General features: G+C 42.7%; 2 protein-coding genes across 3 annotated transcripts in view; both read right to left on the reverse strand.

Annotated features, from left to right (window-relative positions):
* LOC138774288 (protein unc-93 homolog A-like) overlaps positions 1–1788 on the reverse strand; it is a 15566-nt gene extending 13778 nt beyond the window's left edge. The window contains exons 1-2 of the mRNA XM_069955019.1: positions 1624–1788; positions 573–754 (exon numbers count right to left, since the gene is read on the reverse strand). Of these exons, the coding sequence (XP_069811120.1) occupies positions 573–754; positions 1624–1713 (272 nt within the window). The 5' untranslated portion in view covers positions 1714–1788. The remainder of the gene's footprint in view (positions 1–572; positions 755–1623) is intronic.
* Positions 1789–22716: 20928 nt separating this feature from the next.
* LOC138773793 (dihydroxyacetone phosphate acyltransferase-like) lies at positions 22717–49788 on the reverse strand. 2 transcript variants are annotated; one of them, XM_069954182.1, is made up of 16 exons: positions 49617–49788; positions 46619–46807; positions 45750–45926; positions 44365–44494; positions 43723–43850; positions 42386–42461; positions 41070–41221; positions 39837–39967; positions 39511–39734; positions 36332–36577; positions 35531–35610; positions 35231–35365; positions 34265–34364; positions 32221–32314; positions 27875–27936; positions 22717–23055 (listed from the first exon to the last, which is right to left on the reverse strand). In XM_069954182.1, the coding sequence occupies exons 1-16, from the start codon at positions 49752–49754 to the stop codon at positions 23018–23020; spliced, it is 2100 nt and encodes a 699-aa protein (XP_069810283.1). In that variant the 5' UTR covers positions 49755–49788; the 3' UTR covers positions 22717–23017. The 2 variants fall into 2 exon arrangements, with proteins under 2 accessions (XP_069810283.1, XP_069810282.1); XM_069954181.1 differs by having other exon boundaries at positions 46619–46810.
* Positions 49789–72089: the final 22301 nt, after the last annotated feature.

The following is a 72089-nucleotide window of genomic DNA, read 5'->3' on the forward strand; positions in this document are numbered from 1 at the left end:
ACTCCTCCTCCCCTTCTTCCCACCACTCCCTTATAACATACAGACATACTCCTCCTCCCTTCCTGCCCACTCTGTCCTTATAACATACAGACAGACTCCTCCTCCCTTCCTGCCCACCCTGTCCTTATAACATACAGACATACTCCTCCTCCCTTCCTGCCCACCCTGTCCTTATAACTTACAGACTTACTCCTCCTCCCTTCCTGCTCACCCTGTCCTTATAACATACAGACATACTCCTCCTCCCTTCCTGCCCACCCTGTCCTTATAACATACAGACATACTCCTCCTCCCCTCCTGCCCACCCTGTCCTTATAACATACAGACATACTCCTCCTCGCTTCCTGCCCACCTTGTCTCTTAAAAACAATGTAAATCCCTGAATATTGACAGCCCAGTCAGGTGAGGAGACCTGCCATGTTTCCGTCACACCAACTAAATCAATGCATTCCTCCAGAACCAAGGTCTCAACTCCCCCATTTTGCTGTGTAGACTTCTGGCATAAGTGACCATACACATTAAGTTGCCATCTAGTTTAACCCCTTCAATATCAGAAATGTGATTAACATTACCATCTTGCATAAAAGTTTGCCACTGTGTAGATCATGTAAAAGCAGGTGGCAATACTAATCGTCCATTTGCATCCAAGTTTGTTAATGACGAATGGAGTAAAGATTGCGGCAGAGAAGATTTGGCCGGCATACGTAACACTTAAAGACACAGCACCCAGACCTCCGGAAGGGTTAAGACTGCTCTGCAGAGAGAAAGAGCAAAATTAAAAAGGAGAAACACAAGGTCTACAGGTTTTTGGTCCTTCTACTGAAAAATGCATGTTATCATTGGTGGACAGTGCCATCTGGGCATGGCTTCAGGCCTTTGTGCCCCCTATCCCCGCCTACATTGGCACTGTAATCCCTGCCCCCTTGACTGCATTGTTGCCTAGACCCCGCCCACTTCGTGCAGTCAATAGGCCGACCTGGAGGCCTAGGCTCCACCCCTTCTGTGACATCATTAAAACTGGCTGGATCAGTAGGAGCTGAAGGAGGATTTCAGTAAGTTCGCTGCATGTGGGTTAAACACCAATTATGATCTTCTCTACATTCTGCTCAACTCGTCTTGCACGGCCATCTTGTGAAAGTAAAAAAGAACGTCACGTGGCGTTTAGCTTCAGCTCCTTCTGATCCAGTCACTTCTGATGACATCACAGAGGGGCATCTAGGTTGGCCCATTCCAAAGACCCAACGGGGAGGACGGGGCCTAGGCCACAATAACATCATGAGGGGTGGAGTCTGCAGTGTTGATGTAGGCCGGCCCATTCTGGGGCACGATGGCCATGAAACTCCGCCCAGATGGCACTGTCCGCCAACAATAACAAGCATCTTTATGGGGAGAGACCACCAAGAAATCCTTTATACAGTAAGATATGAAATGTCCATTATATAAGCTTAAGAATGGTGCTAATTACATGGAAAGAGGGAGACAATATCACTTTAAAGGCTTACATCAGAGAGATCTATCAAGGAGTAGCTCCTTACAAAGCTGTCTGCAGGTTACATGGCAAGAAAACATTTACCATAATGCACATCATTTTACTTTTGTTATTTGTACCATATAGTAACTTACCTGCAATGTTTGAAGGCCACCAAAGGCAACGAAAAGAAGTAAGAATCCCACAGACAAAACAAAGATATTCTTTAGATGGCTTAGCGCCATGACTGATTTTTTTTGTTTTTGATTTGAGGTGATGGGAATTTGTCAGTCGTTTTTTTTCTGTTTACAAACAGTCCATATTTGCCTTTCTGAAAAAGAAGTAGAAATTACAATTGACTATAAAACGTTGCCAAATATACTGCGAACGGTTCAGATTTGTTGTTTTGAAGTAAAGTATTTTCATTAAATAAGAGTGAAATGAACTCCCCAAAAATTTGGTTCGGCACCAAACCAAACTTTCTAAAAAGTTTTCAATGAGTTTGTAAAGATGGCGTCAGCACGTATGGTAAAACCATGAAGGGCGGTATGGGCTAGCTTAAAATAAGTTTCCTTTTACCTCTCATTGATTACACATCTCTGTACAATCTTCCACCCATGGAGAATGTGTTCCTTAATTTGCGAGTCATTGGTCCATCTCACCAAGGTTAGAAAAATAGCCTTGGGATCTATCTTTAAAGGGGTACTCTGGGCCGGGGGTTATTTTTAAGGATCGCCAGGGAGGGGGTGGAAGTTGAGGTCACTTACCTCCCCCGTTCCAGTGCCGGTGCCCAGATCGCGCCACCCTGTACTCCCGTCCCGCGGCCGCTTCCTGGTCAGAGCAGTCGCATGAGACGTGATGTCTTAAGGCAGCTCTGCCAATCAGCGGCCGTAGCGGAGTCCCACCTCGGCCGCTGAATGGCAGAGCTGCCTTGAGACGTTACGTCTCATGCGGCAGCTCTGACCAGGAAGCGACCGTGGGACGGGAGTACAGGGCGGCGCAATCCAGGCACCGGCGCTTCAATTTCCATCCCCTCCCCGGCAATCCTCAAAAATACCCCCCAGCCCAGAGTACCCCTTTAAATATGTGCATTTTATAGACTTGTGAGGAAATGTGATGTGGAAGATGAAATTTATAGATTATTTCGGAAGGGGATAACCATTTTTGTATTTGTGAGTTCATCAGAGCTCCTGCCTGCCCCAGTCCCCAGGGCGACTCAGGATGGTTGAAGAGAGGCATGCTTTAAGATAACAAGAATGGTAAATAGAAGAGTTTACCCACATCCTTCTAAGCTATAAGATATCCCTCATAAGGACCGAACTCTTTAAAGGAGAGGTCTGGCCAATTTTAAAATCTGGCAGCCAGCAGGGGCAGGGGAAATTTTGATCAAGAGTACCAACTTATCTCTCCCCGTGCCCGCGGTGAGTAGCAGGACCGGCCTCGGAAACCCTGCAAGGCTCCAGAATCTCCAGTGCTGACATCTCATGGCCCGGCTAAAGAACTGGCCACTCAGCCAGTCAGTGACTGGGGCGGGATGCTGCTTGGCTGAGCAGCCAGTCCATCAGCTGGGAAAGGCATTTTCCCTCAAGTCATGACCTCATCACACTCGGGGGGAAATGCCTTCTGACGGGCGTCCCGAGGCCAATCCTGCCACTCATCGCAGGCACGGGGAAAGGTAAGTTTGTACTTCTGATTAAATTCCCGGATTCCGGATTTCTCCTTTAAATAAGCGGGCATCTGTGAGAGGGAGGTGTGCAGTAGCGCTACTGGGTGCCATGGTAAGCAAAAGCTTTCTCCAACTCCATTTTAGAGTGACACGAGGAATCATGGATCCAATCTATCACGTGATGGAACAGACAGACTTCTGGGGAAATTAAGTAACCCCGTCCGGTTTGCATAGCGTTAGTTTTGGGAGAGCTATCCTCTGACTTTTTCCAGCCCATAAAAACTTAGAAGATGCTTTACGCAACGTATTAATGTCAGTATGTTTCAGATGGAGTGGGAGAGTCAGTAGGGGATAAAGTAAGAAGGAAAAACCAACCATTAGAGATGTGTGAACCGGATTCGGGTTCAAGTCCATCCAAACCCGATCGTTCAGCATTTGATTAGTTGGGGCTGCTGAACTTGGATAAAGCTCTAAGGATGTCTGGAAAACATGGATACAGCCAATGACTATATCCATGTTTTCCACATAGCCTTAGGGCTTTATCCAACTTCAGCAGCCACCACTAATCAAATGCCGAAAGTTTCGAATGGACTTGTGCATGCTCGAGGTTCACTCATCTCTACCAACCATCCTAACCAGATGACACCGGCCTAAGAAAGGCAGTAGCAAATGAGCCCATCTCTTCAACTCAAATAAGAAGCGGAGGAAACAAGAGGAGGAAAAAACAAAAGTGCAAAAACTAAAATTGGCAGGTTAATGAATTATTCTGTAAACACATCTCATAAAAAATATTTGTACTTTGGGACGTACAAGATGTTTGCTAATATTGTGAAACAATGGCTGTCCAATAATAGCATTATGGATTCAGATTTAGGGTCCTATTAGACAAAGCAATTTTTAACAATTAACTAACAATAAACGATCGCAAACGACATTGTTTATCACACACAGAACGATAGTTGTTAGTTATGATCGTTATTAGATCGTTTGCCCCACCTGATTCCAGCACAAGAAGGAACGATGGGCAATTACACTGAACGATTAGTGAACGAATGAGAAATTACAGCGAACAAATGCAGAATTACAGGAAATGATTAGCAAATGAATATCGATGATTTTAGGGTCAGATCTAAATCAACGATCAACGAACGATTTTTCGATCGTTGCCTGCAATTACACAGGAAGATTATCGTTTTAAATTTCAACGATATAACGATTTTCGGCACGATAATCGCCTCATCTAATAGGATCCTTAGTCTAACACATGTGAGGGCAACTAATGATGCAGAAGGAATGGCACCTGGAGACACTAAGGCACTAGGCATTACCTATGTAACTGTCCATATACTGAGCCTATATACTGGGTATTTTATATATATATATATATATATATATATATATATATATATGTATATATATATATATATATATATATATATATATATGTATATATATAAATTATAGACACACACACAAATATACTGTATGAGACAGACTGGACGAGACTTTTTAGGTTCTACAGAAAACATTTTTCTAAATCCTTTTTTTTTTTTTGTAAGTCTGCGATGGGATGGAACTGTCTATTCCTCCCCAATCCTTCAGAACACGCACATTTATACTGATCTCAGCAATAAATTTTTTGAAAACATTCTGTGCAGATTTTAAGCCAAGAAGAGAAAAAATATTTCCTGTAACTCTTGTAATTAAAATATTGGAATTAATCCAAATCTCCATGTTAGGAACACATCACTGCAAACATCAAGTCACGGTACAGGTGTGATTCCGGATTAGGCTGTCAGATAGGTGGCTCTTAGGAATAGGAAGCGCTTTCTCAGAATTCATTTGGCTGATATTATATTTCGTAGACTTAAATTCTATCCAACTTTTAATAAAAAAAAAAAAACTAACCATATTGTTTCTATATACTTTATAGATTTTTTGATACATGTATTTTTACAACATTCCTATAGAGTTTACTAGGAGCCATATAGCAAGGCCAACTCTCAGCCACCCAATTTACAGTGTACAGCGATGATCCATTCTTAACTATATACCAGGAAGTTAAACTGGTAAGAAAATGATTTATATAGATCCAGCTGTTATATCCTCCCAAAATGTAGGATAGCATGACACATGTTCGATAACTTGTCAATCATGTAGTTGGGAGGGGGGGTGATCTCCCCGCGAGATCACCAGGTATAGGCTGCAGTAAGTCTTTAGATGCAGCTGTCAACTTTGACAGCTGCATCTGAAGACCTAATTAGCGGACACCGCGATCGGATCGCGCCCGCTAATAGCTGCGGTCCCGGGCTACATGCGGCACCCTGGACCGCGGTGGTTCAGAGCGGGGTCGTCGCGCGGCCCCGCTCTGAACCCCCCCATACGTGCGAGGACGTACAGTTACACCCTCGTGCGGGAATGGGTTAAATAAGGTGTGGTTCTGGTATGTGACCACAGAACATCAACTCCATAATTTTATTAGTCCTAATAGTTGACATATATACTTTTTTGGGGGGAGGGGCTTGGGCCCTTATTCATTTCAGACTCTAACAATACCCTCATGACAGGTCCAGCAGAGCCGATCTTCTTAATAGATGGGGGTGAGTAAAGATGGCCAAACCGAATTTTCTGAACCAAGATTATTTGTTTTTAAAGATGGCAGCTGCACATTAAAAACAAAAAAGGGTATGCTCACCTATACATGCTCTCCCAATGTCCTCTTCCGGGTCTTCCGGGTCCCAGCAGTTTGTAGCCATCTCTAGCTCGCTCACTGACTGAGACGGAACAGCACCACGACCAGTGATTGGCTTAGTCGGCTTTCACTATCGAGACAAGACTCATAGCGAGCTTGGCTAGTGATTGGCTGAGCGAACTATTTTGCTCAGCCAATCAATGGCCATGGCAATGTACCGTCTCAGCCACTGATTGGCTGGCTGGAATTTTGGTGGCTACAGGGGCCACCAGGGACCAGAGAAGGAGGACACCAGGGGAGCATGGACAGGTAAGTAAAGATGAGTGAACTTTTTGAACCGCACTAAAACAGCTAAACGTCTGTAATTCTTATGCTGTCTTAGTTTGGTCTGTTTAAGGTTTGATTTGGACAAACCCAAACTTTACACCAAAGTTTGGTTAACCTGCTGAACCGAACCAAACCGACCGAAAAGTCTGCTTATCGCTAATCCTAAGCGGTTCACCTCACCCTAGAGACACAGAAGAATAAAAGATTGTCTGCAAAAAACGACCACTTGGTCCACCAACCAACCAACCAATCAACCAACCAACCAATCAACCAACCAACCAACCAACCACTAACCCTATGATAACTAAATGCTATAGTAGAAAATAGAAAGGAGTTCTACTAAGTCAAAATATACTGAAGAAATTTAGGTATAAAAGAATTCATATTTATTATTACACTGTGTAAAGGCTTAATATATATCAAAACTATACATAACTTTGTTCTAAATATAACTGTAGTTGAATATGAACAATTTATTATAATGGTATTGTTCTTGGACGGTATTACATAAATCAACTGGTTGTATATAACTTTAGTACATACAGAGCTCCCATTATTTAGGAATCAGATATCAGAACTTTGCTGTAAGCTTATGTTTATTCACGTCCTTACATAAGGGTGAACACATTATCCTGTTAACCCATTGTTTGCAATACACTAAGCAGGAGAATTTAAAGATTTTGCAGTTAGTTTCTAAGGAAATTTTAGTTTTTTTAGCTACTAGAAGGCTTACAGTTATATGTTAGTTAAGCTATTGATCGCTGAACAGCGTGGCATGTTCATTGTCTCTTTGTTTTCAAATCTAATCTGTTTCTAATCTGTTTCTATTTTCTGACTGTAATTCCCCCCCGCCCACACACACTTTTTGTACATGGTTATGGGGACTGCCATATTACCTGGACTTTTCTTAACAGCATTTAGAGACATGCTTTACAGTTAGGCTCATGGACATAGACGACAATAGGTAGAATCTGTCCCCTTGAGATGAATATAAAACATTGAGTGTACTCTGTGACCTGGTCCGCATGCTTCTGATTCCATACAGAGACAATATCACCATATGGTGCCCAAAGAATACCGTGGAAAGAGTACACAAGGGCTAAGTGTGTCTGAGACCAAAATTGGACCCATTTTTATGACAGCAACCAATCACAGCTCAGCTTTCATTTTTTCGGAATGGACTGTGTGGATATTGTCTCAGATGGTCTATGTTCACACATCATATTTCTGTCAGTAATTGTAGCCAAAATCAGGACTGGAACCAACAGACCAAAATTATAATGTTATGATTGGCACAGTTTCTGTGTTTTCAACCCACTGCTGGTTTTGGTTGAAAAAATACTGAGCAAAATACTGATGGAAATACTGTGTGTGAACAGACTGATAAATCTGAGCCATTGGGACAGATTTATTAAAGGTGCACCCCTGGTGTACGCAATGCAAAAGACAGACATTCCTACCTTTACTGTTACCCCAGTTTGCCTGATTGGGGGGGGGGGGGTGCATGGCATCCTCCTGCGCCTAATTGATCTTGGGTTACGCCTGGAATCAAACATAAACCATGGAAAAATCTACACCTGCTCCGGAGATCAAGCCTCCTCCTGGCCAACATAGTTGGATCAATGCAGTATATGGCTACTGCATTGATTCCTATAAGCAAATTACTGCTCATAGAAGTCCCCCAGGGGGACTACAAAAGTGTTAATAAAAACCCATCAATTTTTAAATGTAAATAAATCCATCCTATAATAAAAGTTTAAATCCCCCCCCCCTTTTCTATTGTTCAAATAAAAAATGTAAACAATCTTGCATGTTAAGATGCCAAAGTCCAAAATTGCTGATTTTTTAAGCACATCTGTCAAGAGTGTCATAACAAAGTAAAATTGGTCGTACAAAAAAAAAGCCATACTGTATATTAAAAGAGAAAAATAAGAGTTCTAGTAAGGCTAGGTTCACACTGCGTTTTCAGCATCCGTTTAACGGATCCGTTTTTTTTAACGTCTACAAAAATAGGGTCAGCAACGTTTTTTGGTCCGTTTTGGTCCGCCAAAAAAAACGGATCCGGTTTTTTTTTATAATGGAAGTCAATGGAAAAACGGATGCACACAAATGAATCCGTTTTTTGCAATCCGTTTTTCATTCGTTTTTTGCAAAAAACGGATGCGTTAAACGGATGCTGAAAACGCAGTGTGAACCTAGCCTAACAAGGAGAAGATAAAAATCAAACAGTTGAAAAGTGGCTAAAAGGGGTTAATGTAACATCCAGTCACAGTTTGTTGAAAAACACAAAAAGGAAAATTTTTCTGCAAAATGGAGGAGGCAATTTCAAGAAGTGCAGTACTCCACAGATGCACCCCCCCCCCTCCCCTTTAAGGGTATGTTCACACAATGTCAGTATTTTCATCTCAACATGTGTGAACATGACCTAAAGCTGTGTTTACGAAAAAGTTTTCACTCAAGCAACATAAAAAAAAAAAAAGACCATTAGGGGGCAAATAACGTCTGTTATTTCAGAATGAGGGCCGTTATTTGGACAATAACGTCCGTCAGTATGATATAACGGCAGTCATTTGACCTCAAGTGACAAAAAAAGATGATGTTGAAAAAGCCAAAGAATGAAAATGATGTATTGATGTAAAAATCTAAAAACATCACAATAAAAAAAACACAATCTATGCATGAAAAGTGCTAAATATTCAATATAAACTCTGACAAATCGGTATTATAAGCAGAGAAAATAACAAACTGTATGAATAATAGAATACCAGAACATTTTTTATATATTGTTATATCTTTCCCATTATGTTTCATAGTCTAATTGTTAGAATTGAGAGAAATTGTCTAATACTCACCCAGAGACAGCGCTGTCCAGCTATATACCAACTGCACTCTCAGACAACGGGATCAGTGTATATTAGCAGAAGGGATACCATTACAGCGTTTCATAATAATGTTTTGGGAGGGATTAGAATCATGTACTGCCAATTTATTCAGCAAATAGAATCACCTTGTGTGACATTCCTCCGTCAGGCTGAGGACAGGCACCTTTTCTTACATCTGTAATTGCTATGTTAAATAAACGATTCAGATGAGTTACAAGGCTAGGTGTGCACAATTGTGTCTAGAAGATTTAATATATGTAACACTATGTATGCATCTGTATCCATCTCCGTACAGTCATAGCCAAAGGTTTGGACACACCTGTTTCATTTCATGGTAATAATTTTTGTAGATTTATATTGAAAACTTCAAAACTATAAGGAGCACTCCGGAAAAACTCCCACCACTCTAGATCCAGGCCGACAAAGGTGCTCAACGACACTGTGGACAATGGTGCCGTAGACATCCGACAAAAGAAGAGAAAATCGGAGCACTCCTTTAACCCTTTGAGGACCAGGCCCAAAATGACCCAGTGGACCGCGCAAATTTTGATCTTTGCGCTTTAGTTTTTCCCTCCTCCCCTTCTAAGAGCTCCAGCACTCTTTCTATCTACAAGGCCATGTAATGGCTTATTTGTTACAGGAATAGTTGTACTTTGTAATGGCGTCATTCATTTTACCATAACATGTATGACGGAATCCCAAATATATTATTTATGAAGATATAAATAGGTGAAATCGTAAAAAAGAATGCAATATGGTAACGTTTGGGGGGTTCCTTTGTCTACGTAATGCACTATATGGTAACAGCGACATGATACTATTACTCTATAGGTCAGTCCGAACACAACCATATGCAGGTTACACAGATTCTCTAAAGTTATATATATATTTTTTTAATGAAATCCTTTCCCTGTCACTTACACTTTAACGCTGAGGGCTGCAGCGTGTCATTAAAGGTGAGGTACCGGCTGCTGATTGCAGCCGGCCCCCACCTGCTATGAGCGCGCTTCATAGCTCAGGACGTACCGATACGTCCAGGGTCGTCTGGGGACAGACTTCCAGGACATACCGGTACGTCCTAGGTCGTCTAGGGGTTAAAGCAGCAATGTTAGTCTTTATTCAGCAACCGGCAGTACAACTGATGTGAAGACTGAACTGGAAATGCTGTTTCACACATCACAGCGTGCTTTCTCAGAGCCCCTGTGAGGAAGCACGCTGTGACGTGTGAAACAGCTGTTGCCAGTTCAGTCTTCAGATCAGTTGTACTGCCGGTTGCTGAATAAAGACTAACATTGCTGCTTTAAAGGAGTGCTTATTTGTCCGATGTCTAGGTAAGCTTAAACCTAACAATATTAATATAGTAGTTTAAATAAATAATCAACAATCATTTTGTATTGTATCAGATTTAAAAAGAATGCAGCCTGCCAATGTGTCATTCAGGGAAAGGCTGAATAATGCTGTAAATTTAGGAGATTAGCATATAGTTTATGCATTACCTTTCACCAGAGGCACATGCAGAATTTTCTTAAGGTGTGGTATTTAAAAAAATAAAAATAAATTAGGCCTTCACACCAGGATACACATATACTAAGCCAATGACTAAACCATTCTGTTTCTAAATAAAAACTGCTACACACAAGGTGTAAGAACAAAGAGAACAAAGACGCATAGGGAGCAATAAAAGAAGTTTATTGAGATACACGTAAGAACTGTTTAAAATTAAAGCAATTCATGTGTATAAATAGTTATGAATCCTGTGTACAGACAGAGAAAAGGGGTGAGGCCTGTATCCTTCCTGGTACAAATAAAAATGAAAGCACAGATATAAATAAATAGTACACGGGCATAAATGCAGAAATAGTAGGTAGTAAATATCTAAAGAGAACCAACTAAAAACCTAGAATGCAATGCCTTGTCTGTTTCCACACCACATTTACACTATTAGGCTATGTTCACACTACGTAAAAGTACGGCCGTTGTTGCCATTGGCAACAACGGCCGTACTTTGTGCGGAGGGGAACATAGCCTATTGTTCTAAGGGATCCCGTGCGACGCCGCAAAGAACTGACATGTAAGTTTTCTTCGGCCACAATTCATTGCGGCTCCGGCCGCTTGCTTCATTGTGTCCTATGGGGAGTTCTGATGCAGGCGCGCTCTGATGCACCCGCATCAGAACACTACGGCCATAAAGATCATCCGGCCAGTACTGCAGGATCTGTGCAGAGACCAGCCGGGGTCACGTAATGTCCGGTCGTTCATGTTGTGTGTACATAGCCTTAAAGGGAATTTCTCAGCTCCCAGGCACTACCCAAGGTTCTGACAGTGTGCTGTAGCTGGCAGTCCCCTAGTGAGCATGGTGCCTTTTGGTAATTTGTCTGTGGAGTGGATTATGCACAATCTTGGGTCTCCTACTGTAATGAAGAATCAAACAGGAGTTTTGGCTCAGCATTTCTGCCTCACTCTGACACTCCTCACCACTCCTTCCTCTTCTTCATGAATAATCAATGCTGCCCGCCCTCCTGCTGGCTTAGCTGTCAGTCAGTGTCTGCCAACAGAGGACTGGTCTGCAATCAGATACAGTTGAACCTTTTATCCTGTGTTGGAGCTGTGATCTCGGGGTAAATCACCTGTCTAAAGACCACCAACAGTTTTTTTTTTTTCCTTTGGTTCGATTCCCCTGATGAAAAGGAACTATAATTATTTAGTTTTTCATTTTTCATGGTCTTGGAGCCCCTAGACCACAGCTCAAAACAAACTGTTGTTGGTCTTTAGACAGGTGATTTACCCCTAGACCACAGCTCCAATACAGGCTAGGAGGTTCAAGTATATCTGATTGAAGACCAGTCCTCTGTTGGAACATAGTGACTGATGTGAGTGAGCAGGAGGTCGGCAGCATTATTATTGATTATTAAAAAAAATCCCTCCATCCTATCCCCCAAATAATAAAATGACATTGTATTTTTCATTCAAAATAAACTATTACATAAAATATTAAATTAAGCATAACAAATATGTTTGGTAACGCCACATCAGTAATGAACCAAGCTCTAAAACTTATACCAATATTTATACTGCATGATGCAAAAAAGTTATATATATATATATATATGTAAAACTTGATATGTATAAACTATACATCTTCCCGCACGAACGGAAGATAAGAACACTAAGGATCTTGCAATATGGTGATGTGTATTTTTGATCACTTTTTATTACATTTTTTCTGGTTTTGATGTGACAAAGAAATTACCAATTTTGCAGTTTGGCGGGTTCTTGCACTTACCCCATTTACCGTGCAAGATCAGGAATGGGATGATTTATTTGTTCGGGCGATTACTCATACGACAATACTAAATATGTTTGTTTATAATTTATTTTTATTTATAAAATGGGAAAAGGGGGTGATTTAAATTTTTATTTGGGTAGGGGAGTTTTTTTTTTTTATTAATAAGAGAACTTTTTCTTTTTTTTTTAAGGTAATAAGAAGCCCCCCTGGGGGAATTCTATATCCACAGCACTGATCTCCCATTGAGATCAATGCTGTGATCCATGCATTAGATCAGTGCTCTATTGGTCTTGTCTTCTGCATCTAAATGGCTCATTTGCGGTCCCGGGCTATTAAAGGGGTACTCCAGTGGGGGGGCACTTTTTTTGCTGGGAACGGGGAGGAGGTGGCCGAGGGAAAAGACGTCCACTCACCTCCCTGGTTCCAGCGGTGGGTCCCGCATCGCGGCGCTCTGGTGGCCAGTTCCCGGCCGCTTCCGGGTGTCTGACGCGGGATCTGAGCGGACTTGAAACGGATCCTGCCTCCTGCCTTGAAAAAAATTACACAGTCAAGTATCTGTCTCTTATCAGTAAAGAAAAAATATCTACATTATCTTTATAGGAGTTATCCAGCACTACACAAACATGGCCACTTTTGCACCACTCTTGTCTCCAGGTTAGGTTTGGTTTGCAATTAAACAATGGAACTGAGTTTCAAATGCCACCCAAACTGGAGACAAGAGTGGTGGAAAAATGGCCATGCTTTTGTAGCACTGGATAAGCACTTTAACCCCTTAAGGACAAGGCCACCATTTCAAATGTCTGTGACCCCACTTTGACTTTTGGATAACTATGTATACTTAGACACCATGATGCTATTAATGGAGTATTGGCGGAATATTTTGATTTCCCAGTCTGCTCCCTCCCATCTAAAACAAAGACAAGCCAAACAATGTGTAACTTATCTGTTATCTCGGAGTAATCCATGAATAATTCAGCCTTGGGGTACTGCAGGTGAATTAGGATACTATCACAGTGAAAGATAAGACTGCACAATAATCTAACATTGCAAACATTGACATCATCAAAAGTTTAAAATAATTGTAACACTTAAAGTACAGTAAAGTCCTTATGACACGGAGCAATAACCAGGTCAATCAGGCCGATCCGGCCGAGACAATGATCAGCTAATAAAACAATCAGGTCAATAACTAACGATGTCCGTGCAGCCCTTGCTGCCTGATTATCATGTGACGGTTTCTTTAGGTCCAGACCTAAAATCATGGGGTGTTGGGCACACATTTCTACGAGGAATAGAGATGCAATGGATGGTGACTCTGCAAAGTAAATAAAAAACTTCTACATACCTGTCCACTCTCCCTGATGTCCTGCTAGCTCTGGGTTGTCCCTGCATTGTCTCAAGTCACAGACCGTTCAGCCGATCACCTGTCATGGTGATTGGCTGAGTAGTCTGTCACTTCACACAATACCAGGAGTGGGTTAAAGCTAGCAGGACATTAGAGATACTGGACAGGTATGTAGGATTTTTTTTATTTTTTTTTTACAAATGCTGCACGGACATTACTAACGATGTCCATGCAGCCCTCGCTGCTAGATTATCGGGTAGTGTATAGGCTCAGTAAGCGAGCACCAATCTAGGAGAACAGTGCTTGTTTACAGAAAGTCCTCGGGCTGTGTAATAGGTCCCTAACAGTTTAATTCCTTAGCTGACATAATTTACTGCATCATATGGCCATGCAGATAGGGTTTGTTCCAAATATGTATGTTTTTCTTAATTTTTATTGGCAGGCAAGACCTAAGGCCCCCTTCACGTTTCCGCGGCCTTTTTTACAATCAGGAAACACTGATCCTGAAGTCATTCGGTATGCTTCAAGAAACCATCAGTGTTTCCTGGTCATAAAAACACAGAAGGAAATAAAAAACTCACTGCAGGCTGCAGTGTTCCTCTAGGACAGCTTCTCCTTCGGTCTTGCGTGCATACGAATTACGGGGGGAGGAAGCGGCCTCTTGTGGTGGGAGGTGCAATGCTGCTCCCAGCCACAACAGTGATTGACAGGGCAGGGAGCCAAAGGCTCCTGGTCTGGTCAATAAAAGTGCCCATAGGGTTCTATCGGGTGCCCGTGCTGGATTTCCGGACAAATATAGGACATGTCACTCTCAGATTCTATTGTACTTAGGACAGTGTGTCTATATCATTGTGATCTTCCTCGACTGATTGTCACTCCGGAGTGAACTTGTAATGTGTGGATTTTACTACGCAGCTAAATTATCATTCTCATTCATATTCTCAGATAGCAAACAATTACAGCTCAGCTTTCCTGACTCACAATGGGCTGTGATTGGTTGTTATGTGTCTGATTTACGTCGTAGATTACTAAATCTGGGCCAGTATGTTCTAAGGTCTTTTCAGGTCACTTATTCACTATTTAATTAGATTTGTAAGACAAGAACCTGATGGCACCCACAGAATCCTCAACTTAAAACTTCCTGCCGAGGTTTCTTAAAAGCCATTTCTGCATTTAGACACAAAAAACGACTGACAAGTCACTGGACCGCAGGATCAAGCTTCACCCGACAATGCCAACAATGGCTCCCAGTACTCAGATACCCTTAATATGCTAAAGAAGAGCCTGTGGAGCCTCATCAAAGAGTCCCAAAACAGAGGACCAGCCAGATAACCCTCCGGGAAGGACCTTCCTGGAGGAATATCTGGCTGGTCCTGTGTTTTGAGACTCTTTGATGAGGTTCCATGGGCTCTTCGTTTAGATATTTATGTTTCCCAGGGGGCAATGCACCTGGGACTTCACTGCATTGAGCGCCTTCACTAGCAGCCGGCAGTGTTGTCGTTTGGCTGATCTCCCTGAGATAAGTTATCCCTTATGGCTCTACTAGGCATTGCTCCCACCTAGCCAGAATCCTGCTCCACACTGATGAGGGGCAACACCCCGAAACAGCTGTATGTGGATGGTTACCTAGCCTTGGTTTATCCCATGTCATTACATTGACTTATAGGGCCACTTAATATGGTGGTTTTGGTGGTTTCCTTACAGGAGTCGCCCCTTGGCTGGGTCCTTTCCGGAGGGATATCTGGCTAGTCCTGTGTTTTGAGACTCTTTGAGAGGCTCCACGGGCTCCTCTTTTGCATATTCATGTTTCCCAGGGGGCAATGCACCTAGGACTTCACTGCATTGAGCGCTTTCATTAGCAGCCGGCAGTGTTGTCGTTTGGCTGGTCTCCCTGAGATCAGCAATCTGTTTCTCTTACAGATACCCTTAAGACTTATGGTTAGGTAGAATGGACCAATCAGCTTTCATGTAATAAATTCATATAAGCTCGCATCAAATTTCTGAGACAAATGACAACTTACCAATAGAGGTCTGTGGCCAAAGGGATTGGTAGTTTTGAAGGAAGTAGTTGGAAACAACAAACAGGACAACAAAGACTGAAGAAAATATGTGACAATGAAAGAACTAGAAGATTGAATATGCAGAATTCTGAATTCAGAAAAAAAATAAAAAATAAATCCAAAATCAAATAGTAAAAACCCACATAGACTAGACAGACATTGGACAGCCTATAGGGGCAGAGCACAAAGGCAGCAATTTTGGACTTGTACCTGGAAAAGGTACAAAGGCAGCAACTAAACTAACAAGGAGAATGGAGCATCTCAGTTTTGAGGAACTATTAAAAGAGTGTAATCTGTTTAGTCTTGTGAGGGGACGTTTAAATATTAGGAATTTATTTAAGTGTATTAAGGGAAAAAGACAAGAGGGCACTGCCTCCACCTGGAGAAAAAAGAGGTTCAGTCTCTGGAGGCGACAAGACGTCTCCACCATGAGAATCCGTGGAACAGATGACACCAGTTGATTTTCTTTCAAATCAGAAATAAAAGTCAGAAAGTTATACAGACTTGTAATTTACTTCTTCTTAAAGTTTTCCAGTACTAATCAGCTGCTGTATGTCCTGCAGGAAGTGGTGTATTCTTTCCAGTCTGACACTGTACTCTTTGATGCCACCTCTCTCCATGTCAGGAACTGTCCAGAGCAGGAGAAGTTTTCTATGGGGGTTTACTACTGCTCTGGACAGTTCCTAGCATGGACAGAGGTGGCAGCAGAGAGCACTGTGTCAAAATGAAAAGAATACACCACTTCCTGAAGGACATACAGCAGCTGATATATACTGGAAAAGTGGAGATGTTTAAAGCGACTCTGTACCTACAATCTGATCCCCACCCCAAACCACTTGTACCTTCGGATAGCTGCTTTTAATCCAAGATCTGTCCTGAGATCCGTTCAGCAGGTGATGCAGTTATTGCCCTAAAAAAATACTTTTAAATTTGAAGCCTGTGCCGAACGGGAGTATCTGTGCCCTAAGTTTGAACCAGCCCTCCGCCCCTCCTCCCCACCCTCTTCATCATTAGGAATGCTCCAGGCAGATTGCCTCCTATTCCCCACCTGTGTCAGCCCGGCACATGGGCTGAATCATTAGGGACCTGCAATGTTCAGCATGGAGAAAATGGCATTCCTAATGATGAAGAGGGTGGGGAGGAGGGACGGAGGGGTGGTGCAAAGTTAGGGCACAGATACTGCTGCTTGGCATGGGCTTCAAATTTAAAAGTATTTTTTTAGAACAATAACTGCATCACCTGCCGAATGGACCCCAGGACAGATCTTGGATTAAAAGCAGCTATCCGAAGGTACAAGTGGTTTGGGGGGGGGGGGGGGGGGGGGTCAGATTGTGGGTACAGAGTCGCTTTAAATAGAAATAAATTACAAATCTATATAACTCTCTGACACCAGTTGATTTGGAAAAAAAGTACTGGAGTTCCCCTTTAATGCATATATAGAAATACAGAATGTATTCATCCTTCCCCTGCCTTGGTTGCACTTGATGGATGTGTCTTTTTTCAGTCTATGTGATTGTGTAACAATATAACCAGCACCTTAAGCTTGTAGCTAGACCTTTAAATACTGTAGACTAAGACTTCATCTAAAATTAGGCACAGCAAAAAACAGGCACAGAGCGGCAAACAGTAACCCTGCCACCAGCAACTATGGAAAGAATCAGAAGACAGATGAAGATGACTGGTCCTGTCATGCAGAACTAACTCAATAAGGACTAGAATAATTCATTAAATCAACCATTAAGCAATATCCTACTACATGTATTATGTACAGTCTGATGAAGGATATTCTGAGCAATCACTGTTATACTAATATCCTGCACGTTGCTTTGCTGCACTTTTTGTCTTTTATCACGTGTTGGCAGATGGTATCAGACTAGTTCACTTAAAGGGGCCCTCTGGGCAATATAAAAAAAATGATGGACAGCAGGGGTTGATGCAAAGATTATAAACATGTGACACCCTCTGTACTGCCGCTCCCCATCTCCTGCTGATCTTCTGTATCTTCCGATTCCTCCCGACATCACAGCCGCTCAAGAGCAATTGCCAATTGGCCAATGTAGAAAGAGAGAAAAAAAAAAAAAGACAAAAAGTGGGTGAACTAATGCAATGCTGCCCAGGAATTGGGGTACCGTAGATCCAGGTGAAGATTCTAAAATTGGGCTTCACCATATGATGAAACAATGTTCTGGATATTCTGATGGGGGTGGGGGTGGGCACAAGGAGCTTGTCAGGGTACCAACAGAACGCTCCCAATAAGGGTCTGGTATAGCAAATAAATATAAGAGAAAAGGTAGCAATAGGTTGTGCCCACTGCTGCCAATGGTCCAATGGTCCAAAATTATTTAGATAAAATTGGTTGGGAAATACACACAGGTGTTACGCATTTCAGGGGGCTTGCGCCCTTCCTCAGGGTATGTTTACACTGAGCAAATGTGGCGGAATTACGCGGCGGAACTCTCCTGCCTGCCTCAGTGTCAAACAGCGTCTCTATGGGATGGCTCGTGCGCCTCCCCTCTCCGCTCAAGGGAATGACATGTCAATTCTTTGAACAGAGAGTGGAGGAGCGCAAGCCATCCCAAGCTGAGGCAGGCAGGAGAGTTCCGCCACATACAGTAATTCTGCCACATTTGCTCAGTGTGAACATACCCATACAGTGCATGCCATTAGATATTTTACCCCATCATGACCAAGGGTCATTGATGCCCGAATGTCCAGGTCACAATAAAGCAATTTTCTTCATTACCTTCTAAAAGCCATAAGGCCTACAGGGCTGGTTGGGGGCTCATTTTTTTGCACCATGATCTATAGGTTATATTGGATACTTGCAGTGCAGATGGGAGTTTTTTTATTGCTTTTTGTTATTTTTTCTCTCTGATATATAATTAAAAAAAAAAACTTTAGTCCTGGTGATTTTCTTTTTTTCATTTCCGCACGATACAATACCAAATATTAATAATATAAAGTTTCTTTTTACTTTTTTTATGCATATATATTTTTTTATTTGTAAAATGGGAAAGGGGAGGATTAGATTGCATATACTAATCAGGATCAGGACTGTAGGCGCTCTGTTCGAGGCAGACTCTATGAGATGATCGCCGAACTGACAAGACGGAGGTTAGTTTTATACCTCAGAGACAGTGATGGGGACCCCCCAGTCAGTCAGTGACAGTTCCTTTTTCTGTCACTGACTTCCCTAAACTCTGTGATTGCTATATACAACAATGTTTAAGGGGGTTAATAACAGGCAGCTGTGTGATCACAGCTTCCTGTCATTATCCCTGACTCTTTGGACACTAATGATGTGTTCACACAGACAGATTTTCTGAAAGATTTTTTGAAGCCAAAGCCAGGAACAGACAATAAATAGAGAACAGGTCATAAAGGAAAGACTTAGATTTCCCCTCTTTTCAAATGCATTTCTTGCTTTGGCTCTAATCATCTGTCAGATAATCTGTGTAAATAGCATTATGTGTGCAGGGCTGATCATACTGAAGCAGCTCGGCACACATTATAATCCCTATATACGTATATACATGTGTAGGCCATGCTCACACGTCGTATTAGACCGGCCGTTCCGTGACCCGGCCAGGTCACAGAACGGCCGGTCTCGGCCAGGATGATCTTTCCGGCATCAGCGTGCGCCCGCATCAGAACCTCCCACAGCACACAATGAAGCAAGTGGCCGGAGCCGCTCGCTTCATTGTGTGCACTGACAGGGTTTCGTACAGCCGCAATTCATTGAATTGTGGCCGCAAAAAACTGACATGTCAGTTATTTGCGGCGCCGCATGGGATCCCGGCCGGAGCGTATACGATGTGTATACGCTCCAGCCGGAATCCCATAGAAATGTAGGCAATGTTCCACACTGCATAAAGTACGGCTGTTGTTACCGATGGCAACAACAGCCGTACTTTTACGTAGTGTGAACATATCCGTAATGCAAAGCAATTAAATATGGGGAAAAGCCATTTTTTCAACATTTTGTAAATTTTACCCCAGAACTAAAACATTTCTTGTGACAAAAAAAAAATCAAAGTCCAAATTTGGCTTGAAGGTCACAACAGGGTGAAATCTTATGCTAATTTCTATTAGGTAATGTTTTTAGAAACCTTGTTCTGTAAGTTCTAGAGGTATATACCAATATCATCCTCATATAGTAACTTATGTAACTGCCATCCTTCCTGTTTTCCAGGGCGTGGTGAATTGTCCTCTTAGAATTGCTGGTTCATCTAGAAAACTGATTTTCAGGACACGGTGTAATAGAGTTTTATTACATGTGCTGCCGCTGATCCATACAACCTGAAATACAAGAAGATTTATTGGTTTATTTGCATAGAAGTACATTATCTCTTTGCAAATAAAAAGATTGGATAAACCAGCAGAGGACCCGGGCTGTAAGTAGAATGGATAGGCTTGCCGCGATTACCTTACTGCGCCACCAATGAAGGCTTTTACAAGCCATTAAAATGCTTCTGTAAGTTTGTACAGTGGCATCTAAATGGTTAAAGGAGAGGTCCCACCAAATTCAAAAATGTCAGGAATCCAGAAGGGTCCAGGAAAATAATAAGCAACTACTTCTACTGATAGCAGCCGGGGGCCATTTGGTATTGGGGGGAGTCACGCTGAGGAAGAAAGTTACCTTCATCCTCATCCCACCATGTGTTATGGTGACATAACAGCTGGTTAACTTGCTGTTAGTTTCTCTTTAACACCTAGATGGTTAATAAGTAAATATTATATGTATACAAATGCTTATTATGTCTAAAGTATATTATTATGTTTAATACATGCAAATACAGTATATCATGTGTATATGTGTTATATATGCATATCAGTTGTATTTGTGTATAACTTAAAGTGACTCTGTACCCACAATCTGACCCCCCAAACCACTTGTACTGTCGGATAGCTGCTTTTAATCCAAGATCTATATAGGAAGTTGTCAGAATGTGAACACAGAGTGCACTTCTGAAGCTGGAGAACACTCTGGAAGTTTATATGTAGCTATGGGGTTGACTGGGGTTTATATGTAGCTATGGGGTTTACTGGGGTTTATATGTAGCTATGTAAAAAATTATACAAAATAGGTTTGTGTCACCCTAGTAGGACGGGTCACCCGACACTGTAGGCCAAAAGGTGGTATAGCAACATAGGTCGAAACACAGGCACAAGTATTCTTCTTTTCTGGAGTATTCTTCTACTTCTAAAGTTCCAACAGAGCACAGTACTACTTTGGTTGGGACTCTCAAGACAAACTCCTCTCCACTTCTCTGAACTCACTCTACCTTCTCAGTACGCAACCATGTCAGCACTGCTATTCTACCTCTACGCCGATCTAGTCCTGTCAAGTCAAAAGTCTATTGTTTGCTAAAGTGTTCCTTCAGTAAAGAAGAGTTTATTTATTTTACCGGGGTTCAGTGGTTTCCGTAGTGTGGACATACACTTAGAGGTTAAATGTTTCCTGTAGGTCTTGACCAGGTTTGCAGTCACAGCAGCAGGGATTGTGTTCCCCTACTCCATTTCTTTCAGGTTTCGGGGATGTCAGGGCAACGTTGATCTCCCTCCAAAGACTTTCTATTGGGTTCAGGTATGAGACTGTCTAGGCCACTCCAGGGCCTTGAAATACTACTTACACAGCCGCTCCTTAGTTGCCCTGGCTGTGTGTTTCAGGTCATTGTCATGCTGAGAAAAAATCTTGCAATATATATGTCAGCTTGGGACCAGGGAAGACAATGGACAAGTGCAGCCCTAGAACTTGCACCCGCCCCAGCTGTCCCTACCTAATTGCCACAACAGCCCTAAAATGGCAGCGGACAACTTGGAGGCGTTCCCTAACCTGAGCAAGTGAAATACAAAAAACAAAGACAGACGTACGAACACAATAAGGGGAAGTAAACAGTCCAAGTCAGTAACAGCCGGTCAGTGAGGTACAGAAGCAAAGTCCAGAGAGAGTAGTCTAAGTCCAAGCCAGAAATCCAATAGCAGAGAATAAGACAGAATGACAAGCTAGATCAAGATACTCTCACAAGTGGGGCTCTATCTCAGGCAAGGAACATGAGACAAGTGAGGATACTTATGCAACCTGTAGTCCCAGCCCCTGGCAATGATTGGGGCTGAGGCTCCAGGTCCTGCCCAGATACCGACAGCTAACTGGTAAGTCAGCTGTCAGTCAATAATCAGTGAACACTCACAACACCTAGTGCTGATCAGCCAGAGAGTGAAACACTGGGCTCTGCTACAACACGGAATAGCAGAGCAGAGCAAAACCTGAGAAGCAGTCTGGCTGCTATGGACGCCGAGCCAAAGGCATGGCCCGAGTCCTAACAATATAGTTCCAGCTTTCTGCAGGTCATTGACCAGGTCCTCCTGTGTAGTCGTTGGCTGATTCCTGATTGATTGTCAGTCACCTTGTGTTTCTTCTATCTTCTAATAATGGTGCTAACAGTTGTTGCCTTCTCATCAAGCTGCTTGCCTATTGTCCTGTAGCCCATCCCAGCCTTATCCAGGTCTACAATTATGTTCCTGGTGTCCTTATGGTCTTATGGTGTTATAATGCTCTATGGTCTTGGCCATGGTGGAGAGCTTGAAATGTAATTGATTGAGTGTAAGGGCAGGTACTTTTTTTTATACATGTAATGAGTTCAAACAGGTTCAGTTAATACAGATAATGAGTCCAGAGTAGGAGGAGTTTCTTAAAAGATAAATGTGTAATAGCGCCAGCAACGAGTGGGGAACGAGGAGGAAGTGAGCGCTTGCTTCCTCTTTTCGCCCCGTGTCATAGGGGCTTACGCCTGTCTGGAGCTGGCTTTATATTGTAAAATTCAGATACACAATAAAAAATATACAGTACACAGTACCACAAACAATAACCCAGTTTTAACCTAAAAATACAAATTTATTTTAGATGTTTACATATTCTATTATCAGTGTATACAATTAACCTGAAAAATAATGTACCTATTAACCCTACCGGATAGAAAAATATAGATCTTTGGCTAAAACGCTTTATTCACATGTTCTATGGCTTTAATTCTTTTTTTCGAATCTTCATCCGTTTCTTGTGTATTTGTTAAAAATTCTATAAAAAGGTGATTGTAACCTAACAGGCAGCATTCTAAAATCCATCACAGCAAAACACACAGCTTGGACGGACCGTATTAGTTTCTACTTTCAGCAAATAAATTGACTATAAAATTGCATTTTCTTGTGATTGTTTTTTTTTTTTTTTTTTTTTGGCACAAAGCCAGTCCAATATCTCACTGTTAGGAAACGGAAGACTTTGCCAGATTCCTTAAAGTCTTGATGCTGGAAACTTTCTTGAGTGCACTTCTGCAAAATAAAGATCCGTATCAATATTTACAGTACTAATAAGCAATAGAAGGGTCACACATGGGGTAATACAACACCAAAGAATCTCATGCAGCAAATACGCATCCAAAAACCTCATTACAGTCTGCACAAAACATGAAGATTTCCTGCAGAGAATTCCAGGGCAACATGTAATAGATTTTTAAACTTTTATAAAGGGGCACTCTAGTGACAAATATCTATTAGTCCACAGCAGCAATGTGATACTGGTAAAGCGTAGCTGTCACGAAAATGTTTTTTAAGAAATCAACAAGGGTTGTGATCACAAGCAGTTTTGCAATATTCTCTCTTTATTTTATTTATTTATTTTAGTTTCTATCTTTAAATTAAAGGGAACCTGTCATCCCCCGTGCCGGGGTGAAGGCCGCCTGACCCCCTGCTAGAGCCCCCGATACTTACCCCCTCTCGCCAAGTCCCGTTCCTGGAGCCAGTCCTGGGACGGAGATATCCCCGTCTGAAGCCCGGCATCTGCGCTGCTGAGATGAGTCTGACGCCCATAGAGAATGAATGGAGCCGTCAGACTATGGCATCGGACCCATCTCAGCAGCGCGCGCGCCAGGCCTCAGACGGGGATATCTCCGTCCCAGGACCGGCTCCAGGAATGGGACTTGGCGAGAGGGGGTAAGTATCGGGGGCTCTAGCGGGGAATTGGGCGGCCTTAACCCCGACACGGGGGGTGACAGGTTCCCTTTAACACTATACGTACAGCCAAACTGTGCTCCATGTCCCTCTGCGCTGATATTTGGTCTTTTTTCTGTTCCAAAAAAAAGAGACCAAACACAGGAAGTAATTTTTATCATGCGGGTTGTATATAAGCTGAGGGCAATTACCTTAGGCTGATTATATTATAAACTTTTACTAATTCTATTATCAGCCCTGCAGCTTACAAGGAGACAATGCTCTTTGTTATGTATAATGTCGCTCTGTGGTCACAGAGGTTTTGGTGCAGTGTGACAGGAGAGCTGACCATACAATGCAAGCACCTCCAGGATTCTCTGCTACAGAATGTGGACGCGCAGCAACTTTATACATGAGCAGTAAAGGGAGACACCTAGTGGCCATATGTATACTGCTGATTTAAACATAGAAAACTTAAAGGGGAACTCCACATAAGGAAAACTTGTTTTAGATTAAAAGTACATAAAAAATGATATAGATGTGTCTATATAATGTATTACCATATCTGTGTGGTTCTGCCACACTGGTAGCTGTTTGAAATCCAGGAAGTGAAGAAAAATGGCCTCTGTGCCAATTCACATTGTCTCCTGCTCCCTCTGCTCTCCCACCTTAGGAGACAAATATTCCATGTTTCTGTCTCACATTGTGTGTGTTTGCTGATGGTGCAGACAGGGGGCAGGGTGTGATGTCATAGGAGGCTTTGCTGGATCTCCCAATCCCCTGAGTGATTCACCATCTCTGACCAGCCAGGAGCAGCTGCTGCAGTGATTTTACTGATTGTGCAAAAGTCTACAGTGAAATTAGGGCTGTGTTCACACATGTTGGAGTTTCATTGCAGTACTGCAGCGTATTCACAAAATTGATGCAGTAACACAAGTAAATTATGCTAAACGGCAGAGAGAATAAGAGCTGGCACTGCCAGAATACAGCGTTATGTGGTGTTATGGGTAGAAAATACAGCGTGCTATGTGGTGTTACAGGTAGAGAATACAGTGTGCTGTGTGGTGTTACAGGTAGAGGATACAGCATGCTGTGTGGTGTTACAGATAGAGAATACAGCACTGTGTGGTGTTACAGGTAGAGAATACAGTGTGGTGTGCTGTGTGGTGTTACAGGTAGAGAATACAGCGTACTGTGTGGTGTTATAGGTAGAGAATACAGTGCTGTGTGGTGTTATAGGTAGAGAATACAGTGTGCTGTGTGGTGTTACAGGTAGAGAATACAGTGTGATGTGTGGTGTTACAGGTAGAGAATACAGCGTGCTGTGTGCTGTTACAGGTAGAGAATACAGTGTGCTGTGTGGTGTTACAGGTAGAGAATACAGCGTGCTGTGTGGTCTTACAGGTAGAGAATACAGCGTGCAGTGTGGTGTTACAGGTAGAGAATAAAGCGTGCTGTGTGGTGTTACAGGTAGAGAATACAGCGTGCTGTGTGGTGTTACAGGTAGAGAATAAAGCGTGCTGTGTGGTGTTACAGGTAGAGAATACAGCATGCTGTGTGGTGTTACAGGTAGAGAATACAGCGTGCTGTGTGGTGTTACAGGTAGAGAATACAGTGTGCTGTGTGGTGTTACAGGTAGACAATACAGCGTGCTGTGTGGTGTTACAGGTAGACAATACAGCGTGCTGTGTGGTGTTACAGGTGTACAATACAGCGTGCTGTGTGGTGTTATAGGTAGAGGATACCGTGTGCTGTGTGGTGTTACAGGTAGAGAATACAGTGTGCTGTGTGGTGTTACAGGTAGAGAATACAGCGTGCTGTGTGGTGTTACAGGTAGAGAATACAGCGTGCTGTGTGGTGTTACAGGTAAAGAATACAGTGTGCTGTGTGGTCTTACAGTTAGAGAATACAGCGTGCAGTGTGGTGTTATAGGTAGAGAATACAGCGTGCTGTGTGATGTTACAGGTAGAGAATACAGTGCTGTGTGGTGTTACAGGTAGAGAATACAGTGCTGTGTGGTGTTACAGGTAGAGAATACAGCGTGCTGTGTGGTGTTACAGGTAGAGAATACAGCGTGCTGTGTGGTGTTACAGGTAGAGAATACAGCGTGCTGTTACAGGTAGAGAGTACAGTGTGCTGTGTGGTGTTACAGGTAGAGAATACAGCGTGCTGTGGTGTTACAGGTAGAGAATACAGTGCGCTGTGTGGTGTTACAGGTAGAGAATACAGCGTGCTGTGTGGTGTTACAGGTAGAGAATACAGCGTGCTGTGTGGTGTTACAGGTAGAGAATACAGAGTGCTGTGTGGTACAGGTAGAGAATACAGAGTGCTGTGTGGTGTTACAGGTAGAGAATACAGTGCTGTGTGGTGTTACAGGTAGAGAATACAGTGCTGTGCAGGTGGGACCACAATGAAATGATAAAGTACTGCAAATGTTGCCTAGATGTTCTGCAACAGGTTTGGGCGGGGAATGGGCAGGGTGGAGGACTGTGATGAACAGCTGAGGGAAAGCATTGCATTCTGGAACCAGTACTGCATTCTGGGAACTGCTCAACCAGGAAGTACAGAAACACAAAACAGAACAAAAAACGCCCAAACAAATGGATTTTTGGTTGTTTCAAAACTGGGATAGATAGGTAAGTAATGCTTTATGCTTCTGCAGAAGTTTCATTTTTTTAACCTCTACCTGGAGTTCCCCTTTAATAGAGTATACTACAAAACTGCTTGTGATCACAAAAAAGTGACAGTTCTTCTTTCCATTTTTCCAGATGTGCAGAAAAAAGAAAGGTTACTCAATAAAGACATTGCTTTAGTTCCCTCATTACGATGCTGTTTCGGTCCCGCTGCACACCTACGTTACAGGTGTCTGAAGGCCACAGCTTCTACTGTGTTAAAATATTTTCTATATTTATGTGTCATTCATTGTATATTTATATATATCTACAGATCTATAAATATATCAGCACCACATTATAACCATTAGGATCTCTGCACATAGATATTATTCGTTTTTTTAGATTATAATGAGATGCAGGCTGCTGCCACACCTGAGCAACAAGGTTTCGGAATTACAGATCATATGTGAAAGTGTTTGTTGATGTCTCTTGTGTGTCCTGACTTTGCTTTTTTTAATTGCTACCAGCCCGGACCTGTATCTGTATAATCAGTTCCAGGAACTCTCCAGGTGTAAAAAAGTTATATAGATTTGTAAATTACTTCTATTAGAAAATCTCCAGTCTTCCAGTACTTATCAGCTGCTGTATGTCCTGCAAGAAGTGGTGTATTAGTTCCAGTCTGACACAGTGCTCTCTGCTGCCACCTGTCTATATCAGGAATTGTCCAGAGCAGGAGAGGTTTTCTATGGGTATTGGCTGTTGCTCTGGACAGTTCCTGACATGGTCAGAGGTGGCAGCAGAAAGCACTGTGTCTGACTGGAAATAATACACCACTTCCAGCAGCTGATAAGTACTGGAAGATTGGATATTTTAAAATAGAAGTAAATGACAAATCTGTATAACTTTTTGACACCAGTTTGTTTGAAAACATTTATTTGTCTGGAAGGCCCCTTTAAAGGTGTACTCCAGCAGAACAAAAAATTCTTTCAAATCAACTGGTGTCAGAAAGTGTAATTTACTTCTATTAAGAATTTCCAGTCTTCTAGTATTTATCAGCTTCTGTATGTCCTGCAGGAAGTGGTGTATTCTCTCCAGTCTGACACAGCGCTCTCTGCTGCCACCTCAGTCCATGTCAGGAACTGTCCAGAGCAGTAGCAAATCCACATAGGAAACCTCTTCTGCTCTCCAGACTGGAAAGAATACACCACTTCCTGCAGAACATACGGCAGCTGATATGTACTGGAAGACTAGAGATTTTAAACATTTTTTACATTACAAATCTCTGGAACTTTCTGACACCAGTTGATTTGAAAGAAAAAATATTGCTGGAGTAACACTTTAACACATCTCTAAAAACAGTCCAAAAACGTAGGGACTGAATCTGCCTAGTGTTACACGGACATTGCATATATTTATAGGTTTTGGACGATTCCTTGAATTGGGAGGCATACAGTAGATTAATCATGTACTCAGTGGCTCTATTCTAGTCAATGGGAAAGACAACAGTAAATAGACTATAATTTCAATCTATTGTTCGAACATCTTACCCAATGTTGCTATTGCTTGTACTACTCCTTTAGCATCTGGAGAAAAATAAGTTCCACTGGACCTAGTGGAAGAATAAAAGAAGCTGGAATTAGTGAACATTATATAGGGGGAGATTTATTAAACATGGTGTAAAGTGAGACTGTCCCAGTTGCCCCTAGCAACCAATCAGATTCCACCTTTCATTCCTCACAGACTCTTTTGAAAATGTAAGGTGGAATCTGATTGGTTGCTAGGGGCAACTGAGCCAGTTTTTCTTTTTGCTGCTGAAGAAAAAGCCAATGAAGGCTTTGAAACGCGTCCAGCTATTTTAAACTCCTTTTTTTCTTGCACATAATCCATTTTTATATCATCATCATCCATCTGATCCAATACAAGTGTCCAGGAAAGGCATTATTCTCCACTTGAATTTTGGCGCCAAAAAACACACGAGGTCCCGCGGGCAACAAGCCCATCTGCGCAAGCGCAAGCCAGCTCACCTATTTATTGAGCGCCCACCAGCGCGTCCAGCGCTTGACAGCCAGGACGCAAGAACCACTGCTGCCGGAACGGTCCCCTCTCAACGACCAAGATCCAACTACCGCCAGACGGGTGAGAAGTGTCAGACGACACAACATTATTACATTTGCCGTATTTACTAATTAACAACATCACAACTCATGCTGTCACAGCTATCAGGCGGCTTGTAAAGTACCGGAGATATCGCTACTGAATACAGTTAGCGCCTATTGAGACATTTTCACAATAATCTCACTCTATGGATACCAACTAAAGTATGCAATATATTATAACTATGCATCTAATTAACGTATACCTATGAGTCCAATCAGTAAAACAGTTCAATTAACCACCGTGAATTGTGCATAGACGGTACTGAATCGATCCGGCAAAACAGCACCCTAAACTGAGCTTTGAAATAAGACTGTTAAGGCATTCCAACAATACAGCAATTACGGCTCAATTACGACATAATTCTACGTTGTTTACTATATCTATAAACATGTATTAACTGGCACTATACTAATTAGTCTATCATTTCAACCAATTAAGGATCGTTACTATTAAGAGGGATCATTTGGATGTGATAAACTACATATATGAACTAAGACTTTCTTTTTATTATCCACAGGAGATTTTTATTGGTATTTTTTGTTTTTTTTGTATTTTTCTCTTTTTTCTTTTTTAATACCGCTATTTTCTATATTGTATCTATCATGATTTATATATAACACTATGTAGTGTACGTTTTTAATTTTTAATATTGATCTAAATATATTGTCATTTGATTATTTTATGTGTCCTTACTCTAATATACATTGACCCAACCAACAGGCCAATATAGTTCATCACTGGTAAACACCTGAGGACCCCATCACCAATTTTAATTCTTTGCATACTTCTTTTCCCTCTGGTATAAGGGTAGGGGGTTAACCTCGGTAAAAACCAGTTGCAGTCGATCTCGTACTATTGCCTTATTCATTCTATACAGTTTCACTTTACACCATGTTTGATAAATCTCCCTCTATGAGCAGAGATTGTCCAAACCTGAACATTCAGTATTTGATTACCGGTGGCTGAAGAAGCTGGATGCCGCCCTAAAGCTGCTTGGAAACCATGGATATAGCCATAGGCCGTATTGGCTGTATCCATGTCTTCCGGGACTCCCTAGGGCTGCATCCAACTTCTTTAGCCACCGGTTATCAAATGCTGGTCGGGTTTGGATGAACTAGAGCGTTCCCGAGGTTCTCTCATCTGTAATAATTAGTATTGTATATGTGGGGTAAAGGAATATTACAGTTGAAAATAAAAGATATTCTCTTTATAATAAGAAGTTAATGCAAAAAGTTTCCTTTTATTCTGTGCCCAGACTGACTTATTTTTATATATAAAAACTGTTAAACCCCCCGATTAATGATTGCAAACTAGCGCTTTTGGCAACAGCCTAAAATCATTCACCACAATACCCGGAATGATACACGTTGGTTACGATCACTTGTATACTCTAGTATACAAACAAACGATGTGTACATAAACCAAAGGCTTTGTAAAGATTAGCGTCCACCTCCGAGATAGACTCGTCTGGCAGTGACAGAATACTCAATCACTGACTGAGACGGGACAGTGCTGCAGCCAGACGTCTCAGAAATGGAGGTGTGATTATTCATCTGGGGTTGAAGATGGCGTAGGAGGACGCCAGAGGAGGGAGGAAAGGCAAGAATAGGCTGTTTGTTAGCGAAATACCCCTTTTAGGGTGGAAATTTCAAGAGGAATCCCTGTTGCGGACTCTGCTTGGAATGTCGCCTGCCTCAGCGTCTCGATGTTAAATGTAGGGCGCCTTCACTCTCTGTGGCCCTCCGCTGAAAGAATTGGCATGTCACGGAGCCACAGAGAGTGGAGGTGCCCTATATTTAACATCGAGACAGGCGGAATTCTGAGCTCTCTTGACTGGCGATGAGCTAACAGCGACTTGGCCTAACACAAACACTTTCACTATCACTAGAAATCACAAAATAAGATGTCTATACAACCTGATCGGCGCCACCGAGCAAATTCTCATGGCACCGTCCATTCCTCCATTTGCTGCCCAATTCCTGAGATCATCTCCGTTAAATATGCAAATGTGCTAGTTTGGTGCATAGGAGGCGGGCCCAGTGCACCAATTTCGCCTCCCTTTGGTGGTGTGGCCAGACTTAGCTCTGAAGGAGGGGAGGGGATATCGGTGCACCGGGCCTGACTCCACTGCACCAAACAATGCCATTTGCATACTTACTAAATTGAAGGTTTTTATTTTCTGTATTTTTATCTGGCAGGTAGTGCACTTTACTACATAATTCTAGATGGGAAGTGAAGTCATTGTCTATAGCAGCCAATCAGATTACTATTTAAAGGATCAGATAAAAGCCTCTAGGTTGGTATGCATCTGGCAATAAAGCTGGAAATGTTGTTTATCACCAGCTTGTCACAGTGTCCTATGACTCCATCTCCTAGGGGTTAGGCTGTTAGGTATTTAGGAGGTTAACAGTGAACAGTGTGAAACTGGTGGGGTATATAAGGTATATACAGTGTGAAACGGCTGGGGTATATAAGGTTTAGACAGTGTGAAACGGCTGGGGTATATAAGGTATATACAGTGTGAAACGGCTGGGGTATATACAGTATATACAGCAAGTAACAGCTGGGGTATATACGGTATTTACAGTGTGTAATGGCTGGGGTATATACGGTATTTACAGTGTGTAATGGCTGGGGTATATACAGTGTGTAACGGCTGGGGTATATGCAGTGTATACAGCATTTAATGGCTGGAGTATATACGGGATATATAGTGTGTAAGGGCTGGGGTATATACAGTGTGTAATGGCTGAGGTATATATGGTATATACAGTGTGTAAGAGCTGGGGTATATACATTGTGTAATGGCTGGGGTATATATGGTGTATACAGTGTGTAACGGCTGGGGTATATATGGTATATACAGTATGTAACGGCTGGGGTATATATTATATATACAGTGTGAAACGGCTGGGGTATATAAGGTATATACAGTGTGAAACGGCTGGGGTATATAAGGTATATACAGTGTGAAACGGCTGGGGTATATAAGGTTTATACAGTGTGAAACGGCTGGGGTATATAAGGTATATACAGTGTGAAACGGCTGGGGTATATTCGGTATTTACAGTGTGTAATGGCTGGGGTATATACTGTATTTACAGTGTGTAATGGCTGGGGTATATACAGTGTGTAACGGCTGGGGTATATGCAGTGTATACAGCATTTAATGGCTGGAGTATATACGGGATATATAGTGTGTAAGGGCTGGGGTATATACAGTGTGTAATGGCTGAGGTATATATGGTATATACAGTGTGTAAGAGCTGGGGTATATACATTGTGTAATGGCTGGGGTATATATGGTGTATACAGTGTGTAACGGCTGGGGTATATATGGTATATACAGTATGTAACGGCTGGGGTATATATTATATATACAGTATGTAACGGCTGGGGTATATATGGTGTATACAGTGTGTAACGGCTGGGGTATATATTGTATATACAGTATGTAACGGCTGGGGTATATATGGTATATACAGTATGTAACGGCTGGGGTATATATTGTATATACAGTATGTAACGGCTGGGGTATATATGGTGTATACAGTGTGTAACGGCTGGGGTATATATTGTATATACAGTATGTAACGGCTGGGGTATATATTGTATATACAGTATGTAACGGCTGGGGTATATATGGTGTATACATTGTGTAACGGCGGGGGTATATACGGTGTATACAGCGAGTAATGTGTACTGTATATGGACTGTAAAATGGTCATGTACTCACGTTTTACTGACTTTTACAATCCCCAGCTTTACAAAGGAGGCCAGAGTATTTCTTAGCAAGTCAGAGGATAAGGCATCATAGCATTTGCTAGCTCCTGGAATAAAAAATATTTTTTTATAAAACTGAATTTTTTTTTAATATATAGATATTTATATATTATATATTTATATATATTTATATATAGATAACAAGTGTAAGAATCAACCCCCTCTTAAACCCCAAATCATTAAAGTTAGTGACACTGACTACCCCACTACCTTACGGCTATTTTACATGATTACCTGATTTTCTATATAAGTGAGCATCGATCTGTACTGAGCCTATTAGACGGCTCAATGTCCATGCAGCCCTTGCTGTATATAGAAAATACTAAACTTTATACTTACCTCTCTATGCTCCCCCAGTGTCCTTCTGCCTGTTCGCCGCAGCTAACACGTCTGAAGCCATCTCTGCAGTGTCAGGCCGCTCCGCCAACCACTGGCATAGGGGAGACAGCACTGCGACCAGTGATTGGCTGAGCGGCCTGCCGTTCAGAGACAGTTTTAAAAGTGCTGGAGGTGGCTGCAGTGAGTGGGGAACAAGAAAGTGGACCCCGGGGAGCATGGACAGGTAAGTATAATTGTAGTTACACCCTTCGTAAATGCCTGTACTTTTTTGATGTAAGTGGTGATGTAGTAGTGTTAAAGTTTCGCCACAAGATGTCGCTATTATAAGTATGTGTATACCGTATTGCACAGCATTATTGTTTGTTTATATGTCACATGGATCTGTAGACCAATGAGAGTACTTTCTTCTTCTATCCTATCATTTCTCTCTTTACTTCTCACTTATACACTCTTCACCCATTCACAGCACACCTTACAGGGGCTATAGAAAGGAAGTCACACGGGTAGAGAAAGTCTAAGGTTTTTTGTCGTTGAATTCTGTAGACAAAAGACACAAGCCAGAATGCTCTCTACAGCGGTCCAGTTGGGACCTGGCCCTCTGCCAGGTCCCCAGTCTCAGTGTACAGTCTAGAAGCAGACCCAGGCACATGCAACCTACAGTTTCTTCTCAAGCAACTACACTCAACACTATGCCGTGTTAAACCTTTCACTAGAGAGGACAAGTCAGAGATCACCTTAACCCATGCCATGGACAAGGAGAGAGATAGTACAGGACAGTATCCATAGAGAAAGTAAAGGAACTGATCCGAATAGAGCAAAGTTGCTAGAAGCCTATGAACTCTATCTCACAGCGTGGGTGTTGACCGGAAACCTTTAGCATTCCACTTATCTCAGGTAACAAGGTCTGGGGCTTGTGTCACCCACTAGGACGGGTCCCCGACACTGGTGGGCAATAGGTGCTGCAAAGACCAAAGGGTCAAAACACAGGCAGAAGTATTCTCTCTCTTCTTAAGTATTTTTCTATTTCTACCTCCGGATGAAAAAAACTAAAAATGATGCATTTGTGTCTTGTTTTTTTAAAAAAAAGGATCAAAAGGTATCTGTTTTTAGCTTACACAAAAATGTGAACGTAGTCACTGATTATTATTATTATTTTTTGTAAAGAAATCAACAGGGGTTGTAATCACAAGCAAGTTTCAAGTCTTTTATGTTTAAATCAGCGTTATACATCTATACACTAGGTGTCCATCAACTGCACATGTGTACAGCTGCTATGCATCCACAATCAGTAATGGAGAATCCTGGGGGTGCTTGCATTGTATGGTCAGCTCTCCTGTCACACAGAACCAAAAGCTCTGTAACCACACTGTGACATTATACATAAAAAGAGTATTGTCTCCTGGTAAGCTGCAGAGCTGATAATAGAATTAGTAAAAGTAAATAATATAATTAGCCTAAGTTATTGCCTTTAGTTGATATATAACCTGCATGATGTACAGGTGTATTTCCTTGTGTGAGGACTGGGACATCCTGTGTTTGGTCTTTTTTGAACGGAGAAAAGACAAAATATCAGCACAGAGGGAGCATGGAGCACAGTTTATTTAAAAAAAAAAAAAACGGTACGAGTACCCTGATGCAGTTACAGTATAGCTATGTACCTGAGACTATTTTTTTGCAGACATAATTCCTCACTCCAGCAATATACTGCTTGTCTGTGAAACTCTCTGCTAGATTATCATTTATGTACGTGCACGCCAGCTGCAAGAAAGGCACAAAAATACAGGAATTGAAATCACATAAAAATTTCTTTTCTTGCAATCACAAGGTAGAAAGCAGACGGCATTTTAGATTAAGGGTCCGTTCACACCAACTAACATATTGCAGAGGATTTCACGCTGCAAGTTTCTCTTTTTTATAAGGAGAAAGGATAGCCATAGTGGTGAAAAAATAAAGATATATTGCTGCTGTTATAATAAAAATTATCGAAGAATATAAGAATCCATTCTTACCTTTCTGGTGCCCTCCTGTGGTGTCTCCGGGTCCCTCACTCAGTGACAGCAGAATAATCCTGGCTGCAGGGGGACGGCACAGTGACTGGCTGAGTGGGCTGTTAGTGAGTGGGGGACCAAGAGATGTTGCAGGAGGGCACTGGACAGGTAAGGTTGGCTTCTTTACTATTTTTTTTTTATTTTAACAGCAGCACAGTATCTTTAGTTTTACACTGCTATGGCACTCCATTCTCGCAGTGGAATAAAATTCAAAGGAGAGTCAGTGACACAGTGCTCTCTGCTGTCCCCACTGTATATGTCAGGAACTGTCCAGAGGAGGAGATTTTTTTTCTATGGGGATTTGCTGCTGCTCTGGACTGTTCCTGACATGGACAGAGGTGGCAGCAGAGAGCACGGTGTCAGACTGGAAAGAATACAGCACTTCCTGCAGGACCTACAGCAGCTAATAAGTACTGGAAGACTGGAGATTTTGAAATAGAAGTAAATTAAAAATTTGTATAAATTTCTGTTTTTTTTTTTTTAAATAATAAAAAAAAATCACTGGAGCACCCCTTTAAATTTATTGGTTTCATATATGTTAGACATAAAACAAAGTGTTTCCATGAGATTTCATACCTGGTATCCTTCAAGTACTGAATGTACCATTCCATATAAGAACTGAGCCACATTATTGTCATTCACAAAAATTTCACAAGGTGTCCTGCGGATAACACAGAACTCTGCCAGGAGGAGACAACCTTCTTCAAAATCCTATTGGAAGAAAAAACGTTTTTTTTTCTCAAAAATATTATATTAACATTATAATGTTATTTCTCTGGTCTATTGAGGGGGGGGGGCAGGGACGCAGCGATGTTACATAGTTCTTGGGGAGAGGATAGACTTATTACCTTATTAAAATAGAAATGTGTTCCTTACCTCTTCTTCATGGTCTTGGGAAAGAATAAATTCTTTGAAAAAAAGTTTCCTCATGTAGCAAAATGATCTATATATATCATCTAAAAAAAAAAAAAAGATAAGTTTTTTTTATAACTCATATGTAAGCGTAAACAAACAAACATAAAAATACAGATGCAAAAAACGGATGCAAAAACAGATGCAACTGTGTGACATCCGTTTGGATCCGTTTTTTCATTAACGTCCATTATAAAAAAAAAAAAGGTCTCGAAACGGATGCGTTTTTTTTTAACGTACACAAAAATAGTGTTGACTATGTTGTTCTGTCCGTTAAAAGTAACCAATTAAAAATGGATATGTTCAACAGATAGGAAAAACGTAGCATTAACCCAGCTTTAGGGCAAATGGCTTGTTTTATCACAGGGTTAAAGGGGTTATCCAGCGCTACAAAAACATGGCCACTTTTCCCCCTCTCTTGTCTCCAGTTCAGGTGCGGTTTGCAATTAAGCTCCATTTACTTCAATGGAACTGAGTTCCAAATCCCACCCAATCTGGAGACGAGAGAGGGGGAAAAGTGGCCATGTTTTTGTAACGATGGATAACCCCTTTAACTCCTTAAAGGGGTAGTTTACAAAAAAAAAAAATTTCTTTTGAATCAACTGGTGCCAGAGGGCTGCAACTTCTCCAGACGCAGGGTGTTAAGTGCCGAGTGATGGGGTCCGGAGAAGTTGACGAATCCGGATACTTTCATGAAGTTCGCTCCACACTATAAATAAGTAATAACAGGCACACACTCTCTATACGGATTCAAATGTTTTGTACCTTTCTGAAAACTCTGGGCGGATTTACATGCGAGCACCACAAGTGCCGGGCGTATGAAAACATTCACCATTTTGTTTCTGTAAGAGGCGCCAGTCAAAAAAGTGACAGCCCGCTTAGTGACCAGCTCTTCAGTCAGCGCTTCTGTCACATTGTGCTCCAGCAAAACAACATGACCGTCCACCATAGCCATAAAACTCGAGTGCAGAGACACACTGGACTGAACAACTTCATCAATGGATTTATTATCTGGATGACAGGCAGAGAAATTGTAAATGTATTAACAAGTATATAATGGATATTGCCATTATGGAACATTATAACATATAAAAGTTTATGAATCCTACTTATTCCCGGAAGGAGAGGGCTGAAATCCCCTTGTATTTTCCAGCAACCAGACGCGGTGGCCCCACCATTCTAAGATTACAGCAGTGTCTACAAATACATGGTTGATATAGTTTATTAAAGTGGTTATCTGAGCTTAGAAAAACATGGCTGACGTCTTCCAGGATCATCAGCACTCTTGATGTCAGCTTGGGTGTGAGTTTGCACCTTAATGGCGCCCCCCCCCCCCCCACACCAAAAAAAAACAAAAAAAAAAACACCGTAACTATACTGGCATGATTGCTCTCCTGAAGGCTTTATTTGAGTGACTTGGCCCCATTCAAATCCTGCTGGCCCCCGTGTGACATCTACCTTGGCTGTCCTGCAGCTAGGAAGGTCTCTACAAGAGCGCCCTCATAGAGATGCATTGAAGAACCTGACTTCCGGCCTTTAAAAAGCCAGGAGAATAAAGAGGGTCAGAAGAGCCGTGATGTCATCGCCAGCGGGATTTGTAGCAGCAGGAAAGTGATCATCGCAGGTGAGTTTACGATGAATCTGGGGGGACCAATAAAAGTATCTGTTCCCCCCCCACCTCCTTCGGTGACACCTACCTAAACATACCCTAGCCCAGCTGCCTAATTTCTCGTACCATGTAAAAGCACTGCAAAAAAATCACCATACTCGCTGACCAGCACTCGTTTCCGGCTGCCTGTGGTTAAGAAGTCTATAAGTGTATGAGGTCCTTAACCCCTTAAGGTCTAAGCCAATTTTGGTTTTTGCGCTTTTGCTTTTTCCATTTTATGTTTAAAAGTCCATAGCGCTTGCATTTTTTCACCGAGAGACTTATATGAGCGCTTATTTTTTGCGAAACCAATTGTACTTTGCAATGACTGGCATTATTTTTCCATAACATATGCTGCGGAACCGGAAAAAAATCATTTGCGCTGTCAAATTGAAAACAAAAACGAATTTGTTTTGATTTCGGGGAGTTTTGCATTTACGCCGTTCGCCCTATGGTAAAACTGACTTGTTATGCGTGTTCCTCAAGTAGTTAGGATTACAATAATATATAACATGTATAACTTTTATTGTATCTGAATGCTTTTAAAAAAATCAAACCATTGTTAACAAATACACGTTCCTTAAAATCACTCCATTCCCAGGCTTATAGCGCTTTTATCTTTTGGTCTATGGGGCTGTGTGAGGTGTCAGTTTTTGCGCCATGATGTGTTCTTTCTATCGGTACCTTGATTGCGCATATACGACTTTTTGATCACTTTTTATTACAATTTTTCTGGATTTGATGCGACCAAAAATGCGCAATTTTGCACTTTGGAATTTTTTTGCGCTGACGCCGTTTACCGTACGCGATCAGGAATGTGATTAATTAATAGTTCGGGCGATTACACTCGCAGCGATACTAAATATGTATATTTATTTGTTTATTTATTAATTTATATTTATAAAATGGGAAAAGGGGTGATTTGGACTTTTATTAGGGGAGGGGATTTTTTATTAATAAAAACACTTTTTTACTTTTTTTTTTACATGGACTAGAAGCCCCCCTGGGGGGCTTGTATATACACAGCAATGATCTCTCATAGAAATCAATGCTGTGTATATACACAGCAAAGATCCATGAGATCGGTCATAGATTGCTATGGCCTGCTGCAGGCCATAGCAATCTATTGCCGAGCCGGGATCAGCGTCACTCCGACGCTGAGGCCCGGCACGGGCAGAAGAACGGATCTCCCCCCCGCGATCGCATCGCGGGGGGGAGATCCGACCCACTAGACACCAGGGATGTGATGTCTGAAGCCCTTCAATGCAGCTGTCAGGTTTGACAGCTGCATTGAAGTGCTTAATTAGCCGGCGCGGCAACGGGACCCGCGCCGGCTAACAGAGGCACTGCCCGGCTGCACGTGTCAGCCGGGATCAGCGCCGTTCAGAGCGGGGTCCCGGCAGGACCCCGCTCTGAACACCCCCCGCGGCACCATGACGTATCAGATACGTCATGGGTCGCTAAGGGGTTAAAGGGGTTATCCAGTGCTACAAAAACATGGCCACTTTTCCCCCTACTGTTGTCTCCAGTTCAGGTGCGGTTTGCAATTAAGCTCCATTTACTTCAATGGAACTGAGTTTCAAAAACCCACCCAAACTGGAGACAACAGTAGGGGGAAAGTGGCCATGTTTTTGTAGCACTGGATAACCCCTTTAACTGTTTTTTCTCCAGGACTGCCCTGTATTTAGCTCCGTCTATCTTCCAAACAACTTTGACCAGCTTCCCCGCCCTTGCAGAAGGAAAGCTTCCCCACTGTGTGATGCTCTTTTTGCCACTCTTCCATAAGAGATCGGCGCTCGTTTACTCGGCCTATTATACAGCCTGATAATTGTTGAACAAGGGCTGCATGGACATCGTTACTGATGTCTTTGCAGCCTTTGCTAAACTGGCTACATTACCTATCCATGGTCCAGGGCTCCTCTTGCTCCTCTTCTCCCCGGATCTCACGCGCTGCAGCTTTAGAGCGGCCTGTCTTAACTAACAGGCTGCTCAGCCAATCACTGGCCGCGGCGGCTGAAGCTGCAGTGTCCGGGACCCGGGGAGAAGAGGAGCAAGAGGAGCCCTAGACCATGGATAGGTAATGTATTTATTTTGCAAATCGTCAGCCGCCGGCCCGTCGGTAGCCGACGATTATAGGTCAGAACCTATATCAACGATAAGCCGATGACAAGGATCATCAGCTGATCGTTGTGTCTATTACACGGAACGATAATCGGCCGGATAGGGCCGATTAGGCCAATTATCGTTCCGTGTAATAGTACCCTAACACGAGAAAATGAATCAGAAAATGACTTACCCGGCCAATCTAAGCATCCACCAAAGTCCTCAGTTAACTTTCTGAGCCACAAAACCTTCTCAGCTAATAGAGACTGGTGAAGTCCGGGCAGATTCAGGAGCAGAATCACGGCTATCAGGTCTCCTGGGCTTAGCACCATGTTGGCTATTTGGTGAAGTTCTATTGTGTATGCCATGTCAGAAATAAACTTCTGGATATCCTCTGGTGGTCGCTGAAGGCTGTGTCTGTAATAAGAGATATATACATATAAAATATACTGTTTAATGCCCAATCACCATAGTATGCATGACCTGCTTGCCATATGGGATATGTGTATAAACCAATACCTATTTGTTAGATTATATTGAGAACGATTTACTTTTCCAGAGGTCATAGATCGCAGTGATATCGGTCGTCCAAAGTAAATGTGAATGTTGCCAAAATTGTTCTTGAGCAGTTTTCTGGCTTTAATCAGGCCCTGTAAGAGCAATGGGAGACAAAGATAAGGAATTCTCATTACCCTTTGTGCTCACTGTACTCTGGAGGGAATTTTTTTTGTTGTACATTTGTAATTTACTTCTATTTAAAAATCTCCAGTCTTCCAGTACTTATCAGCTGCTGTATGTCCTGAAGGAAGTGGTGGAGTATTGTTTTCTGCTGCCACCAGTAGTAAATCCCCATAGAAAACCTCTTCTGGACAGTTCCTGATAGGGACAGAGGTGGGAGCAGAGAGCACTGGAAAGAATCCACCACTTCCTGCAGGACATATAGCAGCTGATAAGTATCGGAAGACTAGACATTTTTAATAGAAATAAATTGCAATTCTTTTTTGCGATTTTTAAATAGAAGTAAGGCTGGGTTCGCACTACGTTTTATCAATCCATTTATTCCATTTGTGTGCATCTATTTTGATCAGTTTTTTTCATTGACTTCCATTATGAAACAAAAAAAAGGATCAAAACGCATCTGTTTGTTTTTTTAACATACACAAAAACGTGGTAAACCATATTTTTGTGTATGATATAAAAGACGGATCTGTTTTTTTTTTTTATAATGAAAGTCAATGGAAAAACGGATCAAAACGGATGCACACAAATGCATCATTTTTTTTTCATCCTTTCTTTGTAAAAACGGCTGAAAAAAAAACAGACTGAAAAAAAGTAGTGTGAACCCAACCTAATTTACAAATCTTTATAACTTTCTGACACTTTGATTTAAAGTGAATAAACCATCAGGTACCCACAGATAGATTGGCGCCGACGCAAGGAAGCCAGTGCCACAGTCCATTTTTTGAGCCGAGGCCCGGTTCCTGTGTACGGCGTTGTTCTATCAACGGGTACCGGCCGGGGCTTAAACACTGTAGGCGGGCTGCCCCCAGTGGGAGGAATCCCCTGCCCCTCTTTGACGCGGCTCCGTTAGAATCAATGGGGCAGGGTATTCCTCCCACTGGGGGTGACCCGGCCCGCCTACAGTGCTTCGTGTTAAAGCGAATGTACCTGATGGTACATTCACTTTAAATAAAATTGTATTTCTCTGGAGTTCCACTTTAAGGTATTATAAAGAGCTTAACCATATCGTACTGATGTTGATTCCTTGGATTTCTGGGCTCCGAGTTGCTCTTGCACATGGAAGGCCTCTTCTAAGATCTTCTCATAGCTGATGCTGATAGGAACCAGATAAGTATCATACACTTCTCCTCTGAAGAATGGTTCGGTGACAATGTTCAAGAGGCCTAAAAACAAACACTAAATGACTCATCTGTGTGAAGTTTTATATATTGTTAGTGAATAAGATGGAGAAGAATGCATTGTATACCTGAGTACGTGCTCGTTTCTATGGAAACACATTGACAACCATTGCCAGAACAGCTAAGTGATCCAAGACAGGCCTGGTTGCATTTGTACCCACAGATTGCAGGAAAAAACACACATACTGTACATACAAATATACATCCTGTAGGTGCTATACAGCTCAGATTAAAGGGAACCAATCATGAGGATTCAGGGTTCCAAGTTACAATGATAGCGTAGGTTCACACTATGTAAAAACCACAGCTGTATTTCATAACATTGGCCGTAGTTGTGCAAACAATGGTCTTTATTTCAGTTGTTTTTACATAGTGTGAACCTGGCCATAATGTTCTGAAATATGCTGCAGCGTTTCCTACCATATAAACTGATTGTTTGTTGTAGTAGTTTTGTTCCTTCAAAAAAATGTAGTTTTGTTCCTTCCGGCACTGTATGAAAATCAGCTCTAACTAGTCATGTGGGTGGTGTCTCTCCCTTAACTAGTCACGGTTCCCAGGCTTTAGTCACTCCCCTCTGTGACATAACCCCGCCTCTCTGGGTGCGATTCCCAGGCCAGGTCCCTGTAACATCATTCAAAGGCGGGATTACAGCTCAGAGGGGAGTGGCTGCAGCCCAGGTACCGTGACTAGCTGAGGGAGAAACGCCGCCCACATGACTAGTTAGAGCTGATTTGCATACAGAGCGGGAAAGAATAAAACTATGTTTTTGGGGAGATGGAGGCAACAGCAAACAAGCTATGGTAGTAAATGCTGCAGCATGCTTCAGAACATCATTATTGTAACTCGGAACCCTAAATTCCCATGATTGGTTCCCTTTAATATCTAGGAGAAAACTGAAAAAAAAAAAAAAAAAAAAAAAAAAAATACAAATACCCGAAAAATACCCAAAGGCCAAAAAAAGCCCAAAAAGCTGCAGCTTTAAAGCGAATGTACAGGTAAATCGCTTTAAGATTTTTATACCAATAGACCGGTGCCGGCGGTACATTCACTTTAAGTTGTGTTCTACATACATTTTATTCACCGCACACCAGTTTTATAGTGTGCAAAAGTCATTCCCCATTTCTCATGGTCATGGGCATCCATACATACCTAGCCTTGGGTGTATCGTCTTGCCTGTTCTACTCCTTTGGCCTTCAATGAAAAACTCCAGTGGTGCATACCCATTCTGTAAATAGAAGCATATATTCCAGTGCATACAGGCTGTTTCAGATTGTTATATATTTTATCTACTTTACTAACATGAAACAATAAAATCAGTCTATTCCAATGCCAAAATGGATTTGGAAATGGATTTATTTCTGGAACACATGGAAAATGCATACTCAAATCCCTCTAAATGCCCTCTGTAAAAAAAAAAAAAAAAAAAATAGAAAAAACGAGAGGGGGCGGGTGAATGATGTGAGCACTGCATGCAGGGAAAACCACTCCCCCACACACTGTCCAATAGCTGTCCAATGTCACCGCAACACCCGAGAAGTTGGCATTATTTACTTTTTCTAAGAACTGTACAAATATCAGTAGTGGGCTGAGAAGTAAAATAAAAAAAAAACAAGATCATAAGCAAGGTGTGCACAAAATTCACTCCAGGACAATATTCTGAAATAACACATATTATTTGGCCGTGAAATGACTGTCATCCAAAAGAGCGTCCGTCAAACGGCCAAAAGTAGATGTTGTATGGTCGTGGCCTATGGCTTTAAGTGTGAGCCTAAAGCATGGAAGTCCAGGAATCCTCTCCAGTAAATAAAAGGGTAAAAAAAACAAAATGTAAGATGGTGGGAATGAGCAGATTTGTTACTAAACCCCAACTGGATAAAGACACGTCTCTCCTATAGAAGTCTGTCCAAAAAATAAATGCAGAACAGCAACTCAGACTAAGCTGTCCCCATACAATAAACAGCATTGAAGATCTTAGGGTAGGTTCACACCTGTCTCACTCATGAATGAATCCATAATAAATGAAGGGAAAAGCACAAACTGACTGCAAAAGTATTAGGTTTTTTTAATGGTCTGTTTGCATTTTGGCTTTTGTCCACTGACTTGTGGCCATCTGTTTGCATATCAGTTTATAGTCCTTCATGGTTTCTCACTTATTGCAAACGGATGCAGGTGGAAATTCCGTTTAAATCAGTCAGCGGAACACTGACGGATTTGATGAAAATGGAGCACAACTGATGCAAACGGAGCACAACTGATGCAAACCGAGCACAACTGATGCAAACGGAGCACAACTGATGCAAACCGAGCACAATAAAAAAAAACATGGAAGTCAATGGGGAATATGATGGATCTGCTAGGCATTAAAATATTTTAAACACCCACATCAATAAATTTACAAAATAGCAGTGATAGATTTATGGTGTATTTGGGCAAAGGGCTAATAAATAGATGTTTAACGTAGGGCACTGTGATTGGAAACAACTAACCCGAAGCATTGTCTTCACATACTCTGAAAATACGGCCCAGTAAAGTTTCTCCCCATGGAATGTGCGCTTTATGAAGAAGGCTCCAGACATGCGGAGATACGGTCCAACAAATTTCATACGACTGAGGTCTACACCATGAAGAAAAAAAAAATCTAAGAAAATGACAATCTTTAGGCAGAGAAGATCCATTCTTTTAAATAGGTTAACCCAGGATAAAAAGTTATCTCCATAGAGACTAAATGGAGCACTGGCCGCATATGCCATGTCGGGGACAACTGGCTGCCAATTTTGGGATTTGTGGAGATCCCAGTATTCAGAACCACACAGATCCCCTAGTTATGCCCTATCCATTAAATAAGGGATAACTCTTGATCTTGGGATAACCAATTTAAAGGGGTTGGCCACTTTATAGTAAAATGATGAAGTGAACAGTATTAGTAAGTGTACTCTCTGTATATACTGACATCAGCTCCCTGTGTACCCCATACAGTTAAATCGGACTCCCCTCCTCCAGGCTGTGCTGCCCTGCTCTGTGGTGAGTCTGTCCATAATATGGCCGACATGGAGGAGCATGTGACCATGCCCCACCCCCCAATGTCCACCACTGAGCCTGTATATGCCTATGATATGCTTTTACTGTACCTTCTCCCGCAGCAATGACTGGAATGGCCAAGTCATAAGTAAACATAATGTATGATATCAACAAGAAGTCAATATAGCTCCGATGACTTGGTAGCAGCACAACCGGATGCTCTTGAATAGCTTGTGCCAACTGCAAAACAGGAGTAAAAATCAATTAATAGATGACAAGGAGGCTATGACTTTTGGAAAGCATGCCATCAAAGGACTGGCTCCTTAAAGGGAACCTGTCACCCCCCGTGTCGGGGTGACAGGCTCCCGACCCCCCGCTACAGCCCCCTATACTCACCTGATCCCGCCTGGTCCCGCTTCTGGATCCGGTCGGGTCACGGAGATATCAGCCGCTGCACTCATCTGTGTTGCACTCATCTCCCAGCGCGTGCCGGGCTGCAGCGGCTGATATCTCCGTGACCCGACCGGATCCCGAAGCGGGACCCGGTGGGATCAGGTGAGTATAGGGGGCTGTAGCGGGGGGTCGGGAGCCTGTCACCCCGGCACGGGGGGTGACAGGTTCCCTTTAAGACAACTCTGTGTGTATGCCCTAACCGGGAATATGGACATCATATAGGGGGTTCCTGTGGCTCCTGCTAAGAAGGACTTGAGTAGAGATGAGCAAACTTTTCAAAAAAAGTTTGGTTTGGCAGGTTCGCCGAACTTTACTGCAAAGTGCTCCCAAACCGAATCTTAAAGTGTAACTGTCATTAAAATTTTTTTTTTTTTTTTTTGCAGAAATCAAGTACAAGTGGTTTTAAGAAACTCTGCAATAGGTTTGATTAGGCAAAAAAATACTTTTTCCCAGCCTCACCCCCCCCCTCACTTCTTATCTGCGCATTATCAGGCAAAGCCGTCTTCATTACACAGGAGCAAAGTGAAGATGGGTTTGCTGAGTCTGTTATAACCTATGGAGGGGGGAGGGGCTGAGGGGGATGAGTGAGCAGGGAGAGCAGAGAAGCAGCTGTACAGTTTGGAGACTGTCTGAATTCAAAGGGTTAAAATCACCCAGGAGAGCTGTGGACAACATTTAGCAAACTCACAGCTACACAGATTACATATACTGCTATCCTTAAACTTTCTTATATCTCTACCTAATCAACCTTCTCTCTCCCTGCCTCTCTTTCCCTGCCACTACCTATCTATTCATCTACAACGTGCGTGTGTTGAGTTCACTGACCAGGAGGAAGGGGAACGTTTAAACTGATCCTATTCATTTGAATGGAACAGATTGTATTGTATCTGAAAGCCAGTTCTCCGTACGGGAGAACACAGCCAGTGTCTTGCAGTAATCAAAAAAACTATTTTTTCAATTTAGTACCTGATGTGTCCTTACACCATGTAGAACGCAGCCTAAAAAATGTAAGTTCTGACTGTTGAGTCGTGAAATCACTTACCCGCTGTATGCCTTCCGGGTTGACAAACACTTTCTGGTAAAGACGTTTGAAGGTTTTACTCAAGCTGAGGGCAAATATTCGGATGGCTCCCAGCTTTAAGTTATGGCCCATTTCATCAAGGATCTGAGCTGCTTGTTTATGAAGGACATTGAATGGTTCTCCAGACTCCACGCTAATCTGAAGACCGGGACATGAAAGAGAAAAAATGTGAAGGTTAATGTTTGGGTATTCTGCAACGTTAGTGAATAAAGGGGTGCTCCAGCCTAAAACATGTATTTATGGCTCTGGAGTTACACAAACAACATAGCTTGTGGGATTATGCTACTTGCCATTGAAGTCAATGGGAGTTGCGCAAACTGGCCAGGAGTCCTTGATCTGATGCTAAATGCAGGTCCCACAGGTGGTTCAACATTATATTACCAGTGGCTGAAGAAGTTGGATGCATCCCTAAGGAGTCCTGGTGGATACAGGTATAGATTATTGCTTTCCCGGACTCCAAAGGGCTGAATCTAACCTCTTCAGCCATCATTAATCAAATGCCAAACTACTGAACACGAACATAGTTCAGTTGCGCTAATCTCTATTTCTTTTCCTTAATCGTATCTGATTTCAGCAATTTTTTTTATACTGGTATAAGCTATGTTCCGACTTCAGGAATATATCGGCATAAGGCGGCCATCTTGTTAAATAGACGGCCACTAATAGGGACCGTTTATTAGTGGCCATCTATATAACAAGATATGATATTTTCCTGAAGTCGGAACATAGCGCAAAGCCGCAACAGACTATATATGTGTGAACATGCCCTTAGAGTTTTCATAGATTTTAAAAAACAGCAGGTTCAAGAGAATCAGTTTCGGGCTGCCCACCTTTTTAATGACCTGCTGCAGATTGTCAGACTCAAGAACCAAAGCTTTAAGGGCACTTGGGGTACATGGAGTAAGGTTCTTATAAATAACTGGCGTAAAACTCTTTATAGCGTATCGGACATCACTTGACGTGCGTCGCTCTTCCAGTATATCTTCGAATGCCTCTCTTGTGTTGCCGGTTATATCCTTCTGCTGAAAACAATACAGAAGATCACTAATACTTAAAAAAAAAAAAAAAAAAAAAAAAAGCAACAAAGAAAACAAGGACCCTGCTTCCTCTCCTATTCTGAGCAAGTACTGGTTAAGTAATTTTTCAGGACTGTACTGTATATCATTTTTTGCAGATCTATTAAAAAAAAAAAATGGAAAGGTGATAATTTAAATTAAGGTGATCTGTATTTTTTTGCGGATATAACATCCATAATGTTCCACCACAATTGGGGATCCCATGTCCAATTTTTTTTTTTTTTTTTTGCAGAAGTGGGTGGATAGTGGGTATAGCCTCTCTGCCTGTCAATCATCCCCGCACTGCACGCTGACAGGATGAGAGCCATGACTAGCCCCAGGTGGCTCCCCGCCCAGATGACTAGTTGCCACCCCTCTACCTGCCTTGCACGACTGGATTAAACTTCTTTTTCTCCCGGCAAAGCCACCGCTGCAGGGAACCATATCAGTCCAATCGTGCTGATTGATTCCCTTTAAATCCATAGGGCACAGGTTTTACCATCATTTGCACAAAATAGAAGAACAATACTTGATTCACTGGTTGGGAGGAGAAGAGTGGCCCACAGAGGGCAAAAGGCCATCTGGCATTTGCCAGAACTGCCAGATGGCCAGTCTGGCCCTGCACGGGTTACAGAGCTCCTATAGAACATTAGTATCTACCGCCATATGGTCACTCACTGTATTGGGAGGAGGGATAGTTGTTCTATGGGGCCTTGTATTAGATAGAATATAAGAAGTCACAGTGTGTAGGGATTAGTAAGCTCTGTTGGTGTTATTAATAAGTGCAGGACTGTATTATGCAGAGATGTCATAATATATACATACTACTGATTCAGCTGGGTCAGGGGTGATGCATGTATTGTTATATACTAGAGATGAGCAAAGGTGAATTTGCCCTCAATTCGCCTTGTTCTGCAAAGCAAATGTAGAAGCGCACAAATGTAGTAGCGCACAAATGTAGTAGCGCACAAATGTAGAAGCGCACAGTAGAAGCGTACGTTTTCGTCTATGCACATGCGTACAGATTATCCGGTGCAAAGCGTAAATTCCACCATTGCATACGTTTTGGTGTAGAGTTACACACATGCATACAGATTATCAGGAGAAAATCGTATATTCACAGTCGTGTACGCTTTGGTCTACACACATGCGTACAGATTATCAGGTGTAAAGCATAAATTGCGCAGTTGCGTACATCGCAAGATAAATGTTTGCATGTTCGAATTTATTCAAAAATGATAATTATACCCATTCCGATCATCGAACAAATTGTTCATGATGAGCGAACACGAACAATTAGCGTCATGTTCGTACAAACATATAAACATTTACGAACATGTTCGCTCATCACTACTAATGAATTAGCAGGGGAAGGGTTAATGCGTCTATAGGTATATATACTATTGAACTAGCAGGGGTGATGCGTCTATAGGTATATACATACTACTGAATTAGCAGGGGGAGGGGTAATGCATCTATAGGTATATATACTACTGAACTAGCAGGGGGAGGGGTGATACATCAATATAGGTATATATACTAGTGAAGTAGCAGGGTGAGGGGTAATGCGTGTTTAGGTATATATACTACTGAATTAGCAGGGGGAGGGGTAATGCATCTATAGGTATATATACTACTGAATTAGCAGGGGCAGGGGTGATACATCTATAGGTATATATATATATATATATATATATATATATATATATATATACTACTGAATTAGCAGGGGCAGGGGTGATACATCTATAGGTATATATTTATATATATATATATATATATATATATATACTACTGAATTAGCAGGGTGAGGGGTAATGCGTGTATAGGTATATATACTACTGAATTAGCAGGGGCAGGGGTGATACATCTATAGGTATATATATATATATATATATATATATATATATATATATATATATACTACTGAATTAGCAGGGTGAGGGGTAATGCGTGTATAGGTATATATACTAGTGAATTAGCAGGGGCAGGGGTGATACATCTATAGGTATATATATATATATATATATATATATATATACTACTGAATTAGCAGGGTGAGGGGTAATGCGTGTATAGGTATATATACTACTGAATTAGCAGGGTGGGGGGTGATCTATAGGTATATACAGTATATACTACTGAATTAGCAGGGTGAGGGGTAATGCGTGTATAGGTATATATACTACTGAATTAGCAGGGGCAGGGGTGATGAGTGTATAGGTATATATACTACTGAATTAGCAGGGGCAGGGGTATCAATCATGTACAGATGAGGGTGGTGTCTATTAAAACCATATAAAAGCAAACAATGGAATATAAGCAGAAAGCTGGAGAAGTGGCTATATACTGTATACTATACAGTATATAGCATCCCTGTTGTATATGACTTATAATATGGGGACATTTTGTGTTCTCCACCATTATGGGAATTTGGGAACTGATGGTGTCCCTGAGCAGGTGCCCCCAGTGCCAATGTGTCAGGCGTCAGTGCTTCCCCCTCCAGGATGCTATACGCAGATCTCTCATCACTTGGTAACCTGAATACTGGAAGAAAACAAACCAGTGAAGGATTAGCAGCTGAATTCGCCTGCAGAACAGTCTGGACAGGACCTCATAGAGCTGCAGTAGGTGCCAGCCAGCAGGTCACCGATCATAGTCTGGGCTAACAAACCAAAGTTCACACCACCGTCAGCGACCTCCGGATTAACCCTGTCCTCTCCGGCCGTCCCTATCTGTGCAGCTATGTGCAGGAATGACGACTCCAACTTACTAAGGAGAACTTCCCCATCACCGGCGGCTTTGCCATCACGACCGCAGCTCTGCTGGTTACTGGGATCCAGCTGCCTGTGCACCCATGGGACGTGCAGGGGAGTGGGCGAGCAGCAGACGGGAGGCACCCGGAGTGCATCTCCTCCTCCGACGCTGCCAAGTCTAATCCTCCTGATTAGGATTCCGATCAGAGTCTACGGAAGCTGCACGGGCAAAGTCTCAATTGCTCCACAGCAGCTCTTTGTCCTCTGCCTGCACGATAGCACAGCGTGCACAGGGAACACAGTCCGAGCTGTAGAACATGCATAGCGGTCTGACTGCTGTATAAGCTGCTGGTGCTTATGACTGGCAGGGCTGGTTAGATCTCTGCCCCCCATACTGGTTACCCCCTTATGGTTTCTTCTCGCTCCCTCCCTCCCCTTTGTTGCCGACAGTCGGTGGTATGTCCCAGGGAGGGGTTAGTTAAGACAAGGCACCAGGAATTCTTTTTGATCCCTGCACGTGGTGGCTGCGGAGCGTTGCTTGTTTTCTGTGCTCTTACCTGCATCATGGCAGACGGGGACCAGGTCCCGGCAAAGCTGCAGGAGAAAATTACGGCCCTATTACACGGGGCGATTATTGTGCGAAAAATCGTTCGAATTTAAACGATAATCGTTCTGTGTAATTGCAGGCAACAATCGGAAAATCGTTCGTATGTCGTTGATCATTGATTTAGGTCTGAACCTAAAATCATTGTTAATCGTTCGCTGTAATTCCACACTCGTTCACTCAAGTTCCACATTTGTTCACTAATAGTTCGGTGTAATTGCACGTTGCCCATTGTTTTGCTGGGATCAGAAGGAATAAACGATCATAGTAACAATCGCAATAACGATCGTAGTAATGATTGTAACTAACGATTATCATTCTATAGAATATGGTGAATGATTTCAGGCTAATGCTGTGTTTACACGGAGCGATAATTTGCCCCAATCGATCGTTTAACGATTTTGAAGCAACAATTTGGTTTTTATAACGACCAGCGTTTAGCCGAATAAATCGTTAGAAAAATCGATTGAAAATTCGTAAGAAAAATCGTCATTGCGATCGTTTTTAAGATCGCTTCAGCCCATCTTTTACATAGGGTAAATCGGTGACAGACTATTTACACGAAGCGATCTGCAAATTTTCAGCGAACGACGATTTGAGAACATGTTGAAAGACCAAAATGAACGATTTCTCGCTCGTCGCTTGCTGTGTTTACACGGTACGATTATCGCTCAAATGCAATCATTTATGCGAAAATTTGAACAATAATCGTTCCGTGTAAACGCAGCATTAGTTGTTAATCATTAAAAATTTGGATGGAGTTCAGCTGCTCCGGTTCAGTCCTCCCCTCCCCCCCTCACTGTAGAAGCAGCAGCTGCCGGTGTTACGGCTGTGGATGATTCTTATCTGATGGTAGTCCAGGGGAAGATTTCTTTGATGCTGACATTGTCCCTAGTTGTCAGCCTGGTCCTTCCTCCAGCCTGGTAATCAGGTCCAGCAGGGTAAGTTCTCATAGATCCAGAGCTTCTTCCAGGGCTAAGGGAACGATCTTGTCATGATCATGCCTGAAAAGACATCAGTGCCATCCTCTGCGACGAAGATCCGACTGCTCTACCAAAGACTGCGCTTTTGACCTTAAGTCCGTTCCTGGTTTTATTATGTTCTTTGTTTATGTCTTCTGTGATCCGGTCCATGTTTTCTCAGTTCTCCCTGCACTTTCTTGCTGTGGCTCACTCACTAATTGTCTCTGTTGTGTTCTGATTGACAGCTGACCTAGCCAGTCAGCTGTCAGCACCTAGGTTCCTGTCCACTATGAATCCCAGCCCCTGGCCTCACTCCAATGCCTGTGATAGAGCCTTGTGCCTGGATCAAGCTGTCTCCTGAGTGTTTGCTGCTGTTATTCTGACCTTTTGGATTTTGGACCCTGACCTTGCTTCCTGGATTCTGATTTTGTACGGTTGCTGCCCGCCTGTTGCTGACCTTGTTTCCTGACAAATCCTTATTGTGTTTGTTTGTCTTGTCTCGTTCTGTGTTGCACTTTATTCAGTGTAAGGTTTGTCGACCAGTTGTCTGCAGTAATTCCTAGTACTGTCTGAGGCAAGTAGGTAGGGACAGCGGGGCGGGTGCCAGTCAAGGGCTGCACTTATCCACATGTTTTCCCTGTACCCTACCTGACAGATCTTGGTCTGGTTCTTCAGTTAGTTCTGCCACTTTGCCAGCTGTAGGCATCACTTATATCGTTGTACATCCAGATATAGCAGACGGTCCCACAGAGTGATAAGTGGGCACAGGAGCAGAAGCAAGCGTACCCTTCTTCTGGTGGACGTTTCAGATCTCATCACAGGGACCGGATCTGTGGACGTTCAAGGCAGAGTGACACAAATGTCAGGCTTAAAGGGGTTTTCCAGCGCTACAAAAACATGGCCACTTTCCCCCTACTGTTGTCTCCAGTTTGGGTGGGGTTTTGAAACTCACTTCCATTGAAGTAAACCAGGCATGTCCAAACTTTTTTCGAAGAGTGCCAAATTTGATGAAGTGAACATGTGCGAGGGCCGACCATTTTACATGCTACATGCTATATGCTTTATAACACAGGCAGATAATAGCAAGCTGGATACCTGGGGGGCCGTAAAAGTTCGGAACGCGGGCCGCAAATGGCCCTCCGGCCGGACTTTGGACATGCCTGAAGTAAAAGGGAGCTTAATTGCAAACCGCACCTGAACTGGAGACAACAGTAGGGGGAAAAGTGGCCATGTTTTTGTAGTGCTGGATAACCCCTTTAAACCCCCACCTGCTGGTGGAATGGTTCTCGTTGGCGTTAATGTACCAGTCCCACAGCCTTCAACAGCCGTCTCAGGATCCGCACCACTGCGTTTGTCAGAGGGTGAGATCCTGCCTTCGGGTATGGAGTAATACTTCTGTTTTAGTCCTACGGCTCCTTTAAAGGCAGATTTAAGAACGTGGAGGTACTTTCTGCGGGAGTATGAGTATGGTACTTCCTGTATAAGGGATCCCCAACAGGGATCTTCAGATGTTTATGGATGCTGCGGGTGGTGACGGTTTCGGGGCCGTTTTCGGGGTCCATTGGTTCATTGGCCAGCAGAGGAGTGGCCTTAGTCATGACATGACGTGGATCTCACTAAGAACTTGACATTATTGGAGCTTTTTCCAATAGTGGCCATGGTTGAATTATGGGCTGAAGAAATGGCCAACAAAAATTTGTTTGTGTGACAATCAAAGCGTGATAAATATCGTCAACAACTTCACATCTTCTTCCTTGCTAGTGTTAGCACTTTTGAGAAAACTGGTGTAGAAATGTTTAAAATTTAACATTGAGGCGTTGAGGCTCCTTATTGGAACAACAATGACTTCCCCACCACAGAAGCGATGGCTTTGGTGACCTCTTCAGGAAAATCGAGATGCGCCAGAATCCAACCCCCCCCCTCTGCCCTCCATATTTGGGTGCAATTGTTTAAATAAAAGCTGTGGCCTACCCCACATATAAAAGTCTACTAGGTCTGGTCTTCATTTATTTGAGTTAAGTGCAATACATTTTAGCAAGTATCCTTGCCCTTTGTTGTTACAGTTAGTGGTTTCCCCAGGGAGGACCCTAAAATCTTCGTTAATCATTCCCTGTAATTCCGCATTCATTTACTAATCGTTCAGTGTAATTGCACATCGCTCCTTCTTTTGCTGGGATCAGATGGAGTAAACGGATGTAACTAACGACTATTATTCTGTGTAATATGATGAAAGATTTCAGGTTAACAATAAACAATCTTGTTTGCAATTGTTAGTCGTTAAAAATCGCTTTGTCAAATAGAACCCTTAGTTAAAGGGGTTATCCACTGTTAGAAAAACATGCCCACTTTCTGCCAGAGACAACACAGCTCTTGTCTCCAGTTCACTTCCTGGATAACATGGTGATGTCACTTCCTGGATAACATGGTGATGTCACTTCCTGGATAACATGGTGATGTCACTTCCTGGATAACATGGTGATGTCATTTCCTGGATAACATGGTGATGTCACGACCCTACTCCCAGAGCTGTGCGGGCTGTGGCTGCTGGAGAGGATGATGGCAGAGGGCCACTGAGGGACACGGGGCACTGGAGGGAAACTGAGCATCCCTCTGCCATCATCCTCTCCAGCAGCCACAGCCCGCACAGCTCTGGGAGTCTGGTCGTGACATCACCATGTTATCCAGGAAGTGACATCACCATGTTATCCAGGAAGTGACATCACCATGTTATCGGGGAAGCGTAGCCTTGATGCAGTAGTAAGTTGGTGATTTGTATAACTTTGGGGAGGTCAATACAATACTTTAATAAAAATTTTTTGCCAGACTTCTCCTTTAAGTGCAATAAATATTAGCTAGTGTAGGGTGTGTGTGTGGAGGGGAGGTGGGGGCAGTATTGGCAGCCAGTGCCGGGTGTGTCTTCCCACAGTGCTCTCTCTTTAGCTGTAGTTTCTGTAATTTGTTGTGGCTGGAAAGCTCAGCTCTGTTACACTGCTCTTCTATGGACTCCCCCATGTAGCTGAGTGCCTGTCCTGTAGGTCCGGGGAGGAGTGAGTACACAAAGTCAGGGCAGCAGCCTGTCCAGGGCACCGAGCTAAACAATGGAAGAGGTGAGGACTAAGCAGCAAGACCCCCAACTCCCAGACTGCTGGGAATTAACCCTCCATTATACTAGAGAATACCTGTGATATCGGTATTGTACACTTTTGTACACTGCCCCCTCTTCCTTTCTTCTCTCTCACCACTACTGACCTCTCTTTGCACTCGGCTTGACAGGTACTGCCCTTACTCGGCTTGTTAACCATATTACTAGAGATGAGCGAATTTACAGTAACAATGAAGGAAAAGCACTTTGTTATATCTGTAATCCGCTCATCAGCCGGCTGCCTTGTAACTGACTGCCGCTCCAGTCCAGTGAAACTTCTCCAGCTTTTCTCAGCACCCGAGGAGATGCTGCAGTCAGAGTGGATTACAGACTGTATACACGTGCAGTGAAGGGAGACACCTAGTGGCCATATGTAGAACGCTGATTTAAACTGGAAAAAAGAAAAGAAAATAAAGCGAGGATATTGCAAAACTGCTTACTGCCACAACCTCAAATTTTGGTACACTTTAAGACACTTTTTGTGTTTTTGCAGTTTCCATTAGAAGTATACATCAGGGCATTTCCCAGTATATACATTCAACTGCTTCCACTCAGCACGGACCTGTAAATCCATAGCAGAAAATTGTGTTAAAATTTTGTATACTTTAAATAATAATAATAATATTTATTTGTATATCGCCAACAGATTCCACAGCGCTTTAAATGTTTTTTAGCTGCAGATTCTGCATTAAATCCACAGAGTTTCCACAGCATAATTCACACCTGCCTATTTCCATGTGGGTATGCTCCTGCAGTGTCTGCGCCAAAGCTAGAAGGTGATCCAGCAGGAATCAGAAGTCCTTCCTCTATATTTCTCGTTCCTTTTGAATTCATTCTTAGTTTTGGCTCAAAAATTGCAGTGGCAGTCTTCAAAAAAATTCACAGATATAACGTTTCAGTATATTAAAAAAGAAAAAAGTTTTTTTTTGTTTTGTTTTAATTAAGCGGTTTCTGCTCAAACATAACTTATGTTCCTGCCCATGGTGAGACTAACAATTCCTTCCATAATTGTAATTACCTATTCAGTCTCCTTCCCCCAGTTCTCATCTGCTGCTTTCTGCTGAAAACACAAAAATCTGTGTGTGAGCTTTACTCTCGGTCTCCCCCTCCTTCCCCCTCCCATTTGATACGGCTAATGTAAACAAGTCCCTAACTGCAGCTTTGTAGCAACTTTGTAATGCAGGGAGGATTAATCACAGTTTGTGATTTTGTGAGTTTGTGAAGGTGACCATAAAGGTGATGTTACTTTGGGTAAAAACATTGTAATCCTTAAAATGGCTTGAGCCTTGTATCTGCTTCTGGAAGAAGGAGAGGAACGCTGGCAGAAGGCCTAGGAGGAGAGGACCTTGAACTTATATTGCAGCCACAATACAGACGCAAGAAAGAGACACTGTTATCTAAACAATTTATGGTAAACAACACGTTGTACCAGCCTGACTGCGCAGGACAGGAAACTGCTGACCATCTATGGATTGACCTATCAGAGTGTGATATGTATGTGTCTTGTGACTTGAAACCCCGCCTGTATTGAAAGATTATATATTTCATGTGAAACCAAATAGAGTGTGAGTGTGCACTCCAAACTCAGCTGAGAGGAGGTTATACCATCTTTTTGCCTGGTGTCATGTCCTCGTCGCTAGCGCTCAGCTTACTTAATTTGTACAGGGATAGTCACTTGGGAACAAGGGAGATGAGAAGCAAATCTCGCCTTATCAAGTTCATCAGCAACTTGACCTCAGATTAACCCTCTCACCACTACAAAGAAGCTACAATGTTGCATAGGTAACGTGTCCGTTTTACCACAGTGTAACAGTGTAAAGAAGAAACGCCCCAAAATGGGGGAAAAAATGCTTTCATTTTTTAATTTTAGCATGCATAGTTTCTTTTTTTTTTTGTTTCACAGCATATTTTATGTGTCATTGCAAAGTACAATTGGTGTCACAAATAAGGGCCCCTGTAGGTATTTAGGTGAAAAATAATGCAAGTGTGTAACTGCCAGGGTATATAGGGCTACTAGTGATTTTCCCGTAAAGAAAACATAATGAGGGTATATACTGAATGGCTTCCTGAGAACCCTTGAAGCAAATCTAATGAACAGAGAAAAAGATGGACAAACAATTTGTACTGGCACAGCGCCAGGCACTTTTTCTAGTATGTAGAATAATTTTTGAAGTATTAGAAGTGCTCCCAATTGCACTGACTGGTAACCTGGGTGCCACCTAGTGTTTAAGGTGTGAACTGCAGGCATTACCAATAGATGTAACTTGGTTGCACATTAAAATAGGAGCCTCTTACCTGACAACTTAGGGCAGTAGGGGGTGAGTTGCCCATCACATCAGGGAGCATTCACCATGAGTTACAAATCATAGTTTGGAAACTTAATAGAAAACAAGTAAGGTAGATAATGACCCAAAATACTGATTATCAGCCCAATAGTCTAATAACTGCCCTTGAAAAAGACCCTCCAATCAGCCTAACAAATGAGAGAACACAATCGTCTGATCTTAGGACTTTGACATGAAAATAATTCTCGTTCATCGTGATTTCCTATGGCTATCAGACTCATCTCCACTCATTTGTATATTGAGCGTGCAGATGAGCTCCGCAGCGGAACCGGCATTGGGAGTGGGACAGTCAGGAGCAAGTATGTATGCGGGACCCTGTCCAGGGGTGGGGTGGGGGGGCTGTCTAGAGTGACAGGTTCCCTTTAAGGATGGAGAACATTTTAATTTTTGCATTTTTATTTTTGTCCTCATGTTTAAAAGGCTGTATCACTTTAATTTTTACACCTACAGACCCAAATGAGATCCTACTTTTGGCGGCACCACTTGTACTGAAAATAGACCTACTTAATTTTTCTATAGAACACGTTACGGAACAGAAAAAAAATATTTTGTCTTTGACCATATGGTAAAACTGACATGTTACCTATGTTCCTCAAGTCAGTTACAATTATAAGTAATTTATACACCTTTTATTTTATTTTGCTACTTTTAAAAAATTAAAACCTTAAAAAAAAACAACAGCTAAATGTGTTAAAAATGTCTCTTTTCTGAGCTTAATAACACTTATTTATTGGTATATGGGGCTGTGTGCGGTGTGGATGTGTGAATGCAGCCTGAGGCTATGTTCACACTACGTAAATTTTGTAATTATCATAGCTGTTGTTTTGACAATTTGCAACAACTGCTGTGATTACTATGGAACTTACGCAGTGCTGCCCTCTATGGAATCCTGGCCGGAGTGTATACACACAGGGGGAGATTTATCAAACATGGTGTAAAGTGACACTGGCTCAGTTGCCCCTGGCAACCAATCAGATTCCACCTTTCATTTTCCAAAGAGTCTGTGAGGAATGAAAGGTGGAATCTGATTGGTTGCTAGGGGCAACTGGGCCAGTCTCACTTTACATCAGTTTGATAAATCTCTTTCCACACTCCGGCCAGGATACCTAGCGGCGCTGCAAAAAACCGACATATCAGTTTTTTGCGGCCGCTACTCAGGGGTGGATTAACTTTAGCATATGCCCCGGGCTGTTCACCAATCCTGGGCCCTCCCAACCCACTGTAACTATGGCAGCACTAGCCTGGTTTTCATAGTACAGGATAGATAATGTCATGATGCCCTGATTTGTGCAAAATCGAAGTAAAAAAGCAGCGATTGTTTGCAAATCATGGCAGAATTGTAGCTAGGAGACAATACACTACTGGAAGTATAAGTCTGTTTGGGTGGCCATGGGCCCCCCAGGAGCTCTGGGCCCCAGGCTACCGCCTGAAACGGACCTATTATAATCCGTTACTCATTGAATAGCGGCCACAGAGAACCTTTCAGTTCACACAATGGAGCGCATGGCTCCAGCCGCACGCTCCATTGTGTGTAGCAGGGAATTCGTATGCGGGCGCTTACTGGTGCGCGCGCATCCGAAATCAGCAGCAGTGAAGATCATCCGATCGGCACTCCAGAGATGATCTTCTCTGACCCAGCCGTTCCATGACCCTGCTGAGTCACAGAACTGCTGGTACCTTACGCCATGTGAACATGGCCTGAGTGTGTATGATACAGCAGAGCTTAATGTGTTTTCATGTAGCAGAGCAGAGTGTGTGTTCTGATGCAGCAGAGCTGTGTGTATGATGCAGCAGAGCTGTTACTTTTTCTTCTTATCTATATATATTTTATAAAATGCCACTGACTAACAGCTAACACCTGGCTGCGGGCATCTTCCTCCTGGTTCTCCGCTTACTGCCACGATGGGGGTTTAACGCTTCAGGAAAGGGCTGCCACGGAGCGATGGGCAGCAGACCGTTGAATTTGTTATCATTTTGATAGAACATGTTGAAAGACAACGATCAGCCAAAATCGTTCATGACAGCTGATCGTTGCCTTTTAAGATGACCTATTACACCAAACGATTATTGGCTATAACGGACAAGTATGGCCGATAGTCTTATTGGTGTAATAGGGGCCTTATTAGTCTAATTTATTTTCTCTCTCCTCGGCAGGAGAGTGATGGGATTGGAGGGGGGTTTAGATCCGCCATCCGATTCCCATGTTTTAAATACTTAAATGAGGTCACTTGGTGCACTGGAGGCGGGCACTGATATCCCGTCCCCTGGGTGACCTGAGCCTTTTGAATAGTCCGGTCCTGGCCTGGCTCTGCCTCAGTGAATCACCCAGGAGAGGGGTTATCAATGCACTAGGGGCGCACGCTGGGCCCGCCTCCAGAGCACCAAGTAACCTCATTTCAATATTTTGTTCAAGTCAGGAGAGCAGGAGAGGTTTTCTATGGGGATTTGCTGCTGCTCTGGACACTTCCTGACATGGACAGAGGTGGCAGCAGAGAACACTGTGTCAGAATGGAAAGAATACATCACTTCTTGCAGGACATACAGCAGCTAATAAGTACTGGAAGACTTGGAGATTCTTTTTACCCAGTTGATTTGAAAGATTTTTTTTTTTGCTGAACTACCCCTTTAAATCCACATCAAATCCATATCTCATGCATATGAATGGGGGTTTCTGAAACTGTAAAAACCCTGTGGATTCTGCAGGAATATGCTGAGGATTAGTAGTGAATGACTATGGGACTAATGTGCACCATACTGTAAATCCGTGGCACAAAACCAAGTGGCAGCCTCAGATTTCTGCAGATCCTCGAGTAAATTCCAGGTTACATCCGACACCTGTAAACAGCGGAGAGAGGCAGCTAAATGTCACAAGGTTTTAATGTAACCTATAAGTTAACCCTTTCTGTGATATACCGTAAATATGAGTGCTGCATGTGTCCAGGGGGGTAAAAGGACTTTTATTTTTCTAATATTTATTCTTTGGTATATTTTCCTTTATGTATAAAACAAAAAAATATAATTTCACTACTTTTTTTGCACTATTGTCCAATATTTCACATGGATTATTAATCTTGTGGGGATAGCAAACATAATATTAACCCGTACTAGAAAATAATAAATTACTGCACTAATATTCAAAGATCTTAAGTCTTCCAGTACTTACTAGCTGCTGTATGTCCTGCAGGAAGTGGTGTATTCTTTCCAGTGTGACAAACTGCTCTCTGCTGCCACCTCTGTCCATGTCAGGAAGTGTCCAGGTCAGCAGCAAAACCCCATAAAAAATCTCTACAGCTTTGTCAGACTGGATGGAATACACAGCTTCCTGCAGGACATACAGAAGCTGCTAAGTACTGGAAGAATTTTTTTAAATAGAAATAATTTACAAATCAGAATAATGTATTCCCCGACCGTGCTACAGTATAAAACTACTGGAGTATATACTGTCTGGTGTCTCTATATCGTGGTAATGTAAAATAAGAGGATGATCATCATCACGATATAGAGACACAGAACAGGTGGTTACCTACTGTGGCAAATAAGCGCAGACTGGGAATACATTATTTAGATACATTGAGATCCTCACATGGTCTATTTGTTCCCTTTTTCCCCAGTATGCTGCTCAGTCATAGGTAGCGCTAAGCAATACTGTTCTCACTGTAAATAGCTACCAATTGTCTCATTTACAAATCCCCCCCCCCCCCCCCCCCCCGCGACATAGTCTTGGAGGGGCAATGCTTCCGTCCGGCACCGGACGGGGTCTGCGCCGTAATGGCGCTGATCCCGGCTTGGCACTCGACTGCTCTCGGCTGCAGCCGCCGGAAGCAATCCAGTGCCTGTCTCATTGATCTATGCTGTATTACTATACAGCATAGATCTCAATGAGAGATCAGTGTACTTATACTAGAAGTCCCTCAGGGGGAATAACCCTAACCCCAGGGGGAATAACCCTAACCCCAGGAAGAATAACTCTAACCCCAGGGGGGAATAACCCTAACCCCAGGAGGAATAACCCTAACCCAAGGGGGAATAACCCTAACCCCAGGGGGAATAACCCTAGCCCCAGGGGGAATAACCCTAACCCCAGGGGGAATAACCCTAACCCCAAGGGGAATAACCCTTACCCCAGGAGGAATAACCCTAACCCCAGGAGGAATAACCCTAACCCAAGGGGGAATAACCCTAACCCCAGGGGGAATAACCCTAGCCCCAGGGGGAATAACCCTAACCCCAGGGGGAATAACCCTAACCCCAAGGGGAATAACCCTTACCCCAGGGGGGAATAACCCTAACCCCAGGAGGAATAACCCTAACTCCAGGGGGGCTTCTAGTATAAGTGTAAAAAGTGTTGTTTATAATAAAAATCCCCTCCCCTAATAAAAGTTTGAATCACCTCCCTTTCCCATGTTATGAATTAAAATAAATAAATAAACATGTTTGCTATCGCCGCGTGCGTAATCGCCTAAAATATTAATTTATCACATTCCTGATCTCGCAGATAAACGGCAAAAAAATCCCAAAGTGCAATTTTGGTCGCATCAAATCCAGAAAAATTGTAATAAAAAGCTATCAAAAAGTCGTATATGTCGCAATCAAGGTACCGATAGAAATTACATATCATGGTGCAAAAAACGAGACACCTGAAACAGCCCCATAGACCAAAGGATAAAAGTGCTATAAGCCTGGGAATGGAGCGATTTTAGGAACATACAGTATATTTGTTAACAATGGTTTGAATTTTTTACAGGCCATCAGATACAATATACAGTGGTGCCTTGGATTACGAGCATAATTTGTTCCGGCACCGCGCTTGTAATCCAAATCTACTCTTAAACCAAAGCAAATTTTCCCATAAGAAATCATAGAAATGCAGACAATTGGTTCCACACCCCAAAAATAATGATTTAATATTCTGAATAACATGTAAAACAAATGAAACAAACATTCAGAAACAGCAGAATATGTGATATTATAAGTTACTGTACAGTAATGGAGAGGATGGGAAACACAAGGGCTGACAGAGACTGCAGGGAGCAGGAAGGAATGAGCAGGGCAGATGTGGGCACATACATGCAGCACTCTATGTCCGGGGAGAAAGGGGTTACAGCTATGGAGAGATTACCTCCACAGTCCTGTCCCTTGATGCAAGCCCCAGCCTGAAGTGGATCTTCCATGATTTGGGAGGGGAGGGAGACTTCCTGGGTCAGAGTACAGGGCTGTAGACCACGCTATGCAGACCATGCTCCTCCTCCACTCGCCCTCCCACCCAGTACAGGGAGCTCTTAAACCAAAGCAATGCTCTTAAAGGAGAAGTCCAGCCAAAATTTATTTTTTATATGTTATTACTGATGGAAAGTTATACAATTTACTAATGTACATTAATTATGGGAAATGCTCATATACTGCTATTTCCCTTAATTTAGTGTATCAGGAAGTGTTAGAATTATCTCTAAAGCAGTGACGTCACGACGAAAGGTGTAATTCCTATGGAGTGTCCAGCAGGGGGCGCACTATATATAGAAGTCAATGAGTACGATTGACTTCTACATATAGTGCGCCCCTGCTGGACACTCCATAGGAATTACAATGGATGTGTATGTAAATGTAGTATACAGTGTTTTTGATTGAATACATTTATGAAATACTTTGGGGAGCAAGTGTCCTTGCTCCCCAAAGTATTCCATAAATGTAAGCAATCAGTACATAACAGTAAGCCCGCCGAACCACCGCTACCGAACGCCCGCCGCTACCGAACGCCCGCCGCTCTGGGCTACTCAACTACTACTCTCCCCACCTGCTCATAGCATGCGCAGGTGATGGGAGAGTAGTAGCTGGATTATATCTCTGAGTAAAGCAGCAGGAGGGGGATGATGGCTGCAGTGATTAGCGGCTCCCCTGCGCGGCATCAGCGGCGGCGATCTCGGAGATATAATCCAGCTACTACTCTCCCATCACCTGCGCATGCTATGAGCAGGTGGGGAGAGTAGTAGTTGAGTAGCCCAGAGCGGTGGGCGTTCGGTAGTGGTGGTTCTGCGGGCTTACTGTTATGTACTGATTGCTTACATTTATGGAATACTTTGGGGAGCAAGGACACTTGCTCCCCAAAGTATTTCATAAATGTATTCAATCAAAAACACTGTATATTACATTTACATACACATCCATTGTAATTCCAAAGGAGTGTCCAGCAGGGGTGCACTATATATAGAAGTCAATGGTACTCATTGACTTCTATATATAGTGCGCCCCCTGCTGGACACTCCATAGGAATTACACCTTTTGTCGTGACATCACTGCTTCAGAGATAATTCTAACACTTCCTGATACACTAAATTAAAGGGAACCTGTCACCCCCCGTGCCGGGGTGACAGGCTCCCGACCCCCCGTTAGAGCCCCCTATACTTACCTCATCCCGCCGGGTCCCGCTTCTGGATTCGGTCGGGTCCCGGAGATCTCAGCCGCTGCAGCCCGGCGCGCGCGCTGACAGATGAGTCCAACGCTCATAGAGAATGACGGAGCGCTGGACTCTCCTGTCATTCTCTATGGGTGTTGGACTCATCTCTCAGCGCGCGCGCCGGGCTGCAGCGGCTGAGATCTCCGGGACCCGACCGAATCCAGAAGCGGGACCCGGCGGGATGAGGTAAGTATAGGGGTCTCTAACGGGGGGTCGGGAGCCTGTCACCCCGGTACGGGGGGTGACAGGTTCCCTTTAAGGGAAATAGCAGTATATGAGCATTTCCCATAATTAATGTACATTAGTAAATTGTATAACTTTCCATCAGTAATAACATATAAAAAATAAATTTTGGCCGGACTTCTCCTTTAAACCAAGTCACAATTTTGAAAAACTGTGAGCTCTTAAACCAAACCACTCTTAAACCAAGTTACTCTTAAACCAAGGTAACACTGTAAGTTATACATGTTACATATTGTTGTAATCGTAACGACTTGAGGAACATGCATAACATGTCAGTTGTACCCCAGGGCGAACGGCGTAAAAAAACACATTCCCCCCAAACAAATAAAATGTGTTGTTGTTTTTTTTAATTTCCCCACACATTTAATTTTTTTCTGGTTTCGCAGTGTACTTTATGAAGATATTCAATCTGTCATTGGGAAGTACAATTAGTGGCACAAAAAATAAGGGCTATGGACTTTTAAGCACAAGGAGGAAAAAAATGGAGGGGCAAAAATGCAAATTGGCCCGGTCCTCTAAGGGTTAAAGACCGGACCAATTTACATTTTTTGCACTTTCGCTTTCTCCTCCTTGCGTTTAAGGCCATAGCACTTGCATTTTTTCACCTAGAGACCCACATGAGCCCTTATTTTTTGCGCCACTAATAGTACTTTGCAATGACAGGTTGAATTTTTGCATAAAGTACACTGCGAAACCAGAAAAAAATGTTCCGTATTTTTCGCTTTATAAGACGCACCTGATGATAAGACGCACCTGGGTTTTAGAGGAGGAAAAATAGGAAAAAGCTGTTTAATGTCACACTACTGAAGGAAGTTTGTCTCTGTTCATTGTGTAGTGGTGGTGATATTTAATTGCAGTTCAGCTCTTATTCAAGTGAATAGGAGCTTAACTGCAGTTACAGCTGTCTAGTATACACAATGTATCAGGTTGTTCTGGGAGCAGTAGTGCTGGAGAGTTAACCCTCAATGAGCTGTAAAAGGCTACAGCTCTTTGAGAGTTAACTCCCTGGCACCACTGCTCCCAGATCAACCTGATACAGGGGGTCACCTATGCTGGGTTAGTGCTGCACCTCAGGTCAGCAAGAGGAAAGAGGCAGCGCACAGATATGGGACATGACAAGTGGTTAGAGTTGTTCCCCCTGGGGTTAGGGTTATTTCCCCTGGGGGACTTCTAGTATAGCCACTTTGATCTCTCATTGAGATCTATGCAGTATAGTAATACTGCATAGAGATAGGCACTCTATTGCTTTTGGCTGCTGCAGCCGAAAACAATAGAGTGCCGAGCCGGGATCAGCTCCATTACAGGGCAGACCTCGGCCCAGGTCAGATGCAGGGCCCCCGGCCCAGGTCAGGGATGTGGAAAAGCTGCTTTTTAAATGCAGCTGTCAACTTTGACAGCTGCGTTTGAAAAGCTAATTAACGGACATGGCGATCGGATCGCGGCGGTTCAGAGCGAGGTCATCACGCGGTCCCCCTCTGAACTCCCTTAACGACCTTAGGGTGTACATTTACGCCCGTGGTCGTTAAGGGGTTAAGACTTGTTCTTTGGGACATGACAAGTGTCAGCTGAAGCAGCGGCTGCAGGACATTCACTCACCCTCTCCTGTAGCAGCTGCTTCAGCTGACACTTCTTTTCTTCAGCTTCACCTTGTGGAAGGCTCATCTGGGCTCATTGTGGTGGAGGGAGAGCCGCAGGAGAGGCGGCTTTTTGAATTTGGCGCCACAGGATCGTGGCCACAGCGTGAGGAGGGCGGCATACAATCGAGGCTGGCCGACGGGCAAATAGGGCCTTGTGGTGGGGAGAGGCAGCAGCGGTGCATCAGCTAGCCGAGGCTGGAGGACGCGGCAAGGAGGAGCACCATCAGCTGGTGAAGTCTTTACTGTGGCTGCTGGATTAGTGGGCGGCTGAGGACGGAGCTGGAGGACGCTTGCGACCTGGAGAGCAATCCTGGGGGCCAGACAGCACAGCGGCGCTGTATTCTGTGGGGTGGGGGAGAGGCAAGAGCTGTGTCTGTGTAAACTGAGCGGTGGCACATTTGTTTTATAAGACGCACTGAGTTTTCCCCCTCACTTTGGGGGGAAAAAAGTGCGTCTTATAAAACGAAAAATATGGTAAATGTGTGGTGAAATAGGAAAAAAAACAAACGATTTTTACGCCATTCGCCCTCGGGTAAAGCTGTCTTGTTATATATGTTTAAGCCATTTACCGTGCGATCAGGAATGAAATAAATTAATAGTTTGGACGATTACGCACACGGCGATACCAAACATGTTTATTTATTTATTTATTTTTATTTATAAAATGGGAAAAGGGGGGTGATTCAAACTTTTATTAGGGGAGGGGGCTTTTTATTAATAATACATGAAAAAAGAAATTCCCGACACTCACCAAATCTTCTGCAAGGTGATTTATTTACAAGTGCAAGTACAGACAGACAGACATCAGACTTGATGTCTGTCTGTACTTGCACTTGTAAATAAATCCCCTTGCAGAAGATTTGGCGAGTGCCGGGAATGTCTTTTTTCATGTGCTATATTTTGGCCCAGGCACCACCATTGATCGGAGTGCCGAGCTCCACTTGCTACATTTATTAATAATACAACATTTTCTTTTTTTTTACACTTATACTAGAAGCCCCCCTGGGGTTGGGGTTATTCCCCCTGGGGTTAGGTTTATCCCCCTGGGGTTAGGGTAGTTCCTTATGGGGTTAGGGTTATTCCCCCTGGGGGACTTCTAGTATAGCCACATTGATCTCTCATTATAGTAACACTGCATAGATCTCAGAGGCAGCTGCAGCCGAGAACAATAGAGTGCCGAGCCGGGATCAGCGACATTACGGTGCAGACCCCGACCCAGGTCGGTTGCGGGGATCCCCCCCACTAGACACCAGGGATGTGGAAAAGCTGCTCTTCAAATGCAGCTGTCAACTTTGACAGCTGCATTTGAAAAGCTAATTAACGGACATGGCGATCGGATCGCGGCGGTTCAGAGGGGGGTCATCGTGCGGCCCCCCTCTGAACTCCCTTAACGACCTTAGGGCGTACATTTACCCCTGTGGTCGTTAAGGGGTTAAGACTTGTTCTTTGTAGGCATCGATAAAAGCTCCTGCTGCTTATTCCAAACACAGCCATCAGCCCCATTCATGTTCCTTTTTGCCTCTGATGGCATGATATGTGCTGGTATACCTTTTTTTTTAAAACGACTCTGTACCCACAATCTGACCCCCCAAATAGCTTGTACCTTCAGATAGCTGCTTTTAATCCAAGATCTGTCCTGGGGTCCGTTCAACAGGTAATGCAGTTATTGTCCTAAAAAAATACTTTTAAACTTGCAGCCCTGTGTCAAACGGGAGTATCTGTGCCCTAACATTGCACAACCTCTCTGTCCCTCTTCCCCAGCCTCTTCATCATTAGGAATGCTCCAGGCAGATTGCCTCCTATTCCCCACCTGTGTCAGCCCGGCACATGGGCTGGATCGTTAAGGACCTGTGCAATGTTCAGCATGGAAAAAAATGTTCCAGTGGCATTTATAATGATGAAGAGGGCGGGGAGGAGGGACGGAGTGGTGCAAAGTTAGGGCACAGATACTCCCGTTGTGGGTACAGAGTTTTTTTAAGCACAGCAGACTTCACTTTCATATACTGTGGGCCCAGTAAAAAAAAAATTGTGTGGTGTAAGTATTCTTATAAAGGGGGAGTTCACCAAAAACTTTTTCTTTCAAATCTACTGGTGCCAGAGAGTGCCAGAGATTTGTAATTTACTTCTATTTAAAAATGAACCATTTCCTGTAGGTCATACAGCAGCTGATAAGTAAGGATTTTTAAATAGAAGTAAACTACAATTCTATATAACTTTCTGACACCAGCTGATTTAAGAGAAACTTCCTTTTGCTGGAGTACCACTTAGAGTGTTTTTTTTTTTTTTTTGGGGGGGGGGGGGCTAATAATGGATGGCTGTGACTTCTTTAATGCTGTGCACAATATTTATCAACTGCACATGCACCTAGTATTTTTTTTTCGAGAGGGAAGCAAGAATATGTGCACAGTGTGTAATAATTGACTTTTGTACAAAAGTGCTACCTAGGTGACAAAAATATACAGTGGTGCCTTGGATTAGGAGCATAATGTGTTCCGGGACGGCGCTTGTAATCCAAATCCACTCTTACACCAAAGCAAATTTTCCCATAAGAAATCATAGAAATGCAGACAATTGGTTCCACACCCCAAAAATAATGATTTATTATTCTGAATAACATGTAAAACAGATGAAACAAACATTCAGAAACAGCAGAATATGTGATAGTATAAGTTACTGTACAGTAATGGAGAGGATGGGAAGCACAAGGGATGGCAGAGACTGCAGGGAGCAGGAAGGAATGAGCAGGGCAGATGTGGGCACATACATGCAGCGCTCTCTGTCCGGGGAGAGAGGGGTTACAGCTATGGAGAGATTACCCCCACAGTCCTGTCCCCTGATGAAAGCCCCAGCCTGGAGTGGATCTGCTATGATTTGGAAGGTGAGGGAGACTTCCTGGGTCAGAGTACAGAGCTGTAGACCCCGCTATGCCGACCACGCCCCTCCTCCACTCCACCTCCCACCCAGTACAGGGAGCTCTTAAACCAAAGCAATGCTCTTAAACCAAGTCATAATTTTGAAGAACTGTGAGCTCTTAAACCAAGGTACTGTACCACTGTATATATTTTTTTTTATTTACAATGCAGTACTTAAGAGCATCCACAAGGTGGTGCTATAGTACAGAGAGAACTAGCTATTAAATACTAGTGAACAGTGACAATCCACACACTTCAGGAGATGGAATTGCAGCAAGCTGTAGGTAAAGCCGTCTGGTGCCAAAAGTTGACAACTGAAGGAGGGATAACTCTATAGCTGTATTCACATTTTGCCTTTTCATTGCGTTGCTGTTTATGGTACTGTGTAATTTCAGTGGAAATGCTGAAGCACTGGAATAATACTGTAATATGTGTGAATACAGCCTAAAGCTATGTTCATACTCAGTTTGACCTTCATAAAATTGTCACATTTCAGGCACAAAAAAGTTAAAAATTTTCCCACAATGTTCAAGAATTATTTATTTATTTCTTTTTTTGAACATTTTTGGCTTTTTAAAAACTTTTATGAAGCTTTTTTAAATACATATTTACGGGTGTTTTTTGGTTGCTAGTTAATGTATTGCACAAAAATGTAATAAAATACAGCAACATAAACGGCCCAACACGTTTAATGGCTATAAAATGAATATTTTGTGTGTTTTACTATTAAAAGGGTATTCCACTGAATCATAATATTTCACATGTTGCTGCCCATAGTGAGACTAACAATTCCTTTCATACTTGTTATTATGTGTTCAGTCTCCTTCACCCCGTTCTGAGCTGCTGCTTGCTGCTGAAGACACAGAAATCTGTGAGTGAGCCTCTCTCTCTGTCACTCCCTCCTCCCCCCTTCCTTCTGAGACGGCTGATGTAAACGAGTACCTGACTGGCTTTATCTGCAACATTGTAGCAACTTTGAAATGCAGAGAGGAATAATCACAGTAAGTTCATTAGCAACTTGACCTCCAGTTTAACCATGCCAACATTACAAAGAAGCTACAATGTTGCAGATAAAGCCTGCCAGGGACTTGTTTTCACCAGCCATCTCGGTAGGGAGGGGGGAGGAGGGGGAGAGAGAAGCTTATACACAGATTTTTGTGTCTTGAGTAGTGATGAGCGAATAGTGAAATATTCGAATATTCGATATTCGTACAAATATCTCCCGAATATTGGATCGAATATTCAATCCCATTAAAGTCTATGGGAGCAAGTATTCGGTTATTGAAAAACATCTATTCGACCACTTGGAGGTAAAAAATGAAAGCTGGGGGATTTGAACACTTATCGAATATTTATCGAATATTCGGCGAACTATTCAATAATATTCGATAGATCGAATACCTTTCTATTCGATCGAATATCTATTCGCTCATCACTAGTCTTCAGCAGAAAGCAGCAGCTCAGAACTAGGGGAAGGAGACTGAATAAATAACAAGCTTAGAAGGAATTGTTAGTCTCACCATGGGCTGCAACATATGAAAAGTTATGCTTGAGTGGAATACCCCTTTAAGTTTAAAGCTGTGTTCCCACAATGACTTGCCACTGCCATGGTTGGCCCGAAATTTTGGCGCCAAGTTTTAAAAATAATTTAGGATCTTTTTTTTTTCTGTTGCAATTTTTGTTTTGTTTTTTTTTACACTCTATCCTTCTGTCTATAATAGTTCAATGCTTCCTCACTCCCTTCCTGTTTCAATAGACTGAATGTTTTTTTTTTATTGCATATCCCTATCAGCTGTAGTAAAGGTGCGTTTACACGTAACGATTATTGTGCAAATTTGCGCGATAACGATCGAATTCAAACGATAATCGCACGTGTAAACGCAGCGAACGATCAAATGACGAACGAGAAATCGTTCATTTTGATCTTTCAACATGTTATCAAATTGTCGTTCGTCGTTCGCAAAAAATTTGCAGATCGTTCCGTGTGAACAGTCGTTCGCCGATTTAACCAATGTGCGAGATAGGCTTAAGCGATTGCAAAACGATTTTCTGTACGATATATCGTACCATCTAAACGCTGATCGTTATGAAAAAAAATCGTTACTCCGACATCGTTAATCGTACGATCGGGCCAATTATCGTTTCGTGTAAACGCACCATTAGCCACATTGGTTTTCTCCTGTTTCTGCTACATTTATTCCCACAGGGTTTGTGTCATTCACAAGATACATCCACAATGTGTGCTTAAACAAATCCTAAGGCATAATTCACTGTGTGGAGTTTGGGGTATTTTCCCATTGGAAACAGCGGGGCACTCATTAAACAAGTTATCTAGGATTACAAAAACATAGCTGCTTTCTTCTACAAACAGCATCACACCTGTCCTCATGGTATGTGTGCTGTTATAATGCTGCTCCATTCACTTTAATTATTATTATTATTATTATTGTTGTACATACATATGACTCAGGGTTAAAGGACAACTCCGTCCAAAAGTATTTTTTTATATGTTATTACTTATGGAAAGTTAGACAAAATCCCAATGTACATTAATTATGGGAAGTGCACATATACTAAGCACTGCTATTTCCCTTCATTTAGTAGATCAGGCAGTCTTCAAATTCTCTCAAAAACCGTGATGTCACGAATGAGGTGTAATTCCTATGGAGTGTCCAGCAGGGGGCGCAGCATATGTAGAAGTCTATGGCACTGTATTGAAGTATCTGGAAGAGTATTGATGGATTATGTTTATGGAATAATTTGGGGACAATCTTCAAAGTTCATAGTGAGAATGAACTAAAAATGAATACGATGTATAGGTACGTTAAACTTAGCGGGCATAGGAGCTGAGCCTGCCCCATACTTGTCAGTGCCAGCTGCTGTTTGCAGCTGACATCCATTGTCAGAGACTGGCATTAGTGACATTAGAGATCACTTCGATGCTGGGTCTTTCACCTCTAGATGTTATGGTCAATAGCAATAGTGCCATCTAGGCCTCCGATTGCCACCCACATGACTCAATTGCATGGTGCCGATCAGTTGTCATGACAGAGAGAAGACTTCTGGAGGCCACTGTGTCTGCCATATTAGATCTTCTGGTACAGCCTGCCAAAGACAGGATATATTAGATCACAGATATCACAGTACAATGTAATACAATTGTTTTGCAATCAGAGAAAGTGGCTAAAATTGTGTTAAAATGTTTTAAAAACTATAAAAATAAATTCCCTCTAAGAAAAAACTCTAATTACCCCTTTTATTTTATTACTTTCAGAGGATTTAACCCCTTCTCCTGGCAAACATTCTGGGCCTTAAAGGGGAATTCTGTCATGGGAGGGCAAAAATTTATTACGGGCAGATCAAACGTGAACGGGGAAATAAAAAAGAGGTTATAGTCACTTGTCCCAGCGCACGCATAGCGCCATGTCTCGCTCCTGGACCATGCTGGCTGTCTTCTGAACTTCCCTCAGGCTCGGTCACGACCTGGCTGCCGGATGCCCCGCTCAGCCAGTCAGTGACTGAGACGCGACACCGCTTCCGTCTCTGATTGGTTGAGTGGGCTAAATCCCCCCCAGAACCTGGAGAACGTACCCAGAACCTGGAAAAAGATGGCAGCCGGCTGGGTCCGGGAGCATTTTTGTACTGCTCCATGCTGTAGGAATGTGTATAAATATTCCTGACTGTGAAGGGTTTTTAGTGTGTGTCGGGCTGCTTCATTGTGATCATCCCTGCACACATTAGTGTCCCAGGAGCCGGGGATAATGACAGGCAGCCACAGTCACACAGCTGCCCACCATTAACCCTTTAAACATCACAATCTATAGTGATCGCTGCATTTAAGGAAGTCAATGACAGGCGAAGTACCCAACTGATTGGCACCCTCACAGCATGACTCTCTTTCCCTGATATGCGGTGGGGTTAAAACTTACCTCCATCCTGTCGGATTGGCGATCTTCTCGTAGAGTCTGCCTCAGGCAGAGCAATGACAATACTAATCAATGCTATATTTTTTTCACTATTTTTACACTAAACGAAACTATACCCTAACAGATTTCCACTATTGCATCTGCAATTATTCAGCCGTTATAGCAAGGTTCGTTTTAGGTTAGATTCGTACGAATCCGAATTTCACGAAAGTTTGCCGGATCGAACTGAACCGAACTTTTCAAAAATTCGCTTATCCCTAACCTTGAC

Source organism: Dendropsophus ebraccatus, chromosome 15, assembly GCF_027789765.1.
Source record: "Dendropsophus ebraccatus isolate aDenEbr1 chromosome 15, aDenEbr1.pat, whole genome shotgun sequence".
Taxonomy (NCBI): domain Eukaryota; kingdom Metazoa; phylum Chordata; class Amphibia; order Anura; family Hylidae; genus Dendropsophus; species Dendropsophus ebraccatus.

What these genes read in the sequence shown, in the direction of transcription:
- LOC138773793 (XM_069954181.1), bottom strand. Translation starts at nt 49,754, where the DNA reads ATGCACTCCGGGTGCCTCCCGTCTGCTGCTCGCCCACTCCCCTGCACG. An exon ending in AGTCATTGCTGCGGGAGAAG is followed by an intron (nt 43,851 to 44,364) that starts GTACAGTAAAAG and finishes TTCATGGTGTAG; the next exon opens with ACCTCAGTCGTATGAAATTT. An exon ending in CCCAAGACCATGAAGAAGAG is followed by an intron (nt 35,366 to 35,530) that starts GTAAGGAACACA and finishes TTCTTCCAATAG; the next exon opens with GATTTTGAAGAAGGTTGTCT.